This window comes from Panthera leo, chromosome D2 (genome assembly GCF_018350215.1).
Source record: "Panthera leo isolate Ple1 chromosome D2, P.leo_Ple1_pat1.1, whole genome shotgun sequence".
NCBI classification, from domain to species: domain Eukaryota; kingdom Metazoa; phylum Chordata; class Mammalia; order Carnivora; family Felidae; genus Panthera; species Panthera leo.
In genome coordinates this window covers 7399345-7470114 of record NC_056689.1, presented here as the reverse complement: position 1 = coordinate 7470114, position 70770 = coordinate 7399345, and the positions used below count along the sequence as shown (strand labels likewise).

The following is a 70770-nucleotide window of genomic DNA, read 5'->3' as shown; positions in this document are numbered from 1 at the left end:
ACAAAATCCTCCCTCTTAGTGCCTGATAAGAACTCAGACTTAATGACTGGCGCTCCAGCAGCCACCTTGGACCACGAGGAGTCCTTAACCACAGAAGTCACCGAGGGTGGCGAGAAGAAAGACAGAAGGAACCTGGTTCCCCAAGGACACTGTGGAGCCCTTACTGAGCAAAGGCTGCCCCGTCTTTGTGCTTTTATTTAAGAGAATTAAACCTTTATGTGTTTAAGCACGGTAGCTACATGTCTGCTCACAAACAAACGTAATCCTTGATGGGTACAGATCTCATACTAGATATACTCCAAAATGGCATCCCCGTGCCGAACAGTGAACAAGAGTGGCAAAGGGGCACCATCCAGCACCCAAGCCGAGCTGGAGAGGAGCAGTGTTTTATTCCACTCTGCTTTGATTTTCTGAGGAACCAAAGGGGAGGGGGGGGAGGGGAATGTGACCTCTCATTAAATCGTTTCTAAAAACGCTTTTCTCACACGAGCAAATTCTGAAAGCAACAGAACCCAAATTACGTTTTCCCAACATAATCCTACATACCGGAACTGGGAAAACATGAGAGGGGTGAGGCTTTGTCAATGTTAAAAGTTAAAAAGAGCAGCACATGAGTATTTCAAGTCAAATTTTTATTTTGTTAAAAATAAAAAGAGTATTTCACATGGTTAAGAAGAATTTTAAATGAGAGGCATCCTTCAGGAAGCATCTGAATTTTGAGGGACTAGGGGAATTAACACATGGGAGACCTTAAAAGCAGGTTCAACGACGCATTTTTTTTTATTATTGTTCTTAGTGCTACTGATTCTCTTGGGGGTTCGTCTGCCTTTAATCAAGTTTCAATATGAAGGTGTCTGCTATTACTTTAATAAGAACTGACACAAAAATTACAACAGACTCCAAAGAAAAGACCCGATAATATTCAGAACCATCAAGAGCATCTTTCTTTTCTGCACTTCTTTCTGAACCAAAATGTTCACTTCATCTCAGCAACACGTCTCTCAAAATTGGGATTTTGGGGGGCACCTGGGTGGCTCAGTCGGTTAAGTGCCCAACTTTGGCTCAGGTCGTAATCACGTGGTCTGTGGGTTCAAGCCCCACGTCAGGCTCTGTGCTGGCAGCTCAGAGCCTGGAGTCTGCTTTGGATTCTGTGTCTCCCTCTCTCTGCCCCTCCCCCCACTCGTACTCTGTCTTTCCCTCTTTCTGAAAAAGAAAGAGAAAGAAAGAAAGAAAGAAAGAAAGAAAGAAAGAAAGAGAAAGAAAGAAAGAAAAAGAGAAAAAATCTGGGGCGCCTGGATGGCTCAGTTGGTTAATCATCTGACTCAATTTTGGCTCAGGTCATGATCTCACAGTTCATGAGTTCGAACCCCACTTTGGGCTCTGCAACCGACAGTTCAGAGCCTGCTTGGGATTCTCTCTCTCTCCCTCTCTCTCTCTTCCCCCCCCCCTCCAGCTCTCTCTCTCTCTCTCTCTCAAAATAAACTTTAAAAAAATTACAAATTAAAAAAAAATTATTTGAAACCATGAAAATCTGCTCCTCTGGTCATGGGTACAAATTCCCCTTTCTAAGGGACACGACTCATTTCTTCATGAGACTGGATGCTCCTTCTCCGTGGCCAGTGGGGAACCCAAAAGGGCAAGTGTTTCCAACATCAAGCGTTCCAGGCCACCTGAGCTAGCGAAAACTATAAACATAGGGCAACAAGCACGCCCCCAAAAGAAAAGACTTCATTATCGGCCTTGAAATGTAACCGCTGGGAGTGCACATGTCCAGGGTGAAATTTCCCTGGGAGCCTTTCATCTGCCTGTTTTCCTAGAAAACACTGTAACGCGTGAGCCCTTTTACACGCTACCCTCTCGGTCATCCAGAGCTGGGCTCGCGACCAAGCGGCAGTTATTTTAAATCTTCTTTTACCGAATATGACAAAACATCTTTTCAACTGGAGCCATGTCGTTTCTAAAATAATCCTCATTTCAATACCAAGCTTTTCAAATGACAAAGGCTATAAGTCCCAGGATTCGTTTAAAAAATTGGAAGGACTTGGGCATCCTTAATGTTTGTTATCCCCAAGCCCGGATTGCCTAGAAATACTACAAGCCAACAATAAAAACAGACAGGCCTGAGTTCCCCCGACTGTAGCTGCTTCCAGCCGTGAAAACTGGGGTAACTCACTCCCCCCCCCGCTCCGCCCCCCGCCCTTAGCCTGGGTTTCTTCGCCTCTGAAATGGACGTGATGGTCCCACACTCATGTGACCGCTCTGAGCTTTGAACAAGACAAAGCCTATAAAGCACTTAACTCCGTGCTCAGCCCATAGTAAACACCCAATGAACCTGAGCCGTAGCTGACGCAGCCCTCGGTTTCCTTAGCTGGCAGAGAACTCTGGGAAGAATCACTGGAGAACCAATCCAGAAATTTGTGGAAGTGTTGCCAGATACCGACAGCCCCCCGGGCCCCTGCGGGGTTTGGCCATTCTGAGCAGCAATGCTTGGTGTACATGGGTGAGCCAGGCACACGGCCTGCAGATCTGGGCTCTTTAAGGTCCGTCCGCAGGAATTTAAAACTGCGACTGGCAGACTGACACTGATTCTGAATGCATCCACCATGCCGCCCAGAGTGGCTAAATCCCTTACGATAAACTGTTCCAGATTGCAACCTTTTCTCCCCTACCAGACATGCGTAAAAATGAACCCGTGTGTGTGTGTGTGTGTGTGTTAAGTACCACTTCCCAAAAGAACGGTGACTCTGGATGTCGGAAGACTCTAGGACGAGAGAAATCGTCCTGGAGAAGAAGGGCGAGGGAAGCGTTCCCTACAGAAAGACGACGGGACCAGGGTTCTGAGGGACGAATAGAAGTTAGGTAAGTGGATGGCAGAGAACACGCCTTGGGCGGAGGGAAAGGTGGTAAAGCCGCAGAGGCGGTAATGAGCGGGTGGGGACAGCGGGCGGTGAAGAGAGCTGTGTACAGCGATGCAGGGATGAGGTGGGAGGGGAGGCTGTGGCGGGATAAAGGGCAGGACACCACCCAGGAAGAGCGGGAGCCACTGGGTCATATTTAGCTTTGTCTGTACAGGACCGAACCCGGCGCCGGTCACCACCTGGGAGTGAGTCCGTAGATCCGCAAAGGAAAGAAAGTGGCATTTCCAGAGGATTCACCTGGCTGGGGGAATCGGAGGACAAGGAGTTGAGGCTGGCAGACCACGTGAAAGGATTGGAGATTGGCTGCGTGAGTGGAAGGAAGGAGAATCCCAGGTGCTTGACGTTCGGGGCCTGGGTAATGGCTGAGCCGGCAATGAGGACAATATCATAAGGAGTAAGGGTGAGGGCAGGGAGGTGACAGTGCAAATCCAGTGCTGTGCGTTTAAGGTGCTGGGAAGGCAGCCACGTGCAATCGTCCTGCCCTCATCTGGAGACCGACTAGGAAGGATTTCATACAGATGGAGTCCTCCTTGAGGAGACAGTTGTCGTCCCCAGGCTCTAAAGCTTTTGCATTACTTTTTTTTTTATGCTTTAGATAACATTGTAAACTTCTGTTAAGCTCTTCGCCCGGTATATCCCGAAAAGCTGAGATTCAGAAAACAACGCGAATGATTTCCAGTCTGGTATCGCACTGCTCTCCTACGTGAAAGCTCTTCCTGGGGGCTGTTTGTAGAGCCTGGCGCTCCAAACGCAGCCACGTGGGGATGGCCCGGGTGCGGGGCCCCGGCATCTGCATCCTCAGTTTGCTCCTGACGTCGCTCTGAGGCTCGCTGGAGACTAAAACTCACTGGCGTGGGGGGAGGAAGCCTCCCGATATCCCATCTACATGCCTTTCAACCCACCCCCACGGAAGGCACCCCAGGATGAGCTCCTAGGTGCCGATCCCTGAGTAAGCCGCCTAATTTCCAAAGCATTTGTCTCTCCAGCATGTCCTGATCTAAAACAGGGGAATGACAGAAGCACTGTTGGGCGGGGTTCCTTTGATGATGTGCATTAATACATAGACAGGATGAGCTTTCTTGACTGTGGCGCTGTGGACAGTGGGCCCAGGAGGGGACTGTCCTGTGCAAGTGGGACTCTTCACTGCACCCCTAGCCTCTACCCACTGCCCACGGTGACAGCCAAAATGGCTCCAATATTGCCAGATGTCTTCTGCAGGAGAAATCACCCTTCTGGATGAACAGTGCTGTCCCTTGAACATTTGCCAGAAGTCGTGCTGCATGCGATGTTCATTGGCTCCGTGAGCTCCCGGCAACTCAACGGGAGACGTGAAGAAAGTGGGGTTCAGAGGGGTAGATACCTCGCCTGAAGTCACTCGGCCAGCAAATCACAGAAAGGACCTCCAGTCGGGTTCGGCCTGACCCTTGCCCCAAGCTTTTTGGAGCTGGCGCGTTGCCAAATGTCCACCTTCTTGAGTAACGGCCGTTGGGGAAACCGCCCTGGTCACGCCTCTCCCCACGGGTGAGAGAGAATTCGCAGTCACCGGCACCCCAGTGCCCTAGCATCATGGGAATATACCGCCTCCTGCCCCGAATCCTGAAAGCCTGCCATCTGTGGGTTTCGCCCTACGGCACGAGTGGCCTAAACTTCGGTTGAACAGAAGTAACACCTCCCACTCACTGTCTGGGTTAAGGCCCTCCTCTGTGCATCCGTCTGTCATGGGCTGATCACCCCAGTGGTCCCTTTGTCTCCTTGTGAGTGTCCTCTCCTGGGACCATAGAGTCCCACACCTGTTTCCATAATATAAACACAGACATAGGGGCGTGCCCTGTGGGCACCGTTTCTCGAATGAATGAACGATGAATGGGCTCTGTCCACTGACCCTCTGAAATGTATGCATCAGGGCTGGCCTCTGCTTCACTCTTCTGTTCTATGAGCTCATGGAAGGGGCCACGGGCTTCCAGGGATGTATCCACCTGGCTTATCTAAATCGGAGCCCTTCAGGCTGGCATTTCGGCTGAGATTATCTGAAGAACGACTGTCCGAGAGAGTGCTGAGAAGTCAGAACAAAAAGACAAGCAGTTTCCACTCCCAAACATGCCTTCCCCTGCTTGTTGACTACATTTCAATCTACCTCATCATTTACAGCGTCAGAGCTCTGGCCTTCATATCAGACGGACCTGAGTTCGAATCCCTGCCCCGCCTCTCACTGTGTGGTTTTGGGGCAACACATCTTACTGCTTTGAGCCTTGATCCCCTCATCTGTAAAATGGGGATCAAAATAACCATATCATGGGCACTTGGGTGGCTCAGGTGGTTAAGCATCCGACTCTTGGTTTCAGCTCCAGTCATGATCTCATGGTTTCATGAGTTCGAGCCCGGCTTCTGGCTCCGTGCTGACGGTGTGGAGCCTGCTTGGGATCCTCTGTCTCCCTCTCTCTCTGCCCCTCCTCCACCCGTGCTACCTCTGTCTCTCTCGAAATAAATAAAGTTTAAAAAAATATATAACTACATCATAAGGTTTTTGCGACCTTCAAGTGCATCAAGATACTAAAATACTTGGAACCGTGTCCCGCGTGCATGAGCACTGTTAGTAATAATCTGCGTGTTGTCTTTTATAATAAGAAAGAATCACGTAACTGCAGTAGGATGTTAAAGTAGAAATTTGGCCAAGCGAGGCACGTTTCAAAGGGACATGCTTGATAAAATGCACGTAGGAAGAGTTCGAAAGAGTACAGGGGTTGTTATTCACTCCTCGGGCCGCCGAGTTCATTGCCATCATACAAACGCGCCACGCGCACTTCACAGGATGCCAAGAGAACCCGCTAATGACAGTTGGGCTGTGCAGACACTGGGTACAAGGGAGAAAAGGTAGAAGAAAGAGATTACAGACCCGCATTTCACACAGAGGCCGGCCAGCCAGTGAGAAAAAAGTGCAAGGTGTGATCCGTGACCCAGGACTTCCTGCCACGATGCTGACGCCACGATGCACACCGCTTACAGCACCCGGGGTGTCCCCTTCCACCCTGAAGTCCGGGCTCTCGGGCCCCACCTGGGGCCGACACGGGTACTTGGGGCCTTTTCTGCTCTGAGCCCCAGTCTTCTGAAAACCCAGGTATGAAACGTCATGCAGAGTGCTCATTTCAGCAGCTGTGAAATAGAAACTTTCAAAAGATACGGCTCATGCTTAACCGCACAGCTCGTGTCGTTTCATAATTCTCAACTTTCACAACCGCGTTTCCCGGGTGTAGCCCGCATGACGAAAGAGCCGTGCGATTTGCTCAACACGGTCAGAGGAGTCAACAAGGTGTTGAGATGCACTGAGTCGATTTTTGAAAACTCCGCCCGGCGAGTTTGAAATCAGTTGAAGAATACGGGGAGGGGCTGCCTTTCATTTACTCGAATTTTCGCTTGAATGTCCGCCCCGCATCCCGTCCCCGGGCCACCTCCTCTCTACGTGGGCCTTGGAGACCCCTCTCCTGTTTCCCGAGTCTTCCCTGGAGTCGCCTGACCACCGCCTGGGTCCCACCTCCCTTGTGTCTTCGATCAGACTATTTCCCCCACGGCCTGGAGAAACAGCTCAGGCCTCGTCTGTTCCAAAAATAAAACTAGAGACAAAACACACACAACTCCCTCAGCCCCACTCTCCCTCAAGGACATCCTATTTCTCACCTTGTACCGCCTCCCAGGGCCTGGCGGATGCGCATCTGGGGCTCCATCAGAGCCACGCGTGAAAAGCCTTTCCTAGGCCCGCATGTAACGGCGACGAATTTGTATTTCCCAGGTTCCCTCCGGGTGACCAGCGCTCCCAGCCGGGCTGAAAAGCCTCTGGTCCACCACCCCCCGCCCCCCACACCCCCACCCCTGCATCCACATCATCACCGCAAACACCTGTCACGCTGACTCGCTCACTGCCGTTCTCTCGGGGTGACCGATGACTTCCGTCCGATGGCCCCCTCCGGTGCTTATTCTCAAGACTCCTTCTTGGCCTCTCTGTGGCAGCCAGGAAGGGGACAGGCTCCACTTTCGTGGCATCCCCTTCGGCCTTTTCTGCGACGAGCCTTCTGGCGATGCCGTAGCAGGGGGTCCGCCCCCTCCCGCCACCTCGTCACCTGTGGCCGCGAGCGTGACGCCGAGGGTGCTTTGCGGGGGCTCCAGCCTCGGAGACCTCACGCGGTCGTATCATCTTAATGAGCCTTGAAAGTGACTTCCCAGCACACTGGTCCAGCTCCGACCGCCCGGCTGAACGGGACAGGCCCCTCGTTCTGTATTCCCATCTTTCACTTCAGCCAGTCGAGAGTCGACATTCGCCCCAGAGTCATGCCCCTTCCGGAAATTCCCTCTTGAGTGGACGGCATCGTTTCTCCAACGATCTCTCCTCACGACCTTGAAGCGTCTCCTGCCTTCCCTCCCCTTTGCCCCACGTGTTCACGCTTTGGGATTCTTGTTTTGTAACTTACCAGCATGACCTCTTGCGCGGCCCCCTGCGCACCAGTCACCTCCTCTGCCTGATGCCACCCCCCCCCCCCCCCCCCCCCCGCCCCACCAGCTCATCTCCCTTGACGTCGCAAACCTTCTGGCTCTCTCGCAAAGCTTCAGGCCACGTCCGCTGGCCACCATTCACCTTGATCTTCTGTGCTGTCCACGTCGCATTCCCCACTTGCTGCCTCGCCGTGCTAGTTTTCTCACACATTCCGTCCCAACCGTTGTAGGATGAGCGGTTTCTGAGAGCGAAGGGCCTGTTTCGCATCTCTTTAAATCTCCACGTTGCGCTATTCCTACGTTCAATAAGTATAACCAATCACGATGATAGAAACAAAAGCTTTTGCCGTCGCGTCGTGGGAGCACGAATTATTTGCAGCAAAGGTGAGAGGGACTGGACTCTGCCCAACGGCTAGAACAGCTCATGCCCCAGCGTCCCTATTGGCATAACATGCGTGAGGGCTTCTCTTATTCCAGGCCAGGGTTCCCAGCCGTCATGTCACAGCTCAGGAGGCGGGGGGACCCCGGTGTCAAGGCAGACACCCAACCCAGCTGTGTTGGCAAGCGCTGACTCCCGACGTGGCTTGTGGCCCAGCTCTCTTACTCACCTGTCTCTGTCTCTTGCGCTGAGGTGCCCACCCAGCCGGGCAGACCCTTCTTCCCTCTTCCATTTCCTGCCACCCCCCATCGGTGCAGGCAATTGAGAGCCGAGGGACTAGGTCCCCGCCATCAATTTAAAACGGGCCACCAAATGCGAGGGGAAGGCACGGTTGTGACCCAAGTTGCCCCTGTGGGGGCCAGAAGAGTGAATGAGGGGCAGCTGCCAAACTTTGAGCATTGTCCCAACCACCGGAGGCCAGGGTCAACCGGTCCGACCACATCCAGCATGACAACAGTGCCTGCTATATGAAGAGGTCCCAGCACTCTCGGGAAGACGCCTAGAGCTGGCTTTCCAACAGGATGTGCTCGTGACCCCTCCCACTGCCTCACAACACGCCCCTGCATGCAGGCAGAGGACCAAGCAAAGTGACCAGTTCGTACTAGGGCGGCTGTCTCAGCCACTGTGTCACAGACGATGCAATTGCTAATCCTCTTGGAAGCAGCAAACCAGTGCCCTTGGGCAGGAGCTTTGTAGCATTATTATTTACATTTTTTCTGTATTTTGACGAACTTTTTTACAATGCATGCATTACCTATACAATTGCAAAGAAGAACAATATGCAACATTATAATAATCGAGGGGAAAGCCTCTACACGTAGAATTCTTTTCAGCCGTTAGCATCAACTATTCTTGTCGAGGCAGGTGTTTACCTTTCGGCTTGGGAGATCAGTTTATGCCCGGCAACCTGGCACCCCGGGTCTTTAAACATTCTCTAGCCACGCATGCTGAGGAGTGAGGTGTTGGGAAGCCAGGGCCACAAACTGCCCCCAGAGTTTTCCACAGCAGAAGTAGAAATGGCTCGGGGCAACGGTGACCCCCCCAAGAGCGGGAAAGACGTTTCAGACAGACGGACTACGCATGCTGGGCTCAGCCTGTCAACCTTAACATGTCACCTTGTGGATGTCTTGTGGAAACAGAGACTCTGTTTACCGCCCGTGTGGGGGTGCCTGTCTTTGAGCCCCTAATTTAGACAGTGCTTAGGAGAGAGGAGTCAAATGAGTCAGATAGGTTTCTGGAGAACTCCCTAACCATTTTAAAAGAATGAAGGGGACCTCTCTGCACCAACGTGGAAAGGTCCCCAAGACTCACTGAGCACATTCTCTGCTGTCCTCTATACTGTTTTCAAGCCCAGCAATTAATAACAGAAACCCATGGGGGAGGGGAAGGGGAAAAAAAAAAAAAAGAGGTTAGAGTGGGAGAGAGCCAAAGCATAAGAGACCCTTAAAAACTGAGAACAAACTGAGGGTTGATGGGGGGTGGGAGGGAGGGGAGGGTGGGTGATGGGTATTGAGGAGGGCACCTCTTGGGATGAGCACTGGGTGTTGTATGGAAACCAATTTGACAATAAATTTCATATATTGGGAAAAAAAAAGACTCACTGAGCACAAATCGTTGTAAACAGTATGATCGCGTTTTCATAAGAGAATGAAACAATAAATGTGCATGCATATAAATGCACAGAAAAAGTCCATCCCAATAGGGATGATCTCTTTCTTGGAAAAAGAGGACTGGGGAGGAACACACGGATGTTGTCATTTTACACTATATGATTTTTTTACGAGAAGAATAAAATGATGGTTTACTTGCATACTTTCAAAAATTAAAACATTACTTAAAAGAATGTAAGAGGTATCTCACCAAAGGTAAGAAACAAACAAGCTTCCTCTCTAGACCTGAAAATGGAGAAAAGAACTTGTGGGTAGGAAGAAAAAAATGACTTCAGATAATTCACTGTCTTTACCAAATCCGCCGGCAAAGCCGTTTGGCTCTTCCTCAGAACACACGCAGGAGTCAACCGCTTCTCGCCACGTCCCTGCTCCCGGCTTGTCTGAGCTTCTGTGTCAGTCACATGCATGATCGCCGTGGCCTCCTGGCTGGTTCATCCTCCTCCTGTACCTTGCGTTTGCATTTGCACAATCTGCTTTCCACTCTGCTGGTCCTGAAAAATGCTGCTCCTCTGCTCGGATATCCCCAGTGGCTTTGCACGTCATGCAGGGAAAGAGCCAAAGGTCTTACAGTGATTATAAGGCCCCGTGAGCCTCCAGTTAGCTCTCCAACCCCTTCTGCTACTGCACGTAGCTCCAGCCACACTGGTCTCCTTGCTACTTGTCGAACGCTCTAGGCACCCTCCTGCCTCAGGACCTTTGCACTTACTGATATCTCTGCCTGAAACCCTCTCTCCCTAGACTTCTGCATCATCCGTCCACCTCGCCTCCTTCAGGTCTCTGCTCCAGGGCCATCCTCTGGGTGAGGCATCCCTGACGCTTCCCTCTCCTTTCCTGCCTTATTTTTGGCCACATTCAAACATGCCAAGTATGTTACATCTTATTTTGTTTATCGCCTGTCACCTCCCACCAGAGTATAAAAGCTGCATTTCCGGAGAGTTCTTTGCTGCTGCTGGCGGCCGTCGCTTATTTGCTTGTTTGGTTTTTGACCGGCTTGGTTGAGATGTAATTGATTTGTAACATCGTGGAAGTTTAAGACGCGCAAGCTGTTGACTTGATCCACTTACGTGTTACAAAACGATGACCACCAGCGGTAGGAGCTGATGCCTCCACCCTGTCGCGTAGTTACCACTTCTTTTTCACAGGAAGAGCGCTTAAGATCTGCTCTCTTAATGGCCTCTTTGCTTTTAATCCGTTTAGATTTTTTGCTGTATCCCAGGGCCGTTGCCCCGATCCACGCCCGGCCCACACCAGGCGCTTAATAAAGTTTTGTGGGATGAATGAAATTCGAACAGGCCTCTTGATTTATGCCCTTGACTGTCGGATCCAGCTCGTTTCCTTTTGTGGGGTAGGAGAGGCCCCTCCCTCCCTCCAAGAGCAACGTTAGAAGTTAATGGATGGAAGGGCCTAGCATTCTGCGTGCCTGACGGGTGGGTGTTTTACAAGCGCACGTGGCATTTTCTGTGCTTGGGCCTTTCCTTCAGGTCCACCTGCTGTGCCTTAGTGCCCAGAACACGTATCTACCCTGTGTCAGGAAACACTGCCCACAAACACACGCCAGCAGAGGAAGGAGGCCGTGCCCGGGTGCGGGGACTGCAGGGCTCCTGCAAAGAAAGCTACAGGAAGGGAGCCCGGCTCAAGCCAACAGAAGCAGATGTGCTGCAAGGAACATTCTGAGGGCGAGTCTATCCAGAGTTTCAGTAACTCTCAACTATCCAAACCGGATACTGAGCCCTTGGCTTGTCACAGCAGTGAGCAATGTCGTGGCTGCAAATGCAGACCGGTGCAGCCGCTCTGAGGAAGAGTGTGGAGGTTCCTCGCAAAGTTAAAGATAGAACTACCCTATGACCCAGCAAAAGCACTGCTAAGTGTTTATCCAAAGAATGCAAAAATACAGATGTACGCTGATATTTAGAGCAGCACTAGCAACAGCAGCCAAAATACAGAGGGACCCCAAATGTCCATCGACGGATGAGTGGATAAAGGTGTGGTAGAGAGAGAGAGAGAGAGAGAGAGAGAGAATGGAGTATTACTCGGTGATCAAAAAGAATGAAATGTTGCCGTTGGCAATGTGGATGGAACTAGGGGGTATTATGCTAAGCGAAATCAGCCAGTCAGAGAAAGACAAATATCATACGATTTCACTCATACGTGGAATTTAAGAAACACATCAGATGAACACAGGGGAAGGGAAGGAAAAATTAGGTGAAACAGAGAGGGAGGCAAACCATAAGAGACTCTTATGTGCGGAGCACAAACTGAGGGTTGCTGCAGGGGAGGTGGACAGGGGGATGGGCTAGATGGGTGACGGGCGTCGAGGAGGGCACATGTTCTAATGAGCACTGGGTGTTGCACGTAAGTGCTGAATCACTAAATTCTACTCCTGAAACCAAGGCTGCACTGTATGCTGACTAGAATTTAAATAAAAAAATTTTCGGGGCGCCTGGGTGTTTCAGTCGGTTAAGCGTCTGACTTCAGCTCAGGTCACTATCTCACGGTCCGCGAGTTTGAGCATGCGTCGGGCTCTGGGCTGATGGCTCAGGGCCTGGAGCCTGCTTCCGATTCTGTGTCTCTCTCTCTCTCTGCCCCTCCCCCGTTCATGCTCTGTCTCTCTCTGTCTCAAAAATAAATAAACGTTAAAAAAAAATTTTTTTTTAATTTTTTTTCAAAAAAGAAAAGAAGCGAGCAGGGTGAATTCTGCATAAGCCCATGCATACTGTGCCCCATACACTCGCCCGGCCTCTACTTACCGGGGTCGGTGTGGTGATGGGGACACGTCAGGGCTTCGAAGACAGACACATGTTCCAAACCTGCCTCTACCCTTACCGTCAACTTCGCTCTGGACGTTGTAAAACTCCCTTTCCTTGTACATCAGATGAATTGGGAACAGTAATATCCGTCTTTCAGGCAGGTTTTTCTTGCACGGATTAGAACCAGGGTATACGTCTATTTTGTACACGTGCATATATATATTTGTGTGTGTATATGTTTATAACACTTATGTATACACATTTATTTGTTTATATATAACTGGCAGGCCATGAACCCTTCGTCAATAGTAGCTGTGGTCATCGTAATTAGCGGTGGTACCACTAATGACAGTGGAACAGTAGTGAGAATTAGCCCTCGAGGAACCGATTTAAGTCTGACCTGGAACACCCAGGGTTTTTTGTCGCTGTTGTTGGGTTTCTTGGTTGCGTTTTGTGTTGCTGTTTCGCTCTTTGGAGCCATCAGACCAGACTGCCTTTGTCCTCAGCATGTTTATGGGTTGCTTGCTCCTCAGAGAGCCCGCGGGTCCACTTCCAGTGAACAGGACAATGAAATGGGGGCGCCATTTTTGCTTCCACAGTCCTTGCCACCTGGGGCTGAATGTACGCAGAAAATCCCGAGGAGGATCCGCGGCCACACGTCATCTGGGAAAAGCCAAACGGGAGACCCGAGTCCGAGCCCATCATTCTTCTTAAAACCTTCCGCTGGTCTTCCAGTTGTTCTCAGGACAAAGACGGAGTCCCTTCTCCAGGCCCTCCAGGCCCTTCAGATCGGGCTTTTACTCATCTCTCCGTCCTTTCTGACTCACCACACCCCAGCCACCGTGACCTTCCGGCGCTTTCTCCAGCACATGGTCTCCTCTGCCAAGAACAGGCCCCCTCTCCCGGCTCTCCGCTGCGTAACCCCTTCCGGTCCCAACGGAAATGTCATTTTTATGGAGGAAGATTTACTGAACCTCCAGACTGGACTAGGTTCCCTAAGGATCTCACGGGGACCTCTGCCCCTCTTCGTAGATATCAAATTATTATTAACTCATTATTTGTAAGATTCCATTTAAGGGTCTACCGCTAGGAGACATTAGGTTTCACGAGGGCAGTGACCTCCTTGTCCTTTCTCATGGCTGAAGCAGTCCCGGGGCTTAGCGAGGCTAGGCACAGAAACTCGCTTCATAAATATTTGTTGAATGGATAAGTGGAGCCGTGGGCGGATGCAATGCTGTTTTAGTCTAGTGGCGCCCAGTTTGGATCTCTGCAAGGTCCCTCTGGGGAATGCGGGTCGTTCTGAAAGACAGATGAACCATAAACAGTGCTGTGAATGGTAGAGGACAAATAATGTGTATTGATGGAGGCAAGGCCTTCCTATCACGCTCACAGGACTCATCAGCTCTCAGGCTACTCCATCAACAGACCGCACACACGCACACACGCACGCACACGCTGCCAGCCGTGGGGGTGGAGGGAGGGCTTCCGGAATCCCAGCCTCAAGGCTGCCCTCACCTGAGTGCCTAGCCCTGCCCTGTCCAATGTGGATAGTCACTGGCTGGCCACAGGGGCCCATCGAGCCCTTGAGATGTGGCCAGGGTGACGAAGGAACTGATTTTTCGATGAGATTTCATTCCGTAGTTGACATTTAAATTTAAAAACCTGAACTCAGTTACTAGAAACAAATTTAAGTAGGTTTGGAACAACTTGGACGGGCGAACCTCCTTTTTCCAACTGTGAACTTTAGGAAGTCTAAACACGGATTAAGTCTTGCTTCATAAAAACGTAGCATTCCATTTGAGGCGTAACCTATCCCAAATTTCAAAGACAGCGCCCCAAAAAGGAAAATTTTCTCATTAGTAACTTTTACATCAATTGTGTATTGAAAAGCTATTTTAGAAACATTAGATCAAATAAAGAGCATTACTGAGATGAACTTTGATTCTTTTCCTCCAGACTGCCGATTTAGAGAGAGAGAGAAATGAGAGAACGTGCTCCTTTCAAACCAGAGCCTGTAGGTTTGAGACGGACATCACCATCACTGTGGCCCATACTTGGAAGGAGGAGACAATGGAAGGGAGACTCTTCTTTCTCTACGTGGAAAAATCATCATATTAACACCTGAAATGGTAGACACCCGAGTCATAGGCAGGGTTATGAAGAGGGAGCACAATTTACCTTCCTGCACAGACAGCGGTAATGTTCTTTATTGAGCTATTTCCATCCACGAGAGAGCAGTACATTGTGCAGAGGCTTCTGTCACACGGGGTTGCCTGCCATACCTGAAACGGAATGACGATTAGAGACCATAAATTTGTTCTTCCGAAGTACCTTCCCTCCATAGATCTTGCAAGCCTTCACTGATGCTAAGTGAGTCTTTCACGATGGGCTACAAGGTCAAAAATCTCACCTCCTTTTGGCTGCTGAGAAAGAGTGTTGTGCCTAAGGTCACAGAGCGAAGCCACCACGCCCGGGCTGGCCAGGTGCACCTGTTGGTCTGTTCACTGGACTGTTACCCCCGGCGGCTTCTCGGAAGGTGCCTGTCGGTTATTCCCAGTCCTTCCTGCTTCCCAGACTGCCAGCCTCCGCCACCCACTACCTAGACCGCAAGAGGAGTGATATTCTTCGGTAAGTGACAAAAATTTAAAAAAATGGTTTTACCGGGTCCTTTTTCAATGGAGAGCACATGGCTTAAAAGCAAACGTCAGGCAGGTAATCTTTTACCGTGTCTTTGTACGTATGATTTGGAGGTTTGCTGTTCACAATGCGGTCCGCTGATCAGCGGCACTGACGTCATCAGGGACCTTGTTACAAATGCAGAATCTCAGGCCCGACTCCCGACCTACTGAGTCAGAACGGGCGCTTACACAACCTCCCCCAGGATTCACGTGCACGTTAGAGCCTGACAAGTGTCGTCTGTAGGACGTGAGTTATGTCCCGGCCTCCTCACTGTGAGCGATTGGAGGGAATCTACTGGCTCTCCCTTGTGGATGTCTGTCCTCTCCTCTCTGTCTCTCTCACTGTCTCTCTGGCACACACACATACACACACACACACACACACACCTGTAAAACTTCTGCAGACTTGCTTCTTTGTAAGGCTCTCCGTTTCCCTCCCTGATGACCCTGGTTTGCACATGGACAGGGGTCTTGCGATGCTCATTCGTCTTCAGTCTAACTCGCTTCATACATATTTGTTGAACGGATAAGAGGAGCTGCGGGCAGATACACCACAGTGCTCCGTTCTTCCGTCGGTGGACTGGCAGAGTGGAGCAGACCCGGGGGCCTCCAGAGGCCAGGGAGGCAACCCAGCTGAGCCCAGAGGGCCTCGCTGGCTTCAGAGGAATCTAAATCTGTGTTCTTCCAGTGCACATCCGTTTGGTTTGCTTATCATACGCCATTGGAATAAAGCTTGCTTTCGCAGAGTAATACGCCATTCTCGTTTCTCACGGAACATGGATTTACCTTTTGCCTTCCCACTTTTGATGGAAGTGGAAGGTGCAAGAAATGTTTCGTATTTCCCTGAACGCTTGTGCGTAGCCAGACTGACCGCATAAACACAGCCACTGCTGGCTTCTCCGGGGAGCCAGAGCGGCTGTGCGCACACAGACGGTGTGCTGGTGGGAAGGGGGTGAGGGTCTTTGTTCCAGCCATTGTCTCCAGGTGGGAACTTGAGCCCATTTTACCGGATCCTCCCATTTCTCAAAGAGAAGCCGGAAATCTGGATTTTTATGTGAAATCTCCCATTTTTTAATGTTGGCAATTAATTCGATTTCTTTAAACATTGGGCGGGCCAAACAAAACATATCTGCAAGCCAAAATCTACACCCTCTGGACTGCGGTTTCCACGTCTCTTACAGCAAAGTCTCAAAAGAGAGCATGTTACGTGTTTCGTTCAGGGTAGCTGTCCACCCATGGTCCTTTCAAGGGGTCAGAGTGTGGAGTCTAAAAGAAGTATAAGCCCACCCTTTACGCAGGGACTGGGCGGCAAAAGGCCACTTCTTTTTTTTTTATGTTTATTTATGTTTGAGAGAGAGAGAGAGAGAGAGAGAGAGCGGGGGAGGGGCAGAGAGAGATGGAGACACAGAATCCGAAGCAGGCTCCAGGCTCCGAGCCATCAGCACAGAGCCCGACGCGGGGCTCGAACTCACGGACCGCGAGATCCTGACCTGAGCTGAAGTCGGCCCCTCAACCGACTGAGCCACCCAGGAGCCCCCAAAAGGTCACTTCTAAAGAAGCAGTATGAGTTGGGTGGTCCCCCCAATATGTATATCACATCGGCAAATATAAGAATAGGAAATTCTGGGGGACACTAACCCACACACTTTATTAAAAGTCAGGTTTATTGGGGTATAAACCCACCTTTTCTAGTGCATGATTCTGGGAGTTTTGAGGCGGGCACACAGTCACATCATCGCCATCACAACCCACGTAGTTCCATCACAGCCCAAATTTCCCACATGTCGCCTTTGAAGACACCCCAACCCCTAAACCCTGGCAACCACTGATCAGTTCTCTGTCCCCATGGGTATGCCTTTTTTCAGAATGTCATCAAAATGGGATCGTCTAGTTTATAGCCTTTTGCGTCTGGCTTCTTTCACGTAACCTAACGCATCTGAGATTTAATCATGTTACTACACAGATCAGCAGCTCATTTCTTTTTACTGCCAACTAACTCTCCATTGTGTGGGGGAACCACAACGTGTTCCCCCCGTTTATCAAGTCAAGGACACTTGATGATTGTGAATGACAAAAGCCCCTACCACCATTCACGCAGAGGCTTTAGTGAGCAAATAGTTTTAATTTCTCTCGGGTAAAACTACCTAGGAATGGGATTTTTAGGTCTTATGGTAAGCATATGCTGAACTTACTGTGAAATTGCAAAACTATTTTCTTTTTTTTTTTTTAATGTTTATTTTTTGAGAGAGAGACACATGCACACAGACAGAGATGAGCGGGGGAGGGACTGAGAGAGATAGAGACACAGAATTGGAAGCAGGCTCCAGGCTCCGAGCTGTCAGCACAGAGCCCGACGCGGGGCTCGAACTCATGAACCCCAAGATCATGACCTGAGCTGAAGTCGGATGCTTAACCGACAGAGCCACCCAGGTGCCCCGCAAAACCATTTTCCAAAGTGGCTGAACCATGCGTCATTCCCAAGAGCAGTATTTGAGAGTTGTCGTTGCTCTGTATCCTCTCCAGCCCTCCCCCCCGCCCACCCGAGTCAGCATTTTGTTTTTGTTTTGGCCCTTTCTGATAGGTGTGTGGTTACACGCCCGTTTTTGACGAATTGTGCCACACATGTAGCTCTTCCTCGTCATCTGTGGCCTCAGCACAAACAACCAAATATTCTATCTGCTGTAACGTCTTCTCCCTGCACGAATTGACCCACCCCTCATCAGCACCCTCGCATGTGTCATAAGGTAAGTGACTTTTAATTCCACCAGACTCGAATCCCCCTGATGTGACTTAGGGCCATTCTGCTCCTGAGCCCCTGAGAGATCGTGGACAACGGCCAAGAAAAAAAAAAAGGCGACTTTGAATCGGTCTTGCACGGGTTAAAAGTCATTGCGACACCAAAGGCAAACATAAAAGAAATGGTCGGATTCGGGTTACATATTAACGGGGTTTGGTCGGACGGGAGCTGAGGCAGTTGCAGAAAACACTGCGCCCCTTATCACTGTCAGCCGCCCTCTGTACCTGCCCTGGACTTGACTGGATTCACAAGAGATCTTTTGAAAAGATGCAGGGAAGGGAAGCAGCCCACGTTTCCTGGCAGTAAATTTAAAAGGTTGCTCGAGCATTCCAGAGATTTTCACTCGACATTCCTCTGGTTGACACCTCCACAATCTGCCAGCCCTTAAAAACTGGTGTTTTGTACGTCTTATTCTCACAAACATCTTGGAAGATACCCTCCTCCCTGCGGCCACGTCGGGCAGAGCCAGCTTTTTCCATTTTCTAAAGCCGCGACAGCACCACGCTGCTTGATTCGTGCAGTGATAAACAAAGAGGCAAAGGTGTCCGTTTCTGATGGGTCCCCTCACCCCAACCCCCCTCAAGGGAACCAGAACTGAAAAATGTGAAGTTACAACAGTCTGGGATAGGAGGCCATGGGGGGTGAAATTGCTGTATTATGACAATATCCTTCAGTGTTTCGGTAACTAAACCCTCTTAATGACATCCTAGGGAGACCAGCTTAATATTGAATTCTAGCCTCGATGTTTTGGGTCTGGGCCTAGAAAAATAACCCGCTCCCCAGAATCACTGAGAATTGATGGGGGTCGTCAGGCTGGTGAGTCAACTGTGATTGAAACATAGGTGTGGAATGGTATATATGTGGCTCTTTTCTGATGCGAGGCCGTGTTTGGCTCAGGATGTCTAAAATAATGGGGCTGGCAAAGCGACAAGACCAGGAAGATTCAGAGAACGAAGGCTTCTGAGGCATCGACGTCTACGGTAGGTCCCGTGCACTTTTGAAGATACAAGGAACTTTCAAATAAGCTGGGAGTTCAACGAAAGAGAGCACCCAAGGTGGAATGCTCGAGATTTGTGAGGATGAAGAGAAAACAAGTGTGCGGGAACAGCATCTCAAATCCAGGACAAAGGATATGGTTACAGCAGAGGAGCCACGAAGCAAGAGTTAAGCTGAAGGGGACAGTCGAGGTCACAGGGCCTCTTATCATGACCGGAGACCAGAGCACCCATCTTGGCATGGTCGTTCCTCAGTCATATCCCGTGACAGGACAACAAAGCCAGTGGTCAAGATTTGAGTGGATTGAAGAATCAAGGCCACAAGAAGAGCCCTGTTGTAGAACTGAGCCTGAATCCTGCGGTAATATTTTTTCAGAGTTTGATTATTGCCAACCTAACTTCACTAGGGGGACAAGAGGATTTACCGTACGAAGTGCAAGCACGTGGGGGCGCCTGGGTGGCTCCGTTGGTTAAGAGTCCCACTTTGGCTCAGGTCATGATCTCGCGGTCCGTGAGTTCGAGCCCCACGTCCGGCTCTGTGCTAAACAGCTCCGAGCCTGGAGCCTGCTTTAGCTTCTGTGTCTCCCTCTCTCTTCTCCTCCCCCACTCATGCTCTGTCTCTCTCACTCTCGAAAATGAATTAATGTTAAAAAAAAATTTTTTTTTAAGTGCAAGCACGTGAAATGGACGGTAGATGCTTTGTCGGTGGATTCTAACCTCTGCCCCACCAAGCCGTGAGATTCAGTGGAGACCCACACGGAAGAAAAGAGAGAGAGGGGGGCCAAATGTGTGGGTTCCTGAGATCCTTACCCTCGCGTCTACCAGGAAAAGCTCCGCTTGATCTGTTTCCAATGTTGAAGCCTCTGTCTAACGTTGCATCCTAAAAAAAGTAGGTTCTGCTGATGAAAAAAGGCTGAAAAGCAGTGTGCCAAGAGGCAGCGGTGCCGGCCGGGGCGGGATGTTGCGGGAGAAATGAGAGAAATCGGACCGGGAGTCCCGGGCAGGGAGTCTTTGAGACAGAAGCACTACAGATTTTTCTGAGCAAAGCCACACACTGAAAAGAGAAAGTAGTCCTCTCCCTGAGTTCCTTCATGTTAGGGGGCTCACGTAATTTATTATCCTCATTGGAACACTTTTGCGAAGGAAGTGGGGTTCCATGAAAATGTATGGGTGGATACTGAGGCCTCGTCAGCTCTGGCTGCCCTGGGTGAACCAGAATGCCAGGTCATCCGAATTAGCTGCTGGCCATGTTGACTCAGGCCCCAGTGGGAAAGATAGACCTATTTCTAAGGAAGTCATCAGTGTGAGTTGTCACATCGAGTAAAGGAGACAGTTCCAGAAGGGAAGTTACCCAATGTACACAATTGGATTGACCCTACATATCGAGGCTGGCTTGCTTGCTTGCTTTTCCACTATACTGGGAGAAGAGAGAGAAAACCTTCCATCATATTAATCTCATTCCTTTACCTTATAGGCCCTCTCCTCTTCTGACACTGAAGGCAGAGAGAGTGGGTTACTGGAGTCCGTCCCACTGAAGTCACAAAAATGACCAGAAAATTTGGCTTGTGTGCCACGGCTCATGGACAGTGCCCAGGAAGAGATTTGGTGACATCTCCAGAGGCCACGAATGCTGCTCTGAATGTGGACCTGCGCGTCCGTGCCCCTCCTCTTCACCACCGTTGGCCACCCCCGTACCCCCAAAGCCGTTCAGATTCTGTTTGGTGATAGTTAACACGTCTAACCACTTCTCCGAAAGACCAACAAGAGGAAACCACCAGCGAGAGAGAAAGTCAGCTTGTTACAAGTTCTGGCCAACTCACACCTTGTGTTTGTTCACAGAGTCTGCCAGAAAGTTCCCTCCTGACAGCCTAATTTACAACTTTCCTTGAGCTGCCAAATCATCACCCAACAGACTTCTCCTATAACTCCTGCTCTGCTACCCAACTATGGCCTCCTCGCAGAGCATTAAACAAAAGCACTCAGACCCAGCACAAGGGTGACCCACATCAGGCACAAATAATCTACCTGTCACTCACCCACCACACTTGGCAATTGGCAACAATAACGTGGGCGGCCAAGTAATTACAGCAGGGAAGTTGGAAGACGAAATTTATGAGTCTCAATCTAAATGCTTGGCATGCTGTCTCACTAGAAAACTGAGCTCCTCACGGTCAAGAACGGAGAACTGTGAAAAGTGGGTAGATTAAGGGCTCTGAGCTACATATCGAGGGTCTCATCATTGTCAAAACAAATATTTTATTTAGCATACATGTTTACACCTCCTGGCCCTCCAGCGGTTCCTGGATCTCTCCCTGAGGGATATGCAAACAAGGGAGGAATAATAAAAACCAACAAGCTACCAGCATCAGGACCAAACCCCGACGCAGATCACATTGCCAGCAAGACTTACGTGGTGACCATCTCCACGTGGTAGAAGTGGGCTTGACCTCTATCTGCTCCCTGCTGGCTTTCTATATTTTCCAAATTTTCTACTACAAACACATAAGCCCTTGATAATCAGAAAAACACAAACGTCGAGAGAAAAACTTCGTGGAATCAGGATCCAAATGCAAGTCTGTCTGACGATGAAGCCAGAGTCCTTCCTCCTACTCCTCACTACTGCCTCTCACCCGTGTCCACCTTGGACACCCTTACGTATTTTATTCTTATTTAATAAACAAGTGAATAGAGCTGGATGTGTGCCAGGTACCTTTCTAAGACTCTTAAATGTATTAACCTGCTGAAACCTCACACCATGCTGTGATGTGGGCACTTTCATATTCTCATTCTACAGCTGCGAAAACGAAGGCACAGAAAGCTTAGGCAACTTGCCCAAGGTGACACAGCTGTGAGCAGCAAAACTGGGATTCTTCTCCAGGCAGCCTGTCTCCAGAGTCAGTGCTCTCCATTGCTCGGTTAAGCTGCCTCCACCTTCTCCTACTCAAGGTAGATCCTCTCTGGTCTGCATATCCTTTTCCAGCCTGGCCAGGCCCCCACCACCCATGTTAGTGTCCAAGTCGGACAGTCAGGCCAAAGGAGCATCTTTATGAAGAAAGTGGCCGGGCGCCTGGGTGTCTCAGTGGACTGAGTGTCTGACTCTTGATTTCAGCTCAGGTTGTGATCTCACGGTCATGAGACTGAGCCCTGCGTCGGGCTCTGAGCTGAGTGTAGAGCCTGCTTGGGATTCTCTCTCTCCCTGTCTCTCTCTCTCCATCTGCCTCTCTATCTCTCTCAAAATAAACAAACATTAAAAAAGATAGAGAGAGGGAGAATGGCTCCAGCCTCGAAGCCTTGGATGGTCAGTGCCCATGACGACAAGGAATAAAAGATGTGAGGATCCCACTCCCTTAAAAAATAACCACAGAATCATTTTTCTCATCTCCCCAAGCACACATTTACATTAAGGTCCTTGAAAATGTTTTTGCCTCCTTGGTTTGTCCCTGGTCTTCTCCTCCTCTTAGACTTTACCTCCTCAGCCAACCACTCCCCCATCACATACACGTCATCGACATCTCCATGAAGGGAGTTGTCCATGCTGGGCCAGCCTGTTGACCTCTCTGGACCCCAGATTTTCATCTGCAAATTCAGGGGTTTGCATTGAGGGTCTCCGATTAGGGTGCCACCTGGCATTCGCAGTTGGTAAGTTATGTCCGCGTCCATCACATCATTTTATCCTCAACGACCCCGGACAATGGATGCAAAGGTATGCTGTCCTCAGTTTCCCAGGGAGGGCACTGACGGTTCTCTGCAACAGAGAGAGAAACCCAGATATCCCAGTGAGAAGCCTACAACTCCTTCCTCCTCATCCCCAACAGATCTAAGGGTCCTTTCAAGCTCACGGTCTGTGCTTGTATGCCTGCCTCGCGGGGCCCTGTCCCCATCGGGGCGTGCTGTCTGTACGCTGGAGCCAGCTGCTGCAGAATGCTGGCCACCTGGGACATTCGAGAGGCTCGCGTGCTACCTGAAGAATGCGGTGATGAAGTGTTCCCTTTAATCCTCACCTTCGTGGGTCTGGCACTTCAGAGCCAGTCACTGAGAGCACGGAATCTGGTCCGGGTTTTCTGCAAGCCGCATCTGGCTGGCCTTTCCCCAGCCTGTTCCTTCCCTCCACAGCTGGTCGCCTGCCTGCCCAGGCGGGCACGTGGGGACGGGCGGTGGGGGTGCCGAAGAATTTTCTGGATTCTGCATCGGCTCACCCTCTGGCTTCCATTTGTCTCTTTAGACAGATCTGACATGGTATTTACATGCGTGTCGTGCCATGGGTCTCAAACTTCCTTCCAGAAGATCCTTGCCTACATAGCAGTGCTGTTGGCTGGAGGGAGGGGTGGGGAAGCTGGTATGATTCAGGGTGCATAGAAACCAGGTAAGCACAAAGGTTTATAACTCACACAGAGCTTGGGGCCAAAAATGTGTACCCTGAGTAGCATAAAGATGTACCCCACCTGCCTGAAACAGTCCTGACTGACACCTGCTCCCAGTTGTCATTTTTAATAGCAGCCTCTTTCACCCGATCAAATGTTTCCTGGTTTGCACAATAAATTATATGCATACCCTGTCTATGATGTGACATCGAGGGCTGCCAAGTTATAGAATCTCCAAGCCAAAAGGCATGCTGAAGAGCTGTAGACTCAGGGACCCATCCAGGGCTCAGAATCCCCTTCTGAAACATCGTGACAGAATTAAAGCACTATTGAGCAGTCCGTTCAGACCCACAGCTTCATAAAGGTTTTCAAGTCACTTCATAGGTGTCTGTTGTGTCTCCAAAGCTCACAGCACGGGAAGACCTCATCAACGTGGTCGGAAAGAAAGGTGCCCGAATAACTCGGTCACGGATGAGGCAGGGACATTGGTAGAGAGAAGGAAGGCACCAGAATTTCTGAGTGCTCGTTGTGTGCCTTCCACCGTGCCAAGAGGTTTGCCCTCCAGTATATGCATGCGGGAAGCGATGCTGAGAAAGACACGTAGGAAGGCTAAGTAAACCACGCCGGATCCCAAGAGCTAGCATCGGCCGGGCTGGGACTTGAACCCCAGCACGTTGCCCCTGTTAGAGCCTGTGGCCTCCCTGTTGTGTCCTCCCCCCATCTCCTTTCTGCTCTGGTGCTCAAAGTGGCAAGAAAAAAGCGTGTGGCTGGCCCTCACCTCTTATGCCAGGTGGCCTGGCAATTCCCAAAGAACACACTCTTCAAAGAGGGGCTGAAGGGGCCCCTGGGCGGCTCAGTCAGTTAAGCATCTGACTTAGGCTCGGGTCATGATCTCGCAGTTTGTGAGTTTGAGCCCCGTGTCGGGCTCTGTGTTGACAGCTCAGAGCCAGATTCCATGTCTCCCTCTCTCTCTGCCCCTCCCCTGCTCACGCTCTGTCTCTGTCTCTCTCTCTCTCTCAAAAGTAAACGTTAAGAAACAAAAAACACACAAAAAAAAGAGAGAGAGACTGAAGAAATTATGTTACAATCTACCCCCAGCTTACAAGTAAGTGTCCCCTTTCATCGCAGTGACAAAACGGTACTTAAGGGACCTGGTCCCCAGTGGTGAATGTGGTTACCCCGTGGTCTTAGCGTTCTCTTTCCTTCTGAGGAAAAGGCAGGGGCTGAGAGAAAGGAGGCCATTTCGAGCTGCTCCTTGGCCCTAGAGTGTCAGTGCCGTGGCCCCATTTCCTGCTTGAGCTATCACTTCAGACCAGCTGTCTTCTTCTGGAAGATACTCGAGGGGCCCTCAGGGGCTCCCGGAACTGGCGGGAGGGAGCCCCAAAAGGCCCGGGTCAAATGACGAAGCATTTCTCGCGCCCTGTGTCCCGGGAGGCGCTTGCAGCCGGGGCAGGTGCGAGGCCAAAGCACCCTCGGGCCGCCTGCTGCAGCCACAGATGATGGGAGACCGACATCCCCCCCGGAAATAATGTCTGAGGGAACAGGAGGGGATTCGAGAGCGAACCAGCGCTCTTAACTTAAACTCAGACGTGGGTGCACCGCCCATTGTGCGCTCGGGCCCCACACCGAGTCCACAAACAACGCAGCGTGCCTCCCCCACGGTGTTGAGCAAGACACGTTTGCTTCCGGCTGTGACCGAGCAGACCCCCTGCAGACCCTGTGTGTCTTATCTCCCGGTCCTGTGCGCGGAGGCGGTGCGGCCTGGTGGGAAAGGGCAGAGCGCTCAGCGACCTTGGTCATGCCCTTTAGCCCCACCTGGGTATCAGGTGCCACGTCCCAAAGTCAGACCTTGTAGCAGTATATGGCGAAGACGTCTCGCGTCGTGTCGTAATGATTCGATGCGTGGCTATCACCTGAAACCCAGTATTTTCACGGAGTTTTACGGCTTACGGCAGGCTAGGTAAAAATAGGGAGTCAGGTTTTTTTCAGAAGTAAGCAAATAACAGGAGAGGTGGAACTGTGGCAAAGGTTGATTCAGAGAAGTGACGTTTTCAAGCCTGAGATAATGCGAGTGAAAATGAAAATGCGTGTGGTCCGTAGAGAGAGAAGAGGTTCTAATCACCCCTCAGTGGTGTTTCCTCCCTCGTGCACCCAAACCATGACAAATTAGGCACCCGTCTCTTTTTTTTAATGTTTACTTATTTATTTTTGAGGGACAGACAGAGAGAGAGAGAGAGAGAGAGAGAAAACACACGCGGGGGAAGGGCAAGAGAGGAGACATAGAATCCAAAGCAGGCTCCAGGCTCTGAGCTGCCAGCACAGAGCCCGACACAGGGCTTGAACCCGCGAACCGTGAAATGATAACCTGAGCCTAAGTCAGACACTTAACCGACTGAGCCTCCCAGGAGCCCCCAGGCACCTGTCTTCTAACTCACACTGCTCCGACGGCCCATGCCCTTTGCATGTGATGCCGTGGGGAGCCGGCAAAGGGAGAGACCTAGTGCCTGATCTGAAGAGAGGATAACTGAGGGGGGAAGAGAAAAGACGAGCACAGAAAATAACTGTAAAATGGGATAAGCCCCAAAGAAGAGGGACAAAGTCCCCATAGAAGGTGCTCAAAGGATGGATAAGTCAGGCCAGCTTGGGGGTGGGGGGGGTGGAGGGGTCAAGAAAGACTTCATGGAGATTTGAGATGGTGTTTCAGAAAAGCCAGAGAGACACGGCAGAATTTCAATGACAGAGAGGAAGGGACGGGGGAGGGGGCCACGGGAGAGACATTCCAGAGAAGGACAAACACTTGAGCAATGGCAGAGGGACCAGGAAGTGGTGTGAGGGTAGAAAGTCCCTTCCGTGTGGCCGAGAAGTCGAATGGAAGTCTGGCAGAGGGTCAGACGAGGCTAGGGTACAAGCAGCCTTGAAGAGCAGACTAGAGATATTCTGCTTCATGGGGCGGGAACGGGGGGCGGGGGGGTTGGGGGGGCGCCGGGTCTGCGCTGGAAGAGACGGAGCCTGGAAATGGGCCACGGGCACAGGTTCCTGCCACCCCATCCCCGGTTACTGTGATGGCCTCGGAGAAGTGTAACCGAAGTGTGGGTCGGAGGGGTCAACATGATGGCTTTGCAGACAGACTCTCTGGGACCTGGGAAGTGATGAAGGGGAGACATGAATGGGGAAGATCCAAGGACCCCTGGACCACCAGACCCCCTCCTGTCCCTCTGGTGCACATTAGTAACACATTAATTCCATTATATTGTATATTACAATACAATTCTGCTACATCGTATTTCATTTTACTGTAACAAATATTGCAGTCTACAATTACATGGATACATTCTAGAACTACATTATCTATGTGCATATACACGTATGTATAGTGGATAAAACAAGTCATATAATAGGGTATACATTACATAGAATGGACCATGGCCGTTTGGTACATTTCGTCTTGAGTTTTCGCTCGGCTTACACCTGCACGTATACATCCACAGATACCGAGTCACCCGGTTTCCCTTCCAAAATAAGGATCATCCCCTTGGTCTTCCCCGTTTACTTCCCCCGGGTCTCTTCTTCTCTCTTCTTCTCTTGAGGCTTCTAGGGGCCCCTAAGGCATTTTTATTTGTATTATGTCACTTATAAATGTTTGGCTTGGCCGACAACATCAGGGTATATGTATGACACATGCACACAGATACAGATACAGAGATACAGAGAGAGAATCTAAAGATATATATATCTATATATCTATAGACAATGTGTGTTGTAAAAATAAATTATATTTTATAAATTATATATTTATATTTTTAACATATATGTTGTTTTTTATTTGAGAGAGAGAGTGTGTGCACACGTGAGCAGGGTAGAGGGACAGAGAGAGAGAGAGAATGTTAAACAGGCTCCATGCCCAACACGGAGCCTGAGCAGGGCTTGATCCCCCCCCCACCCCCCCACCCCCCCGGGATCACGATCCGAGCCGATATCAAGCCTTGGATGCTCAACCGACTGAGCCACCCAGGCGCCCTATGTTTAACATACATAGTTGAAACAAACTTTGCAGATGTGACTAAAGTGCCAGACCTTGAGAAGGGAAGACGATCCTGGATCATTCGGGTGGGCCCAACCCAGCCGCACGAACCCTCAGAAGTGGAGAGCCACTCTTTTTGTCCAGCTGGGGTCAGAGAGAGACAGACCGACAACAACAGAGGGTCGTGAAGATGCGACGCTTGGAGAGGCTTTGGGGATGGAGAGGCTTTGGGGCAGCCTCCACGTTGGAGAAGGCAAGGGAGCCAAATCTCCGCCAGGTCCCCCGGAAGGAACTCAGCCAGAAGACCCTCAAAAACTATGTCGCCTGCCTCACCTACCTCATCCACGCCCCAGCTGCGTGGCTCACGGCCTGAGAAAGTTACTGCGACTCTCTGAGTCTCGTTGGCCTCCACGGAAATGGGGGTGATGCCTTGTCACGGAAGGTCAGGGGGCTCCCTCAGGTGTCAGATCGATCACCCCTTGCTTCTCACGCGCAGGCCAGTGGGTAGGAAGGGTCGGTGTTTCTGCCGGAGCGGAACGCGTAACTTTACCACACCACGTCCCTTTTCTGCTCAACACCTTCCAAGGCTCCCCTTCTTACTCACAGGGAGCCTACAGACTTCCCCTGTTCTCAAGGCCCTCGTGACACTATCTGGCCCCATTTCCTCTCTGACCGTGTCACCCTCTACTCTCCCCGCCGCTGACTTTGGTCCAGTCACTCCGGCCGCCTTGCTGTTGCCGGGGCACAGCAGGCAGCTTCCAGCCTTGGGCATTTGCACCTGCTGTTTGCCTAAAATCGTCACCCTTAGTATCCACATGGATTTCTCCCTTAACCCCTTCACGTCTTCACTGCAAATATTACCTTCCTTTTGAACCTTCCCTGAGAACCAACTTACAACTGCAGCACCCCCAACCCAGCGCCCCTCACTCCCTCTTCTGGGCTCCTCTGTAGTAATCGGGCCTTCTAACACGACACAAATTTTATCTGTTCTGTTTGCTCGGTTTTCTCCGTTGGAACGTAAGCTCCCGTGAGGGCTCCTTTTAGAGGCGGCAATAGGTGATCCATCAATACGTTTGAATGAATAAACAGCTATCTAATCAGGAAATAACTATCAGCATCATCTCCCACTAAAGACCTCTCCTTTCGGTTACAAATGGAAAAGGAAGCCAGAAGGATGGTAATCAACTTGCCCTTGAATGAGGAAGCCGCAGCTCAGAGCGAGTCCTTGACTGATCTCGCTGAGCCCAGCCCTCCCAAGGGAGGTGTGGAAATGTGGTCCAGGGTCTCCGGCCCCGGCCCTGGTGTCCCAGACAGAGAGAGCTGGCCTTCCCATTTCCCCGTCCTTCCTGGTTTCGGCCTCTAAAAACCGGAAGGACATTTTGTCTCAGGTTTTCAGCACTGGCAGGCCCAGGACGGAGCAGGAAGTGTGGAGGCGTGCGAAAATGGAGAGAGAAGAAGAATTAAGCTCACTGCACGTAGAGGGCTATAAGACTTCCTCTGTAGCCGGTCACAGCACACGGGGCTCCACGTATCTTCACTGCGCGAAGCGAACGCGATTGTTGGCCCGCATTCCACAGCACATTCTGTGCCCAGCAGAAGACGGACGGGCTGAGACTCGCGCCCGAGTGAGCTCACCCTCCGCGGTGGCGGACCATTGGAAAGACGAACTCAGCTCATCTTCTCCCTCCGCGGTGTCCATGCTGAGCGGACGGGAGATTGAAGAAGGTCCCCAGGCGTGTCCCGATCTCCGAGGAACTGTGTGCAGGGTTCATGGCAAGCTTTCGAATCGGGCCAACAGAGACCTCTTGGGCCAACGGACACTTCCTTAAGGAAGGAGTGTGTTTACTTCATTCCCCAGCACTTAGCCAGTGCCCGTTCCCCTCAACAAATCCTTGTTCCCTAAAATAACCACAGCCTCAGAGCCTCCGTAAAATGGGATCATAAAGCCCGCCTCATGAAGCCGGGCGATGAGGATATGCTGTCAAGCCTCTAAGGTCTTACCCAGTGCCTGGCACGTGATAAGCATCCGTGTAAATGAACTGTCCCTTTGGTCACTGGAGGTGATGTGATGGTGGAGGAGGTCTAGTTAGCTCTGGATACATTCTAGCCCGTCCTTCAATCCCTAGTTGTCCAATCCAGAAATTTGGACTAAGCATGGGCTTGACGAGTTGGACATCAGGGTGACCCACTTCTCTTAGAAAAGCCTTGTTCTGGGGCGTCCGGGTGTCTGTCGGTTGAGCGTCCGACTTCGGCTCGGGTCATGATCTCGCGGTCCGTGGGTTCAAGCCCTGCGTCGGGCTCTGTGCTGACGGCTCAGAGCCTGGAGCCTGTTTCGGATTCTGTGTCTCCCTCTTTCTCTGACCCTCCCCCCGTTCATGCTCTGTCTCTCTCTGTCTCAAAAATAAATAAACGTTAAAAAAAATTTTTTTTAAAAAGAAAAGCCTTGTTCAACTGGAGCCAAGGCTCTGGAAGGGGAAGGATGCGTTTCTGTATCCCAGGCCTCCAGGGCGCCTGGTGGCAGAGGTGACACAGCAGAAGTGCACACGGCCCAGCCTGGTTCAAGGTCCCTCCCTCCCTGCGGCCAGGCACGGCCCCCGGAAGGGCACCAGGTTCCACTGTACCTGACAAATGGACGTATCAGAGCAAAGGCAGGCAATTGGAACATTTTCCCAGCCTTCCCTCTGTTAGGTTTTCAAAGCTGAAAACGAATAAAAATTAAAAAAGAAATGCTAAATGTCCCTCCCCTTAACTACACATCCGCATACGAGACCCAGCTAAACTACCCTTGAAGCGCACCTGCCCATCTCCTCAGCAGGTCCAAGGACCACCTGCCGATGTGCGGGGCTTCGGTAAAGACCTAAGACCTTTCTAGAAGCGAGATACTCTAGGATCCCCCGAAAGCTTGGGAGGTTCAGCTCGGAATCTGCTTGGCTAAGAGGGGTGGGTCTCACACCCGCAAGATGAACCGTCCCTTTTTGGAAAAGCGCGCTCTTTCTCACACTTCTCACTACGATAATAACACAAAGGAGACCTCTTCCAGAAATAAAAGCAAAGGGGCTTGCTCAGCACCAACGATGCTTGCAACAGAGGTCTGTGAAAATAAGATCTGAATCAGATAGGCAGCCGTGGGTGCGATAATCATTTCAGAAGTGCTTACTGACAGAGGTGGGCTTTCTTCCGCAATCGCAGGGGGAATTGGGGGATGTCTCTCAAAGAAACAGAAAACGTAATGACTCAAATGATTTCAAGTTATTGTCGCCACCACTGGGTTTAGTCAGGCGTGTCGCCTTTTTCTTAGTGTAGACACTCAGCTTTAAATTAACCACTCTGATAAACAGCAGCGACTTGGTTACGAATGGTAGTGGGCCCTCTTGATTTTTTTTTTTTTTTTGAAAATGTGTTGGAGCGGACTCCTGAGTTCCGCTCCTTTAAGTCAGCAGCTGTGCCCCACTGTCCTTCTGTGAAGCCCCCAGAGCTGTGGGGGAAGACAGACGTTCCGGGAATGGCTTGAGGCACCAGGGTACAATCTTCCCACAAGGCAGGCAGCTGAGGACCTACTATGTGTTGCTCCGGATATGGGGGCGTGGTGGGGTGAACGAGGAATAGGGTCCGGAAGACGCGTGTCAGAGGGCTCTACCCAAGCAGATACAAGCACTGAAATAGGATAAGCGTGGTAAGCAAAGCAGGGGGAGTGTGCACCCACTTCCTGGAGGTGACAGTCAGCCCACATCTTTAAAGACGACTAGGAATCTGCCAGAGAAATGACGGAAAGGCAGGCCAGATCCACATCTGGGACTTCGCTTTATTAAGAAAAACCGCTTCGGGGCGGCGGGGGCGGGGGTGGGGGGCGCCCGGGGGGCTCAGTCGGTTGAGCCTCCCACTGTTGACCTCAGCTCAGGTCAGGCTCTCCCGGTTCGTGGGACGGAGACCCACGTCAGGCTCCGCGTTGGGCCTGCAGCCTGCTTGGGAGTCTCTCTCCCCCTCTCTCTCTTCCCCTCCCCTGCTTGCCCTCTCTCTCTCTCTCTCAAAAAAAAATTAATAATAATAATTAATTAACTAGGTTTTTAAAACTTAAAAAAAAAAGCTGCCTGAGCCACACAGGAGGACCCACAGTTGCCTTCGAAAGGGTACAGCGCACCCCTCGTTCAGAGGTCTTTAAGTGATCCTTCTAGAGCAAGAGATAATTTTTCTCGGTTGTCTCTTACGTAAGCCTTCCGGTCAGCTACATCTGAGGCCATCGGTGGTACAGGGGGAGTCACAGAAAGGACGTGTGAACACCGCAGGAACTGTGGTCTACACAAGTTGACTCCAACCCTGCCCCCTACCTTAGGTTTGAAATTGAGAAACCCAGAGACGGCCACAGCCCTAGGCCGCTGTGTGCAAAAAATGGGAACTGTCACTCACCGGGTCCCTCCCCCTGTGTGTAACCAGAATCATCGGCCTCTATAGATTTGGGAACCAAAGCGGCTTGACCATTGTGCACGTAAGCCGTCTGCATTGGTCCAGAGGAGACCCAGTGAGCAACAATTCAATTTAGAGTTCACTGAACCCTCTGGTTTGGGAAGGAAATTGCTGGTAATCAATTGCAGCAAGCACACAGGCTCAGGGCCAGGAAGAGAAAAATCACTTTAATGGGCAAAGCAGATGTTGCTAAATTCATTGCAAAAGTGAGATGGGCATAGAGCCAGGCCTTGCATGAGAGATGCTGATCTGTTCTTCCGAATGAAGAAAACAGAGACACTTCAAAAGGGGGGGTTCTACAAGGGAAGCCAGAGGTCTGTGTCCCCGTTAGATTGAATAAAAGAGAATGCACTGGGGTGCTCAGGTCTCCCGTACGATTACGGGACTTCGAGCTGTTAACATCTCGTAAGGACTTTAAGCAAATCCAGAATACCGGCTCAAAAACTGCCTGGGCGGTCTTTATTCTGTTCCAGGGCGACCACGTGCGTGGCGTGGAAAACTAGCACTTTATAGCATCACCCCCGTTTCTTCCATCGAAGAGTTGGCTCCACCATCGAGAGATGGTATATGGCATGGGGCAAAGCTCTTAATCTCCCTCAGTCTCAGTTTTATCCGCTGTGAAATGGGCCTAATCTCGCTTACCACGAGAGAGCAGCTGTGCGGATTCGAGATAACGTCTGTAAGGAACAGTGGGGAAGCAACGTAAGCAACGGCGTGTTTTCCCAACCACGACGAGACCGGTGCCACGGGGACGTGGGACGGCGGGCTCCTGATGGCGTAGCGAGGTAGGGGGAGGCCGAGTTTCAGGTGAGGAATGAACCGGCTTAGCCACCGCCTCTCAGCGATGGATTACATCGTGGGCCAAGTGTTTCCGTGTATGTTTAGGCGGCTAAAATATTTGTCAAGCACGTACGAGTTTAGAGAGAGCAACCTCAGGGCCCAGGAAGGGCACCTAGTGCACTCGGGATGTTCATATGAAGTAGCTCCCGATGCAAGCCCTCAAGAGAAACGGTGGGGTCCGATTCCCCAACTCTGAGATGTTCCTTCCTTATCTAATTCCTACCCGTCCTTCCAGGGTCTTCGAAGGCGAGCCAGAGCCCCTCTCTGGAGCATCATCCCAGATTCCCGTGGACCGCAACATTTCTACTTATTCAGACACTCTCCCAGTTTTTGTCACCTGCCCTAAATCCTTCGTGGAACAAGATAGGTTTCATGTTAAACGTGTTCGTGGAAACCTTGAAATGCAACCTGCTCGATTCTTTGGCCCTGTCCTAGCAAATTGCCCTCCGTTGCTCTTTGCCTGGATCGAGTGGGTCTCTCCCGAATAGTGTGTAACTTCCTGAGGTTCGGAGATGGATCCTGAACCGGTTAAAATCTCCAAACCGGAAGGCAGAAGACGCCACTACTCACCTCGCTCTGTGACCTTGAGCCGTTTCTCAGCCTTTGCGAGCCTGGATTTCCTTGTGTGTGAGTTACAGTGCCTTCCCCCTCAGTCCCGTGCGAGGACTCACAAGATCAGTCCTGCCAAGTGCTTAGTGCTACCGTGTCGGTGGACTGGGAGCCGTGACTGTCCTAAAACGTCTTCAGCTGGAACGCCAACCCGCACGCACGTCCCCCGACGTCTCCAAACCTCAGGTTGTCCCCATAAAGCGGCCACTCTTCGGAAAGCCGCGCCCCGCTAACAGCGTGTTTGCAAGTGGCCGTCGGCTTTCGAACGTTCCCGAGAAGTTAGCAAAGGCACTGAGGGACTTTGGCGGCGAATTTCTGGGGGCTGGTGCGGGGAGGATGTTTACCAGAGCACAAAGGCCAGGTCCTGAGCAGAGAACATTTTGGCCCAGATAGATCCCGGAGAAGGCATTTTTTTGCCAAGCGCAGTCTCCATTCCCAGGTCCTGAAGTCAGCGTTAGAAGCTAAACAAACCTTCCCGGGTTCACATGTGTTTACTTTTGGCAAAATGCAACTTCCCGTTTGAGAGGAAAAGGGCAGTAAAGCTTCCTATAGCCTCCTCGGACATAAGGTCTCTCCTCAAAACAACTGATACGTTAAGCGTAAATGAATCAACCGTACACACTGAGAATCTCCCGTCCCCTCAAAACGTTCACGTTTGAAAGGGGGAACACGCTCGACAAAACCAAAACAAATATTTTTTCAACTGCTGGCCCATGAGGATTGTTTAGGCCATTTCTTCTTCTGAGAGCAAGAAAAACAGACCTCAGGAGGGAGCCAAGTTACATGTGCTGTGTCAGAGAAGTCACTCCAACACGCTTGGGGGTTGAGATTTCTCTTACGCAGAAAGTCAGAAAGTTTAAGTTCCCACAGCCACTCAAACCACATTCCCCAGCCTGAATACAGAACAACTCGGTCTTTCATTATATGACTCTGTCCCCAGCCACAGCCCGTAGGGCCCCGAATTCCCTTGGATGGTCCCATGCCCTGCACTTGGGGTTCGAAAACTGACTGACTGCTCTTCACAAATCTACCATCACCTTTTACAAGGACCCTAGAGAACTTCTCCTGCGTATGTGAGCGGGGGAGGAGAGGGGCGTGGCTTTCTGCGATTTTTATAGCATCTAGCGAAGTTAGCGTAGACTTTGAGCTTGTTTATAAGCCAAGAGCTCTCTACGTGTCTTGGGTCTTTTTGTTATGAAATATTAAATCTGTGGGGGCGCCTGGGTGGCTCAGTCGGTTGAGCGTCCAACTTGGGCTCAGGTCATGATCTCAACGTTCGTGGGTTCGAGCCCCGAGTCCAGCTCTGTGCTGACAGCTCGGAGACGGCAGCCTGCTTCGGATTCTGCGTCTCCCTCTCTCTCTGTCCCTCCCCCTCTTGCTCTCTCTCTCTCTCTCTCTCTCTCAAAAATAAACATTAAAAAAATATTTTTATTATTAAATTTGTAAAGGATCTTAAATCATCTGGTCAACCGCCCCCTGTCCACCCATATGCAGACACATAATAATAGATATGAAAAACAGAGGTCTGGAGAAGTCTCCTCCCTAGGTTCCAAGCTTCTTGCTCCTCTGGGCAAGAACCATTGAACTTATCCTTGTGTTCTCCAACACGGAACCACGAACACAGTAAGGGCTCAGGAAGAAAGTGTCAAATGAGCAAGTCAGAGAGCTGTGCTAAGTCTACAGAATCAGGAAGAGAACACGGGCATCCTGACTCTGGTCCTCCGTGCTCCCCACACCCCTACCTCTTGTGTAAGCTCCTTGAGGGCTGCGGAGGAAATGACTTACAGTTCTTTTTGACCGGCCTTTCCCAAGCACCGAACTTTGCAAGCACTCGGTAAGAATATTTTGAATGAGTAAAGGAAGTACTGACTGATTCAGCAGAGGAAAGCAATTACATGGCTGAGGTAGCTGCAGAGGGTCCCCCTGGCTTGCAACGGTTCGACTGAGGATTTTTGGACTTTATGGGTGGTGTGAACACAAGACACATCCACTAGACGCGGCACTTTCAATTTTGAACTTGAATCTTTTCCAGAGCTGGCCGGACAATATGCAGCGTCGTCCTCTCCCGCGGTGGGGCCGCAGCCTCCAGGCAGCCCGCCGTCCCGAGGGTCCACGACCGACACGCTGACGACCATCCCGCACCCGCACGGCCGTCCCGGTTCTCACCGCAGCACAGCTCTCCGTCAGTCACATGAGGCCGTCGGCACAGTGTTATCTGACGGGCTCTGTGTTACGTGGGTCTGTGCACCTGCCGGCTAACGGAAGTGTGCCGAGCGCGGAAGGGTAAGGTCGGCTCGGCTGAGCTGTGAGGTGCCGTGGGTCAGGTGTATTAATGCATTTTCAACGTCTAGTATTTTCAACTTTCAGTGGGTTTATCAGGAGGTAGCCCCCTCGTAAGTCAACGAAGATCTGTATGTAACATTATTTTCTTTTCTCTTATTTTCTTTTCTCTTATTTCACTTCACTTCATCTCCTTTTCTTTTTATATTATTTTCTCACACTTTATTTTCTTTCATTTTATTTTCAATAAGCTTTGCGCCCAGTGTGGGGCTTGAGCTCACAGCCCCGAGATCAAGAGTCCCTTGTTCTTCTGGTGGAGCCGGCCGGCACCCCTGTAAATCCCATTCTTGAGTGATTTCAGTATTCTCCTGCCTGGAAAGGGAAATTCTTTCCTCCTCTAGGACGCTGGATTTAAGAAGTGAATATGTGCATACTCCATACACTCCTTCGACCCTAGGGTCTGACCTGACACTTATAAAACGAGACGGCAGTTACGACAGGAGATATCACCACCCCCCCGCCGCCACAATGCTGCCTGTTCTCTTGCTACCAACCAAGGCTAACCAAACCCATCAGTGACTTAAACCTTGGATGACAATGGCTATAACCTACCTCCCCGTCTCATCCATACCCTCTCTACCGAAGGGGACCTCTCCTAGCTTTTGGACCCAGCGGGATCTTTTGTTACTTTCACTACATCACGCTCAGGGGCATGCCGTGGTCTCTGTGTGGCATATGCTTCGCTATCGCTGTGATCACCGTGACCACCCCCACCACGACAGCCACCAACCCCCACCACCGTGTCCATTCCAAACCAACATCACCAGCACGAACAGCCCTGCCCCTCTGCCACCTTTACCACCCAGTGACCATCATCTCGCCACGATTCTCTCAAACTGGGGGAAAAAAAGTCGTCCTCCCCCCCTCGGAGCCAGCTCAAATGGAACCCCCTACACGCCTCCGGAGTTTGGAGCAAAGCCCCTCTCTGAGCTCCTACAGTTGCTCGTTCTCAACCGTGGAGCTGGAGTAGGGTTTCCAGTAGCTTGTGTCCTCTGCCGGACCCTGAATCCCTGACTGAAAGGAAATATTTAGAGAGAGTCTGAACACAGGTCACAGAGCAATAAGGGTCAAGAGGAAGGAAATGTGTGAGGATCGGTGACCCAGAGAGCAGAGTGGGGGTGTATCTGCCCAAGCAAAGACCAGAGGGCTTCAAGAGTTACTGACTTTGCCCCTCAGCAGAGCCTTAGTGTGGCTGCTTTTATGGCCTGCCTCTCCCACCTGTCCGGGTTTCTCACTTTCGTTCAACTATTCATTTAACAAAATCATAAGTCACCTGTCCAGGGGCACCTGGCTGGTTCAGTTGGTGGAGTGTGTGACTCTCGATCTCCGGCTTGTGGGTTCGAGCCCCACTTTGGGTGTAGAGATTACTTACAAATTAAAAATCAATAAATAAAATATAGAAAAACGGAGCACCCGTGGGGTACCAAGATGCCAGGTATGCTGGGGAGATAAACAATGAGACCGCTCTCACACAGGAGTAGGACAGTTTGGGGGCGGGATTGCACGGGAAGGGTGTTGTAGGGTCAAGGAAGCCTCCAAAAGGAAGTGAGGTTTAGACTGGGGTCCGACAGCCGGCTAAGGGCTGGCCAGGTAAGGAGAGACGAGTTCGTGATGTGGACACCGATCTCTTTAGTTTTTTGAACACACTGAGCTTATTACCATCCAGTCCCTGGAAATTTCCATTCCCGCTATCTGGAATGCTGTGCTTCCCCATCTTTACGTGGATGGCTTCTGTTCACTCAGGCTTTATCTCGGATGTCACCTTCACAGAGAAACCTGCCATAACTACCCCACCCGAGGGATCCCCTATCCAAACACTCTCTAGCACGGTGCTCCTCAAACATGAACATGTGTAGGAATCATGGGGATGGTGACGGGGATCTGGTTAAAAGTGCAGACTCTGATTCGGGCGTCTCCTGAGATTCTGCATCATAACAAGCTCGTTGCCAATGATACGCCAGCGATATGATGCTGCCGACCCAGGGGCCATGCTACGGGCAGCTCTAGCTGCAACATATCGTCCTGTCTGCTTTTAAGGGCTGCAAAAGCCCTTAACACTGCAAAATCTCCTCGTTCGTTAACTTCTTCTATTTATTTATTTTCTCCTACCCACTAGGCCTCTAGCCTAGCTAGACATCAGCCCTCCATGACAGACCAGCGTAGGAAATCTTGAGTATCAGCCAGTGTCATGAGGGTGGGTCAGCGTGAGCCAGGGGTCCACAGTTCCTGCCTCATTATTCCGCTCCCCAGCAGCCACCCTGAGCTCCTCTCAGTGCTGGGAACGCTCTGTCCTTTCCTGCTCTGTTTCCAGGGTAAGCCCTCGGTGTTTCCGGTCCCAGCTACCCTCTCACCTGAACCTTGCCCCAGTGGAATTCTTGTACTCTATACCATCGTTCCTTTAGTCTGTCTGGCTTCTACTAGGCCCCACGGGCAACAGCTCTTGAAATCGTTCTTGAACAAGCTTCTCTCTGGTGAGATCACGTGTCTCATTCTGCTGCTGCTCAATGAGCCTTTCAGTCGGGGGTGGGGCACACTTTCCAGTTTCTCATTTTCCTTTTTTCTGGCCACCGTCTTCTTCCTCCCTGACCCCCGTGGGCACAGATCATCCCTTCCAAGCAGAGGAGCATCACCTCAAGGTCAAGTGCGGTGCTTGGACCGTAGAACTCCAGGGCACAGACAGGATCCTGGTCCCTGGAGACCGAAGGCTGAACCACAGAGGGAAATCGGGCCCCACACAGGAAGAGCGATAACCTCCCAATGCAGGACACAGAGAGTGCGCGCGGGGCCACACATGAGTGAGATGGGCTCAGAAAGTCCATTTCCTCACCCCACACGGCTCTCTGGCTTCTCCTCACCAACTACGCCTTCTTGGTCCCTTCTACGGCAGTTCTCCCCCTCGCCCTAACTGTTGACGTGATCTGCGTTTAGCCTTGTTTCCTTCCACCTTTATCCTGTCCTGCTCTTAGAAATCCCAGCCCTTCACAAGACCTCAAATAGTATCTCTACGCTGTCAGCTGCCTGATTTCGGTCTTTATTCCAGATAGGAAGGATCCGTCAACAACAGGATCGTGTAATCGACTATTGGGTTAATATCATCACCTAGATGTCTTACGCTTAACATATGCAAGACGTCGCAAGCTTAACATATTGCAAACCTGTCTGTCTCTGTCTGTCTGTTTCTCACTCACTCACTCACACACATACAAACACATACATGTATTGACACACATCACCCCCATTTAAATTTCGCTCCTCACCCAGTTTTCCAATTACCTACTTGCTCAGGGCCACAAAAAAACCTCAAACTATCTGATGCTCCTTCCTTGCTTCCCCTACGTCCAACCTGAATCCGTTAGAATACGCTTGGGAGGAGATGAACAGAACGTAACTTGCAATGATTTAACCACATGAGAGTCTGATTACGCTTCTCACAAATGAAGGCCAAAGAGAGGTAGTCCGGGGTACGGCGGAGGCTCCAGAATGTTATCAGAGATCTGTCTCCTAACTTTCTGTTTCCCGACGGGCCACTGTCCTCACGCTTGCTGCCCCTTGTCCGCAAGACAGCTGCTCTACCCACACCAGTGTCTGCAGCCAGGGCAGGAAGGAGGGGAGTAGCAAAGGGAAAAAGATTACTTGACAGCTGAATATCCAGTAAAACCTTGGATTGCCAGTGACTTGTTCTGCGAATGTTCCGCAAGACAAGCAAACATTTCTAATAAATTGTAACTTTATAAACAAGCCGTGCCTTGCAATACGCGTCGTACGGGATGCCCAACGTCACAGGATCGGAGCTGAGCCAATGGTTTCTTGAAATTCGCCTTGATAGACGGGTGCTTTAGATGACAAGCCTGTTTCTGGAACGAATTATGCTCGCAAACCAAGGTTTTACTGGACTTTCTCTTAAAGAGCTTTCCAAGACTCCCTGACCAGCAACTCCCTCTGATGTCTTGTTGACTAGAACCGTATCGCATGGCCTCGCTTAGTTGCAACAGAAGCTGGAAAATACAGATTATTGTTTTAATTAGGTACATTGTCACCCCCCAAAACATTTCTATTATAGATGTTATATAATTTACATTATGTACCATTAAATTAGTGAGGAGCAAGGGGAGAGTGGATATTGGGAAATCAGTCTGAAGTATCTGCCACAAAACCCCTCAACAAGTCATTATTCCTACCTCCCAAGATATCACAAATTCATCCCTTTGTCTGCACTGCCACCAGCACATGTCCCTCCTTTCTACAAGTCACTGCGATAGCTGCTTAAGTGACTTTGATTCTCTGATTGCAGGTCTCCGATTCTTTTCACACCACAGGCCGGAGTCATCCTTTAAAAGCATGTATCACATCATGTAATTCTGTTGACATAATTCTTGTGTTGCCCTCTTACCTGCCACTGCACGTAGACTACAACCCGGGCACCCATCCTAACCCACAGCCCCTGTACGATTTCACCCCTACTCGCCGCCTCTCCGGTTTGTTTGCATTGCACTGTTTACTCATCCACCCGTGCATTCGTTCCCGAAAATGGATTCACTGAGCGCCTACTAGGTCGTAAGCACTGCTTTAGGCACTGGGGATAAAGCAGCAAACAAATGAGACAAAAGCGCCCTCCTTCACAGAGCTCACACTCCAATGGAGGGAAACAAAATACCCAAAATAGGTGAGTGAGAGACTTAGGGTGTTGGGTGGTCATAGCCATTCACCCTACTCCAGCCTCACTAACTTCCTCCATCATTCTGACTCTTCTCACTGAGGGGCTCATCTGCCCCAAATATTCTTTCCTCAGCAGCCCCACTGCCCTTCACTTGCATCCTGTGGTATCGGCTTGAAGGTCGCTTCTCCAAAGAAGCTTTCCCGGAACATCTGTTCTAAAATGGGACCACCTCGGTATTCTCCTTCGTAGCACTTACCACGCTTCGAAATTGGACGGATGGACAGATAACGCATGAGTTCATACGTTTACTTGTCTCTCACACCGAAAATTCACTTCTGCAATTGCAGAGACCATGTCAACTTGATTCCAGCCCCAGGGCTTAGAACATCCAGTGCCTGACACACGGAAGGCTTAATAAATATTTGTTGATGGATGAGTAAATCAGTGAATGAGTGAAACGGATGGGACAGGGTCCTTTGAAAAGTAATATGGGTAGACGATAAGCAGAGAGAGAGAGAGGGAAAAAGTCTTTCTTAAAGGGAATGAAGTGGGCAAAGACAGAGAGGCAGAAATCGGGTTGGTCTGCAGGGCAGTTGGCAATTTGGGACCAGAATCTCCAAGAGGAGGGGCGCCTGGGTGGCTCAGGTTGGTTGAGCATATGACTCTTTTGTTTTTGTTTTTATTTTTGTAATGTTTATTTATTTTTGAGAGAGAGAGAGAGAGAGAGAGAGAGAAAGACAAAGCATGAACAGGGGAGGGGCAGAGAGAGAGGGAGACACAGAATCTGAAACAGGCTCCAGGCTCTGAGCTGTCCGCATGGAGCCTGACACGGGGCTTGAACTCACGGACCGCGAGATCATGACCTGAGCCGAAGTCGGATGCTCAACCAACTGAGCCACCCAGGCGCCCCAGCATATGACTCTTGATTTTGGCTCAGGTCATGATCCCAGGGTCATGCGGTCGAGCCCCATGTCGGGCTCCACGCTGAGCAAGGAGCCTCCCTCTGCCTCTCTCCTGTACTTTCTCTCTCTAAAATAAAAAATAATCATAATAATAAATATAAAAAATTTTTTAACGGAAAACAAGCACCCCTTCACAGACCAGCACCACATGTCCTTGGAACAACATGCACACCCAACCCAAAGTCACCACAACAAGCCACCTGGACATCCAAAGGCAAGATAAGTCCACATGGAATTACCCCATGCTTGGCTTCCAAATAGCTTCTTTGTTGCTACCAGCTTAATATATTTTTTTATTTTAATTAATTTTTTAATTTAATTATAAAAGTAATACATATGTATTCTAGAAAATTTGGAAGTCACAGAAAATGGAGTATCCGTCCTGTGAGCATGAAGACAGGCTTTCACCAACCAGGGAGCCCCTTCCTCGGGGCTCTGCACAGCGCATGGGAGGGGTGGCCTTGGCCGTGACTAAATCCAGGACAACCGCTGGAAGAATGGCCCCCCCAGTCCCGATGAGTTCCTGCCGTGGGTGACACTGCAAATTGTTCTCTCCCCTGTACTCTTGGTTCCTCGCCAGTCAGAGAAGGAATTTTCTGATTGGTGGCTTTCAAAGTGTGTTCCCTAGAGTCTTGTGGAGTTTTCAGAAAGGCTGGTGGGGGAACGGGGAACGTCTCCAGATGGTGGAGATCCATAACTACCTGTGTCTCGTTTTGGATTTTGGCCTAAGTTCTGTATATTGGATTTTTTGGTTGTTGTTTTAGTTGGCTTCGCTTTTAACAACAGATGGGGGCGGGGGGGGGGGGGACTAACACAAGATTGTCATTAATTTTTCCAAGTACTCAGTAAAGTTACTTCCAACTCTGACTTTTAACGAGGATTTGAATTCCTTTCTGGTAGAAAGCAGTACAGTCATGAACTAGGCACGATGGAAAGCGTCTTTTCCTAGGGGTCTAGAGGAACTTCGAGCAGATTCTTTAGGACATCAAGGTCTCCTAAATAGAGTAGCTGCTATTGGCTTAGCTACAGCTGTATATGACCTCAGACAAAGCATTCAACCTCCCCACGCTTCAGTCTTTTCATCCCAAAGAGAAGGATTGTATCACCTCCTGTACTGGATGCAGGGAAAAGAAAATCATATCATGTACATAAAAATGCCCCACACGCAACAAGGAACATAGCCGGAGCTTACGTTCCCTGACTTCCTACCGTGTGCCAGGATCTGGCATACATTCCAACTTTCCACCTGCTCACACGCCTATGAGGCAGGCGCTTTTTAAGAAGCGTCTATTACTGTCCCCATTTTGCAGATGGGAAAGTGAAGTTCGATGAGATCAGGCAGCTCCCTTTTTGTAACTTCGCACAGATCTTTGGTTCATGAGACTAACTACAGCGCGCCTGTCTTGAGCGCTCGTGTGATGGGAGATCCTGTTATGAGGCTTTGGCTCATTTAATCCCTAGGTCAATCCAATGGGGCAAGCACTACTTTTACAGGCTGGGAAACTGAGTCACAGGGAGGCTGAGTGCTATGGCGCCTCTGCTCTTTTTTCAGTCGACTGCTTAGAACTGGCTTTACTTTCTCGACCGGACATTAGAAGCCTGTACAATTCGTCGTCTAAATGATCTTGGCAAAAACAAGGAAAAAGAATTATCCTCTCAAATGAGAATTCCCAGGGCAGGGAGGGCGTTAACTCAAAACTTACAGCAGGACAGGGCAACCATCCCCCAGCCCCTCCCCTGCCGCTGCCGACATCCATTCAACTACGGGGTCCTTCGGTCTCACCTCCTGAAGACCTGAATATTCCTCAGGTGTAACCCTTCCCCTCCGTCCAGCCCGACTGCTCGTTTGGCCCATTTGGACTCTCCCACCTCGTGGCCCTGCTGCAAGCCCGGCCGCTCGTAGCCCCCCCTAAGCCCGCCCACCACACTGAAACGACTCCCCCACGACCCTCAGAAGAAAGTCAAGTCTGTACCCCCACGTTTGTCTCCAGCCTCATTTCCTAGCCTCGACCCCGCACCTCAACGCCAACCAGTCGCTCGCAGGACCTCTCCCCCACGTGGCTGCTTCCCACCTTCGTGTCTTTTTACGTGTTCGCTCTGCACAGAAACCCTTCCTGTCCTTCTGCACGTTTGCTCTTCCTTCCCCGCAGAGCCAGGCTGACCCGTGCCTTCTCCGCCAGGCAGCGAACGAAGGCTGCATCCTTGGCACATGAAGCCGAACCTGTCCGCTTTCATGTCTGTCTACACCGCCCCCCGACCCGCACTCGTACATTTCCCCGGGGCGGGAACCGCAGAGTTTTATCCCTCCCCGCATCCGTGACCCTTGTACAGTGTGTGACATAGAGGAAGCACGCGATAAATATCTGCTGAGGAATCGAACCAGTCCGGAAACTAGAGAGTATAGCGGGCACTGTGCAAACTCGTAGCATGTCATCAGGTGTACCTAACACTCAAACTCTCCCGAGTTTGAATACTGGCCTCGAGCAGCTTACCCCAACCATCTGTCCCTCTAAGCACTTTTTCTCGTTTTCTCTTCCCGGTAGTCCTACGGGGTGCCGTTACTGTCCCCAGTTCACAGACGCAAACACCAAGAGAAATGAAGCCGCTTTCCCAGGGTCGCAGACCTCAGAAGTGGGAGGGCTGTGGCTCGACTCTGCCTGCGGGGTCCCGTTGTGACCCAAGAGACGCAGGGCCGTAATGAGCGCCAAAAAGCTTGTGTCATAAACTCAAGGCAAGGGCTGCCAGTGCGGCCTACGTGGGGGCAAAAGTACGGGGTCGTATCCGTCTTGAAAAGAGAACCAAGAGAGACCCGTAACCCGCGTGGGTCGTCAGGGCAGGGCTGGTGTCCAGAAGAGAGAGTCACCGGGCTTACAGCTCTCCAAGCAGCTCTGTTCCTCCCAAATGAGCATCTGGTGCTATGGCCGCATCCACGTAAGCCACCGTTGGGCCGTGGACAGTGAAGTCAAGTGGAGTCCCACAGACCCAGATGTAAAGGCTCAATTCCAGGGGTGCCCGGGTGGCTCGGTCGGTTAAGCGTCTGACTTCGGCTCAGCTCACGATCTCACCGCGTGTGGGTTCGAGCCCCACGTCGGGCTCTGCACTGACAGCTCAGAGCCTGCTTGGGATTCCTTCCTTCTCTCTCTCTCTCTGACCCTCCCCTGCTAGCTCTCTCTCTCTCTCTCTCTCTCAAGATAAATAAATAAATAAGCATTTTTTTTTAAAGTTTCAATTCCATTCACTTGAGCAGCAAATCCAGGACTTTGTCTAAGCCTCAGTATCCTCATCTGCAAACTAGAGATAATGACAGTTATCCCGTTTTGAGGACTAAAGGAAATAATATAAGTATCTAGTGATGTGCGTGACTCATAGAAGGCACTGCGAGCAGCTACTGTCGTTGTCGTGGAGCTGATTATGGCCACGCAGACACCGAGTCAGGAACCGTCCTGGGAAGAGGGAGGTCACACTGTGCGCATGGGTGCTGGGCATCCATCCTTCCCTCTGGCAGCGGGGTCCCTCGTGACCTGGGAAGACACCCCTAGAGGATCTGGTGGACGATACCACCAGAGACAGCCGAGTGCACGTGCTCCCGGAGAGGCATGAATAACCCAGCAGGACTCACGACACAGCCTGAGGAAAAGGCCCCCACAAGCGTCTGGTTTCGCGTGTCTCTTTATTTCCTTTTAAAAGTTAGTGGGTCAGAAATGCAAGGATGGGTCAGAAAATGACGTCTCCCAGGTCTCCCCACCTCTGCCGGTCGCTGGTCAGAATATCCCGGAAGAATCGTTTTCCATCCGGCCCCCGGGAAAGGTGATGTTTGGATGCCCTGATGAGAATCACTGGTATTGACGTGATCAGCTGCTGGTAAACCCTGGTCTTGGCAAAGACTTCTTCTGCTAGCAAGGCATTGTAGGTGGCGGACTGGGGCGCTATTTGAAAGCCCCGTTTGTGAGAGGCTACTCAAGACTCTCCTTGTGAAAATCCTGTGACTTAACCAGAGCGGGATTGGAAGCCATGAAACAACCAACAGGAAAAGGCTGAAGGAGACTGTTCAGCCGTCAACCTTTGGCGATGCTGGGAAGGGGCCCCACCACCTACAGCGCCCTCCGCACGTTGAACATAAGGGGTCCTTCTCCTCTGCAACATCTCCTCCCTGCTTCCTATCTCACCCGCTCTACCTCTCCTGCTGTCCAAGTCCAGGAACACCGGGATAATAGAAAAGCACATTCTTACGGGTAACTGCGCTCCTTTCACTCCCCTCCCACTAGATTTTGTAGGAGAAAATTCCTTTTGATCCATTTAAGAACGCAACATCTGAGCATGTCAAGGAGTGTTTATACACCTCCTTGACTCAACTGTAACAATAATTTTTTAAAAGCTAATATTCCTTGAGTGTTTACTGTGTTCCAAGATCTGTGTTGAGAGCTTTTTACATATGTCGTTTTATTTCATCCTCAAGATAACCTCTGAGGGAGGTACAGGTATTACCCCCGTTTTATAACCAAGGAAACAGAACTTGAGGGGTAATAAATGACTCATCCGAAGTCACACAGCTAGTAAAAAGAAGTGGTTTTTAAACCCAAATGTGCTAAAATCTACAATAATACTCTTAACCTAGAACCTTCTACTCTACTCCAATGCACATTGTTTACTGACTGTACTATTACAAAGCTACTCAAGGGACTCTGACATCAGATGATGTGACCGGATCTGAGAGTCCCTCTATCTTCCTGAGATAGATGCAGAAAAATAAACTCTTTCCGGGTGGCCGTTTCTCTTACGAAACCTGCCTCACCACTTAAAAAGTACAAGACGAGCATGGGCAGAACACTCGTGCAGACTGGCCTGGGTGGGGGCGTCTACGCTGATCTGTGTTTATTCTTGACCTCTTCAGCCTGTCCTCTGCCTATGCATTGGTTACTGGGTTTAAGCCCAAGGCTGTTCCTTGAAGTCCTGCCAAGATGAAGAGTTACCAAACACAGGCACTTTCCTGGTACCACTTTTTAGATTTAGTTTGAGGGCTTCAGTCTATGCCTAGCACCACCATTTTAGAAACTTATGGCACCAAAACTTTCTCCTCTAGAAGGAAAAGCACATCAGCAGGTTCTCCTTGGTTCAGAGTTGGCATGGGTCAGGGCACTGTCGATACATTATTTCATTTAATCTTTACGTCCACTCTGTGAGGTCTGTGCAGACAAGAAAGCTGAGATCGAGAGAAGTCAAGTGACTGGTTCAGGGCCTCACAACTCGTTAGTAGCAAGATTTTGACTCAGGTGGTCTGACGCTTCTACTCTTTACTACCTCTTTATTCTATACTCAATGAGAAAATGAAGTGACCAAGATCCACATCTTCAATGTGGCCCAAGGCCGCCATCTTCATCAAAGACCCATAGGCTCCCAGATGGATGCTATATTCCAACCCATTCGAGTTAAGAATTTCCCTTGACTGTTGTGGTTCAGCTTTTACATGTTTTAAAGCCGTCCTTTGCTGGAAGAAGACCCCACAAACACCACCAAAGAAGCAACGGTGGATATCCAAGATTAGCTACTGGGTATATTTTTAGTTGACAGCTCCTCAATCTCCATGGTGGCGTCCTGGATTGCTCCCAGAAAGAGGGATCCTTTCCAAGACTGGATATGTGAGAAAGAAGTGGACAGAATACAGAAACTAACATTGGAATACTGCAGTGTTTCCATGAGGGAATTCCCCCTCCCTCCAGCGCATCCCTAGAAATTGTGTTATTTTTCTGAATCCCAAATCCCAAGAAGAGTTGGTCAAGAAATTGAGCCAATGGGGGAAAGTATTATAATCACACTGAGAGAACTGAAGTTTGGCAATCAACAGAGAGCCACTACTGATTTAACGGAATCCACTGATATCAAGTAGGAATCAAGAGCAGCATAGCTATCAACACGAGCAGCCAGGGGTTAAGGCCAACATTTCAGGGAATCAGGACCAGCACAAGTAGGAGGGGAACTGCCCCAACCCAGTTGATCTTGCTTGTAGCGGTTTCCATGTTTTGAGTGTGTGTTCACGGCCCCCTTTGCAGTCAATGGGGGGTCGTGTGGGGGAATAAACAGCAGTATTAATAGGGGTGCCTGGGTGGCTCAGTCGGTTGAGCGTCTGACCCTTGATTTCAGCTCAGGTCACGATCTCACAGTTCGTGGGTTCGAGCCCCACCTTGGGCTCTGCACTGACAGTGCGGAGCCTGCTTGGGATTCTCTTTCTCTCCCTCTCTCTCTGCCCTTCCCCTGCTTGCACACGTGCCCTCTCTCTCTCTCAAAATAAATAAACTTTTTAACAAATTTATGTACACATAGACTTATAAAAGATCCCATGAAACCAAAATATGCACCAAAATATAAACCATCTCAGAAGGAAAATGAGTTCTTAAATTGTCAGTTTCGACATGATATTCTGCGTTATGCTGTTAACATTTCCTGTAGATCCAATCTTACATTATTCAAATACTGACTATTAATGTTTGCTGGCGTTTTCAAGCATTTGAATATTTGCTATAAACTACAGTTCCTTGCAAATACTCTAAACTTGATGTTACTTACGTATTAAGTGCATTTTCTTAGATAACCATCCTAATAAGAATATGAAAACGTTGGAATATTTCAAGAATAACTTAGGACTTGGGGACTTCCTAAGAATTTCTGGGAGGTCTGATTTCTCACCCTTGAATCCCAGAAATTAAGATCTGTTGGAAATTTGGAAACACTAGGATTCTTAAATGAAATGGTTGGAGCTGGAAAGGTGGAGTGCCCTTCTGCACGCTCTAGAGCCTACTCTTTTTAGCTTTCGGGAGCCACAGCAGCAGCCCCCAACCCAAGTCATCCCACCAGCCGATTGCTAACATGTCACTGCTGCTGTGAGCTCTGGGACAAGAGACTCGGGATGAGCTATGAAGTTGGGGTGCTCACTGCAGTGCCCAGAACTCAGCCTGCTTTGGTCGAGGCAACGCCACACTGCCCTTATCATCCCTCGTAGGTTCTTGGTTGGCCCTTTGAGGACCCATAAAACCAAGAGGAAGCCAATCCTAAATCCAAAGGAAAGAACGAGCTCGATTTTCCAGAGACAACACGTGAAACTTAGACCAAAATTTCCCCCCTGATTTGTAGAGAGGGGACGGAGGAGTCGAAGCCTGCCACGAGCTGTAAAATCGGAGGAGACGCAGACCCCAGAGAATATCCCACAGACGGTGAGCGCTGAGGGCTCCCTGAGAACTAGGTTGGACGCCAGTGAGTTCAGGACAACAGAGAAGCTGACACACCTCTTCTCCCTTATTTTTGTCCCTGCCACCTGTTTGTGGCCAACACTGAGCTCTAGAACACCTTGTCTTGGCCTCGTCCTCTGTATGGCCAGTGCCTGTCCTTTGAGAGAAGACACGTCTTTGAGAGGTAATTCTATCTGAATTTTCCTTATGCATCTGTTCACCTTACCCCCTACACCGAGCTTGGCAGCCTACCCACTCACCTGTGTACCTGTATATAGAAGTAAATATATACATGTATATATATGCATACATAGTATATACATACGCACATATACGTATATATAGTTAACATATATGTAATATGCAATAGACGTGAATATATATAAAGATAGGTAGATATTGCCAAAAAACGTTAAGTTCGAGGGCAGTAATTCATCAAGAAAAGTCCACTGTTGGAGTAGACTTCTGTCTGTGCCTGGACGTTCTATCCAGTTTCCTCCCGTACGAATGCACTGCACAAACAGAGCTCTATCTGCCTGAAAGTTCTTCATGTAGCTGCTACTCCCCGAAATGGAACTATCAAGAAGTAGGTTATCCGCGTGCAAGGATCTATGCCAATCCATTCTCCATGCATTCATTGTGAGTGCGTGTGCTGCCAGAATGTGGTCTTGTGCAGTTGTTTCTTGAGTTCATTTTATTAATAAATCCAAGCGTTTCTCCAGAAAAAGAGGCAGTGGCGGCACATTTTTTAAGGAGCAAACAGCAGACTTCACAAGACAATCCCCACCTGACCAGCCGGCGAGGACTCGGGTAAGCCCCAAACCCAAGAGTGACATTCAGAGTGACCTGGCATGGGGTGTTCAGGCAGAGGAATTTGGTCTTTATTCTGGGGAGAACGGAAAGCCCTTGCGAGGTTTGCAGAACATGCCCAAGGCAATATTTTCGGAAGATAAATTTGCCTCTTGAATGGGACGATACAGTCATCTGTCGGCCAGCAGTTGGCCCATTACCAAAAGTACCTCTCTACGAACCACTTTTATGTTTTTTAGCCGATTGGAGGGTACGGGGAAAGAGGCTACAATACACTATTACATAAATTGCTAGGAAGTAGGAGACCTGATGGAAGCCAGAGACTCCGTGGCCGGATGGAAGAATGGGCAAGTCCTCATCCGAAAAATGAGAGTCACATTCCTACCGCGTGAGACTGGGAGTCAAATGCTCGGCAAGGTGCCTGCCGCACAAGTGTCGGACGCAGGGCCTCCGGAATGGGCCTTCCCAGAATCTCTTGAAATCCTCTCCGCAGGCAGCTCTTTATTGCCCTTCAGAGGATCCCTCACTGTGCCGTCCTCCAGCTTGGACAAGTTCCAATCGGGGGTAGAATCTGAGGAAATCATTACGAAGGCTGAGGGTGTCGACCAGGGAAACAAATTAAGTGCTCGTGCAAGCACAATGGCGCGCCCCAGAAAATGTAAATTGGTTGGACACCCCTCGGGTTATGCAGGCGTCCCTTACAGATGCGAATCCACCCCGTGGGGGCCCCTTTACAAACGGCATCGACCAACAAATAGCCTTGCTTAAATCCACCTTAAGAGAATTCTCCAGAAATGGCCATGCCCTGTGCTCTTCCAAGAACCGAGTTGGTTAGGATCAATTTGTTTCCTACTCAGTTCATCTTTTACCCCCAAACACATTCTCTTGGAGCAATCTTCCTCTTTAGAAGTTCCTCTCTTGGGTTTTAGAGAACATTTTGGCTTGGACTCTTTCTAAAATTAAAGCCAAGTGCTGCCGCTCTCAGATGCAGTGATATTTCGCTCTGACCAGAGCTGACTATCACAGACGCATCCCAAACCGCATAAGTTCTTATTGTTTAAACTGTCCTAAGCAGCTGTTAAAACATACCCTAAGATATCAAAGCCACTCTAATTAACTTCCTGCTTCTCTGGGACTTCAAAGTCTTTCAAAAAGTTTTAAATAGGGTTTTTATAGAGAATTTGACCTAATATTTAAAGAAAATTTTGCAAGCTTGCCCAAGAGACTCCAACTTTTTCCCTTTTCCACCACCCTCCCCTCCCTACTCTTGGAATTCTGGAACTATCGGGGAGAAGTGAGGAGAAGGATCTAAATCTTCCATAACCAAAAGGATGCGTCTCTAGGCACATCCAGGTTATTTCTCTGCTCAGTAGTTGACCTCCTGCCTGAATGGCTTTCCCCGACCCTCCCTTCTCAACCTGGCAATCCTGTCCCATCCTTCAAGGCACAGCTCAAAGGCACCTTCTCTGGGAAGTGCCCCTCCCAGAGCCCACGCAATCTCCACACCTCTGCCAGGGCGTGACTGACCTGATGAACTGGAATGCATTCATTTGAGTGCCTGTCTCCCTGTGTAGACTGGGAGATCCACAGGGCAGGAGCTGTTCTGTATGAAGCTTCGTGCTCCCGCGGGGTTCTGCACGTCCACAGTCAGGGCTCAACAGGTGTCTGATAAGTGACTGAATCCCAACTCATTCTGGGCAAGATAGGGTTGCTTTTCACTGGATCCATTTCTCACTCATTTTGATCTCCCTCCCTTGGCTTTCTTCATAACAAAGTCATTGGACTTAGCCATCAGAACTCTAAGAAACAGTGTCATAAAAATAGCCAAAACTTAGAAATAAAACCAAAAAAGGGCTGGGGGGGGGGGGGGGATGGGCTGCGTATCTTTCCAAGGCCCCTTTATTGGAGCATGCAATCAGCTCATCTCCTTGTTCCTATCGACATGAAGTCCCCCGACTTAGTGAAGTTACTTGTTGTCTTACAGATTTCTGTCTGGAAGAGAAGCAAATAGTTTCTGCCCAGTGGAACAGATAACCCCTAGGATTTACGGCTTATTGGACACTAACCGGTTTATATATAACTCAAATCCTATCCCTACATTTCTTTATTAAATTGCCTGTGAATAGGGGCACCCGGGTGGCTCAGTCAGGCAAGCATCCGACTCTTGGTTTCGGCTCAGGTCATGATCTCGCAGTCCGTGGGATCAAGCCCCGTGTCGGGCTCTGTGCTGACAGCAGGGAGCCTGTTTGGGGCTCTGTCTCCCCCTCTCTGTGTCTGCACCTCCTCTGCTCACTTTCTGTCTCTCAAAATACGTAAGTAAATAAACTTTAAATAAATAAATTAAATTAATTAAGTAAGTAAGTAAATAAATTGACTGGAAATACCCTCATTTCTTTGGTAGTTTTTGGGCAGGTCATAACATGTTACTGGTTCCTTCATTAAACGGCGAGTGAAATAAACTCGTTGCCTGTGTTCCTTTTATTTACGTTTCTCTGAAAGTCAAAATTTCACCTTTCTGAAAATTATTTGTTAACTCAGTGCATGAGCCGGAGTGACAGTATAAAAGCAAAAGTTCAGTGGGGCAAGTGGTGTGGAGAAGGCGAGAGCCCTGGGCTGGGAATCCAAGAACCTGGCTCTCTGAGGAGCTTCCTGAAACTTCTGCACAACCAGATGCGCAGTTTACTTAAAGCACTTTGCAAAAGTCTAAAGCCATGTCCCCCATGAGGCGCTGGTAAAGGAAGGCCAGCTTTCCCCTCAGGAAGCGGTGGCGGGGCAAGACCCGGGAGGAGACCAGAACGAACACAGACAGGAGGAGCTGTCGCCATTCCCCAGGCGAGGCCACCGTCACCGCCTGCGCAGACATCAGCCGGAGCCTTCTACGGCTTCCGTCTTTACTTCTGTCTCCAGCCGTTCACCTCATGGCGGCCGGTGTTCTGTCAAAACCGTAAGGGAGATCATGTCACGCCCCTGCTTCAAGCTCTCCCGTGGCTTTCCAGCACTGGGGAGGATAACACTTAAGCCCCTTTCCGGCCCTACGAGGTGCTCTGCGATCCAGCCCAACGGCTAACTCCCCAAGTTCACCTCAAGCCTTTCACCCCCTCACTCACTTCGCCCCGGCTCATCTCAGGTGTCAAAGCGAGCCTCTTCAGACGTGCTTAGCATTCTCACCTCAGGGCCTTTGCACTTGCTGTTTCTTCCTCCAGAAAAGCTCGCCCCCACCCCCCTTTCTTCTTCCTTTGATTTTAACTTCAATCTCTCCCTCCCATGGTGGTCATCCCTACCCATCCTTTCTAAAGGATACCTGCCGTTTTTCTATCTCTCGGGACCCCCTTCTTTGCCTGCCCGGAACCACCAGAATGTGACTGTAGGCATGTGTTGTTCTCTCCCCGGCCCACTGCGAGCACTACATCGGCAGAGACTTGTGTTCGCCTGCGTGCCTGGCACAGACTGGGCGCTTGGGACGTGCGTGTTGAATAAGTGAGTGTGAAGGCAGGAGAAATCCAGCTGGCTCCCAGTAAAGGTTCCCCGCACCGTCCGCATGGACGTCTGACCCAGCGCCATGCCAGCTCCTCAATGTCGAGCTCATCTCAAAAGCCCGCAGCCAAGACGAAAACTCTGAGAGCCCGCAGACAGCATCTCAGAGCCTCCCACCGAGGATTCAACGTTACCCAGACCCACGGCCGCCTCTGCACCCGAGGCCTGGGTGTGAAGCGGACGATGGAAACACCAGCGGGAGTTCAAGCCCATTTCAACGGCAGGGCGGGGCGGGGAGGGAAGGGAAGGGAAGGGAAGGGCCCGGGCCACCCCGCTGGCTTCAGGGCATCGGCTAACTTGGGTCCCCTCTACCAGCGGGTCCCAGCCGGAGGGCACAGCTCCGCTCCCAGGGGCTTTCGGCTCGACGAGTTCTGTGATGGCTCTTCCCGGGCACACCCACCACTTCTGCAAAACGCCCCTTCCCCTTCAAGATTCTCCCATGAGCCCCGGGGCCGAGCCGCGCCTCCCGCGCCGAGATGCGAGATGCATCCACGCCCGGGTCCTAGTCCCCAGGCGTTACTGCTCGACTAATGCTGGTCTGCCCTTCGGGTCCCTCGAAGCGAGGATGTCACACGGCAGCCAGCGGGGGCGTGGCAGCAAGAGCTGTTTCCTGGAAAGGTGTCTGGTGGAGGGAAGGGCCAGGAAGGGTTCAGTCCCCCCCCCACCCCCGGGCGGCTGGCCCCCGCAGACGGGCCTTGACCAGCCTCCGCTGGAAGTCTTCCCCTGAAGTCCTCCCCCCGCAAGGCTTGTGGCCACCCGGAACACTGAGTCAGGGGTGCTACAGGGGCTGCCTTGCTCTGGGGGAGAAGCTGACCTTAGGATCCGAGATAGGTTTGGGACCGGCAAAGGACACCTGTCTCCGGCTGTTTTCCCTTTACAGGTGCAAAAGGCATTTTTCTCCGCACCGCCTGTCTGCCTGCAGTGCAAATCCAAACTGCAGCCTTTACCGCCGGCACCCGCCCGTCCACGCCACCCCTGCCCAGCCCTCGCCCGTCCACGCCGCCCTGCCCAGCGCCCTCGCGTCCCAACCCGGGAATCGTCGCCAAACGGCCCCTCTTATCACTCCCAGAGGCTCCGGCTTCTCCCCCGGCAAAGCACCTTGAACTCTTAAAACTTCTTCAAACTCAGAAAACTTACACCCATGCTGCCGTGCTTTGTTCGATTTTTTTATTCCCCTCAGAAATATTCTGGTGGCCAAAAATAGAACATTTTCCATTCTGAGGACCAAGCGGCATCCTTGGGAATTAAAGTAGTGCTTCATGCCTCTCCAGAAGATTCCTGCCAAGCACGCACACGCGTGCACACATAAGCCGCCTGCAAGTTCTAAAAAGCTGCTTTCTGTAGGTACAGGGGTGGTCAGGAGCCAAAAGCCCTCTGTTTGTTTTCTATCCAAGAACGTTACCCAAAAAGGGCACAAGGGCACCTCAAGAACGCTTTATAGGGAAAGGCCAACAGCGCCTAGTGCAGTGACTTTGAAAATGGCCCCGTTGTCCACCCCTCCCCCCGCCCACCATCATCCCAGAATCCCTCCCAAGACTTACTCCTCTAAGAGTCCAAAGCTCCTCTCGGCACAAAGTTCATGGCCTTTATGCCAGCGAGCCGCCGAGAGGTGTTCGCCGTGTTAGCTCTCTCTAAACCCGTTCCCATGGTGGAACCAGAAATCCCACATTTGGGAAGACATGTTCAAGCTTCAGCAGCGAACCAGACGGACTAGTCAAGTCAGACAAGGCTAAAGTGTCAGAATCAGGGCAACGCAGAACATGATGTTGCTAGCACAAGGCAGGGGGGTGTTTTGTACACGCCGTTCTAGAAGTTTGTCACTCTCAGCGCTTCTGGAATCCTCTTTAACGGCACTTACACGGCTACGACGCCTTCCGCGGTTTTGTGCTTGAACACGCAACCCTTCGCACACCCTCCGGCCGTGCCCCCAAACAGAGAGTGTGGGGTTAGCTGCGAGATCAGCGGGGCTGCGTTGTATACGCAGCTGGTAAGCACTGGGTTACTGCTGAGAAAAACGAGGAGCCCTTTAGAACAAAGACCTGCCGCTCACACCCGAAGTAGCAAAGACCGGGAACCCAATGTAGGGAGAGTGAAGGAGGGCGCCAAAAAGTGGGTGTGCTGGGGGGGCAGAAGCATGAGAATAAGAGAGGAAAGGGGAAGCAGGAGATGGAGAAGAATCAGAAGGTCAGGCATTAGTTGGTGGCGAGTGGAGGCCAACAGAAGCGGGTGGAAAGGTCCAGGAGGGGCCCAGGACAGACAAGCAGGGGCAGACAGAGAGGAGGGGGAACAGAGCAGGGCTGGGGGCAGTACTTCCTGGCGGCTAGACGTCAGCCATTCACCAGCTAGGTCGCACCGAGATAATGCACCGCTCCGAGCTTCCCTCGCGTCGTGTATTGACGGAGATAACAGCATCTCTCGGAGGTGCGTGCGGATTTGAGGCGTCGATGGCTGGTGCTGAGGAACCGTCAACAAAGGCCGGGCATCTTCCCTACTGAACGGCAAACACTTTGCCTGATTCCATCAGAGAACATTCGCTTCTCAGCCGGACCTCCCCTGACATCACCCCCGAGTTCTTCGGGGACACACAGAGGCACGACGGTCAGCTGTGAACCCAGCAAACGTGGGTGGCAGGAGAAGCTTCAGGGTCACAGCCCAGACGCTACTGAGTATCTGGAGCCCTGCACGAGCCCCCCGCCTGCAAGGGGAAGGGGTTCCTAGCTGCCAGAGAGCCGCAATCATTCCCCGAAGCTTCATTAGCTCCCGTACTCAGCGAACGAGGCCGTGCAGCACGTTAAGCCTGCACACACACCGAGAACCCCTCTAGCTTCTCTTCCTGGCCCCCGCGTGGGCTCCGTCCACCCACCTCACCACTGCACACCTGCACCAGGGTGACTGTTCAATATGGGTTCCTTCCGATACTGCCCTTGTTTGTCTGCTCAGGCTACCCAGCCTGGATTTCTCTTTCCTTTTCCTTCCGTCTAGCAAAATACGAGTCAGCCGTCGGGCCAAAGGCGGTGGGTTTTTGTGTCCAGGAGAGTGACTCCCCCCCCGCCTCGCTGCCCCTGGCATACACACAGTAAATACACATACCTTGCTGTGGGGTGAAGGTTCCCTTACGGCTCTCAGAAGGAGCCAACGTGGCCAACAGCTCGATTTTGGACTTCTAGCCCCTAAAACTATGAGACACTAAAGCTCCCCCGTTCATGGTTCTTTGTCATGTCCTCTCCATCACACCACGTGAGCTCCTTGAGGTCAGGGACTGAGTCTTACTTGCCTTTGGGTGCTCAGGCCTCTTTAGGGATCTGGCTGGTAAAAGGATCTCTAAACTTGAAATTCTCATGAAGTAACGCTTTAAGAATTCAAAATCTACAACGCAGGCAGCCAGCTGTGGCTCACGGGTCAAATCCCGCCCACTCTGCCTGTTTTGGTAAATAAAGTTTTATTGGAACACAGCCACACTCCATTCGTTCATGTTTCGTCTACAGCCAATTTCACGCTATAACCGCAGAGTTGAGTAGTTAGTTGTAGCAGAGATCATATGGCCCACAAAACCTAAAGTATTTACTCTCTGGCCCTCTACCAAAAAGGTTTACTGACTCCCGGTCCAGAAGAAAAGAAACATAAATGAAGCATAGTGATAGCATAAAATAAAAGTTATAACAAGGCCCAGATCGTGCAGCATAGAGAAGGACGGGTTGAAACGAAGCCTTCATGGGGAAGGTGACATTTGAGAAGGGAGAGAGCTTTTACTCAGAAGAGACAAAATACTTCATTTATTCACTCTGCTGTGCCACCTGGACCGATCGTGTCTGCACTAAATCTTGCCTGGTGGTTAAGGGTCGCAGTCGGCTGGTTTGGGGGGGAAGTGATGACAGGCTCTGTTCTCTGCACACTGAGCTTGATTCGTGAGAGGCACACCCACGAGAAGGTGCCCAACCATGGACACTACTGAGCAGTCTGGGTCAGAGGCACAGATGTGGGATTCAACAATAAAGACGGCTCCGGAAAAAAGTGCGAAATGAGTAAAGAAGATGGTTGCACGTGCAACTCGGGGAACTTCAGAGCTCCATGACAGGCAAAGGAAGAGAAGAACCCCTGAGGGACTTGAGGACAGGCGAAACAGGAAGAAAGGAAGTCGTGTCCCTAAGTCCCAGGAAAGCGAGGGTTCAGCGGTGTCAAAGGCTGCCAGAGGCCAGGACGACCAATTCATCAGACTTAGCGACGAAGGGACCTTGTGGCGCGGTGACAGTCATGTTAACTCCTCATCACAAATTATCCCTGCAACTAAACCATAAGGAAAAGCATACTTCAGTTGCTTGAGTCATTATTAAGAGGAAAAAGAAAGAAGGAGAAGAGTACATAAACGGGAAAGAAGAAACAAGGAGATGAGAAAAAACAGAAATTGATGATACCTGGGCTGAAATTAATGATTAATCCCTAAAAATCGAAATATTATACTCTTTCTATATAGATTCTGTACAGAGGCCATCCTTTGTCTAAATTCAGCAGGACTGAAAATTACTAAGGGGCACAGGCTCCGTCACTGTAGACAGCCCAGCCCCCTGAACAACTGACATCCCCGCACCCAGATACTAATGGCAGAGTAACAGGCAAGGAGACAAGGACAACTACACACTAGTGGCCGCCTGCCCAGCCAGGCAGTGCGAGTTGCTTCACACGGATTACACATTTGATCTCCACTAAACCCCTGCGGACTGACTATATAGTAACGTATCATCTGTATTTTTTTTCAGATGAGGGCCCTGAGACTCAGATAGCTCACACAATCTATAGTGAGAAAAAATAATAATAAATAAAGTATTAAGTTTAAATTAAAAGGAAGAAAGAAAGAAAGAGAAAAAGAAAGGGGAAAGAAAGAAAGAGATGGAGGGAAGGAAGGAGGAAGAAAGAAAGAAAGAAAGAAAGAAAGAAAGAAAGAAAGAAAGAGATGGAGGGAAGGAAGAAGGGAGGAAGAAAGAAAGAAAGAAAGAGAAAAAGAAAGGGGAAAGAGAAAGAAAGAAGAAAGAAAGAAAGAAAGAAAGAAAGAAAGAAAGAGATGGAGGGAGGGAAGGAGGGAGGGAGGAAGGAAGGAAGGAAGGAAGAAAGAAAGAGAAAAAGAAAGGGGAAAGAGAAAGAAAGAAAGAAAGAAAGAAAGAAAGAAAGAAAGAGATGGAGGGAGGGAAGGAGGGAGGGAGGAAGGAAGGAAGGAAGGAAGGAAGAAAGAAAGGGATGGAGGGAGGGAAGGAGAAAGAAAGAAAGAAAGAAAGAAAGAAAGAAAGAAAGAAAGAGACGGAGGGGGGGAAGGAGGGAGGGAGGGAAGGAGGGAGAAAGAAAGAAAGAAAGAAAGAAAGAAAGAAAGAAAGAGAAGGAGGGAGGGAGGGAAGGAGGGAGAAAGAAAGAAAGAAAGAAAGAAAGAAAGAAAGAAAGAGAAAGGGGAGAAAGAAAGAAAGAAAGAAAGAAAGAAAGAGATGGAGGGAGGGAAGGAGGGAGGAAGGAAGGAAGAAAGAAAGAAAGGGATGGAGGGAGGGAAGGAGGGAGAAAGAAAGAAAGAAAGAAAGAGAAAAAGAAAGGGGAAAGAGAAAGAAAGAAAGGAAAGAAGGAAGGAATGGAGGGAGGGAAGGAGGGAGGAAGGAAGGAAGGAAGGAAGGAAGGAAGGAAGGAAGGAAAGGAGGGAGAAAGAAAGAAAGAAAGAAAGAAAAGGAGGGAGGGAGGGAGGGAGGGAAGAAAGAAAGAAAGAAAGAAAGAAAGAAAGAAAGAGAAAGAAAGAAAGAAAGGGAGGGAGGGAGGAAGGAAGGAAGGAAGGAAGGAAGGAAGGGAAGGAGGGAGAAAGAAAGAAAGAAAGAAAGAAAGAAAGAAAGAAAAGGAGGGAGGGAGGGAAGAAAGAAAGAAAGAAAGAAAGAGAAAGAAAGAAAGAAAGGGAGGGAGGGAGGAAGGAAAGAAAGAAGGAAGGAAGGAAGGAAGGAAGGAAGGAAGGAAGGAAGGAAAGAAGGAAGGAAGGAAGAAAGAAAGGAAGGAAGAAAGGAAGAGGAAGAAAGAAAGAAAGAAAGAGAGGTAGGGAGGGAGGGAGGGAGGAAGGAAGGAAGGAAGAGAGGAAGAGAGAGAGAGAGGAAGAAAGAAAGAAAGAAAGAAAGAGGGAGAAAGAAAGAAAGAAAAAAAGAAAGAAAGAAAGAAAGAAAGAAAGAAAGAAAGAAAGAAAGAAAAGAACGGAAACTCACGCAATCATTCGCCATCCCAGGCGGAAGAAAGTTCAGGGAACGTGCAGACCCAGAGGAAGTGGAAGCCAGTATCTACTGAGCGCTTACTCTGGGGACGTATGTTACATACGTTAGCTCACCGAAGCCTCCCAGGAACCTAGGTGGAAGAGGAGGAGGTCAGGAAATGAACGTGGAGAGGTTTGATCCAGTGCCAAAGGGCAAAATATCGAGGGAAAAACTTCTTGGTTTTCCAAAGAAATCCTTCAGAATTCGGTGGCAAACTAGATATTGAGGTATTTGAAGGTAGCATCAGCCTAAGTCACTGCTAAAATAATGTAAAATAACTCTGGTGACATCTTAGAAGGGTTCCTCTGACCACGAATGAAAGATAACCGAAACCCAGCTCCTGCACGGCCACCCCCAGAACAGGGAAATGCCCCTCCCCTAGCAGGCGGCTGCCCTGACTTCATGCTCCTCCAGCTTGAAATCAGGTGGGGGCTAGATGACCCCAAAGGTTTTTGTTCCCAGCATTAAACATTGGTGTTTCCAAGCACATGATAGAGTCCAGCTCGTAAAGGGTGGACAGTGCTTATTAAATAAGCAGTTCAACGGAGACTCAGAAAAAGACCCTGGCAAAGAATTTTTGGGAAACGTTTCTATTATCGAAAACTACTCCCGCTGTTTCTGGAGGACGGTCTTCTCCGGGGTTTCCATTCACCTGCTTCACTCCCAGCGAGGGGTTGCGGGTTCATGTTCTCTCCCCGCCCTCATTCACGCATTCATTCTGCAAACGAAAAATTCTTCTTGGAAATGTAGGCGGCACAACGGAGTCAACCCTTACAAGATGATCCTGAAAAAGTTGTGTGTGCTAAAACAAAAAGAAAACCTTCTGCTTAAGGACCACCGACGTTCAGGAGCGCCTGGCTGGCCCAGTCGGTTAAGCATGTGACTTTGGCTCAGGTCAGGATCTCGTGGCTCGTGGGTTTGAGGCCCGTCGGGCTCTGTGCTGGCAGCTCGGAGCCTGGACCCTGCTGCGGATTCTGTGTCTCCCTCTCTCTGCCCCTCCCCAGCTCACGCTCTGTCCCTCACTCTCTCTGTCAAAAATAAATAAACATTTTTTAAAAATTAAAAAAAAATTTTTTTTAAAGAACCACCGATGTTCAGAATGCCTGATGGAAGACAAGGAAATAGAGGACTAGTCGTGTATCATGGTTCTAAGGATTCAGGGTTTTCGGGGTTGACTGCGCTGAAATAAACCCTCTTCCTCTGCTAGCGCAAGTACTCACTGCTTCTGGAAAACCGTCTGGCAATTCTTATCGTGAGTTCTAAAATAAATCAAGCCCTTTGACCTCGGAATTTTCCTTCTAAGGATATGAACTTCAGGAAAGCAGGTTAAGCAGTACAGTGTATTGTTTGACCTCTGGATTTAGAGGGTCTGTATTTCACCAGCTGTGCAACTTTGCAAGGGGGACTCAACCTCTCTGGACCTTGGGTTCCTCGCCCGCAAAATGGGGATAACTGGCTCTGCGTCACGGAGGTGTGAAGACGAACGAGTTATTAAGTGTAACATCTTTATTTATATACATCTTCTCGTTTATTTTTCATGAAAACTCCACACGGAAGGCAAGAAAAATATTAGCCTGATCCGGTCAGCAATAAGCAGTCAATTAAGTGTGGACTCTTTTTATTGTTACCATGTCCATCGCCGAGACACAAATGTGGCCGTGGCAACATCGTCTCTCATGGGGAAAATGTGTTAAAAATGAGCTGTCCCAGAATGAGAGAATGGTTACATAGACGATATTTCCACACAATCAAATAGGCATCTACTTAAAATGTTTTCAAAGAAAGGTTCACGAGATGGGGACAATTCACCAAAGAACGTTCAGCAAAAAAGCGGGCTTGAAGTTGTATGTGATGTGGGGGGTAGGGGGGATCCCAATGTGGATGCAATGTGGTACATCATGTGTCTTCACCCAAGTCCCTCCTCTGGAGCCCTGATCCCTCCCCGGCTGCTGGGATGTCACTGCTGATAGCTCACAGCTGCACCCCTCACTGGGAATTGTTCTGGGCCCCAGGAAGTAGACGCATCCAAAATTAGCCCCTCCCGGGCGGGGCAGCGGGGGGGGGGGGGGGGGGGAGGAAGGGGGGAGCAGTGACTTGCTGAGGCAGGGCCACAAAGGCCTATCCACTTACCTTCCTTTGCAAGCATTCTGGAAGGCCAGGCCCGCTCAGCCCCGGCCAGTGGGAGCCACATTTGGAGCCAGAGTCTCCCTCTGCGAGCTTCTCCCTCCCTTTCGTCCAGGGGAGTCTCCCCAAGATACGCTCCGCATGCAACTTTTATCTCGGACTCTGTTTCCAGGGAACCCAATCAGATATTATGAGGGAACATCTCTGAGAGACAAAGTTCCTGGGTTTCCCCAATTCCCTGGGATGCGTCTGTATTATTTTAAACGGATAAGATGGCATTGTTTTAAAAGAGGCAAGGTCCTCCCTGGAGTGTTAAAATTAATCAAGCCCAGGAATTTGAAATACATACATTTTATTCTTCTTCCTGATCTCAGACTTTTTTTTTTTTAATGTTTATTTATTTTTGAGAGAGAGAGCCAGAGTGCAAGCAGGGGAGGGGCAGAGAGAGAGAGAGAGGGAGACACAGAATCCGAAGCAGGCTCCAGGCTCCGAGCTGTCAGCACAGAGCCCCATGTGGACCTCGAACTCACGAACTGCGAGATCATGACCTGAGCTGACTCAGACGCTTAACTCACTGAGCCACCCAGGCACCCCTGATCTCATACTTAAAAAAAAAAAAAAGTGACTATTTTAATTTAAATGATATCACAAGTAAGTAATGAGCCGAGGTTAAATGCTTCAGAGCATATACGTCCCCAACCTGGTGTCAACATGGCTGATGTTTCGGTCCCAAAGATGCTGCTGTGGGTTACAGCGTAATTCTTTTCTCTTGAAGAACTGTCTTCATACACTCGGCTACCGACTAGTCACACCAGAAAGTCACCCCTGATACATCTTTGGAATAAGTGCTCGGCCATCCACAGTGGCTCCTTGGAGGGGACAGTGCTTTTTACGGATCAGCGTTGGATGATTGTTTAGAACGAAATCGGCCACATCACGTTCAGAGTCATTTTCATGTTCAACGTGACGCTCCAGGTCTAATGCCGCAGGCTGCCTGTCAACATCTTTGGCTAAAAAATGATGAAACTTTCGAAGTAACCGAGTCAGACTTTGTACGTGGAGGTACCGGACGTGACCTCCTATAGATAAATGCCAAATTGTTGTAAGGACGCCGCTTGTAGAAAACTCCCAGCCAAACAGTATGCGCTACCCGCAGATAAGTGTTACTGTAACAACTGATAAATGGGCAGAGAAGACGTCACAAAGAGGGTAGGGAAATGGCTTGTTTTTAAGACGGCAGTCTTACAAGCGATCCCGATCCTCAGAGTGTATCTCAAGACAATAGTCAGAAACGGCGGGGCAACTTTCATGCACAAGGATGTCATCACAGTGCTATCGCTTACTTATGACGAAGGGAATACGCTAAGTGCTCAACGCAAGGGAGATGGTTGCATAAACGGCCACATTGGACTAAGGGTTCTGAAGACTTGAGGATAATAAGGAAACATACTCAGCCACAGTGTTGAACGAACGAAGCAGAATATTCGCTTTTATGGCTGATGCAATGTCAGCTATATAAAAATACACAAAAGATATGTAAGCACGAAGAACCAACTTGAGAAAGAACAAAATGTCACCCACCAGTGGATGTCTTAGCACAGTGAGGTGATGCATGATTTCCTTTCCTTCCTTCTACTTGGTCTCATGTTACGGATTCTCTATGATGGAACAAAGATTATAAACTTTATATGATAACAATTGAAGGAGGAGGAGGTGAAGGAAGAACATGGTTGTCCCTTCACCCCGGTTTCCGAGGTAATGAGAAACAGTCAATCTGAGGCATCGTAGTTGGAACGGGGCCCCAGGCTACTACAAAATAGGGTGGAAAACCGACAATATGAGAAATGGACCCACACAAACACATTAAAATAACGGGGAAAGGGGAACCACGGTGAGAACCTGCATTGGGGTGATATTTTGAAATGTGAGCCAATGTGATTTTCTTGTGTTTCTTTGTTCCAGATCTTTCTTCCATTTAGTCAGCTTTGTGCTCTGAAGCACTCGTCCAGATGGTAGGGGAACCACGAGTCTGTCCTTGGCTTGAATTTTAGAACCCAAAGCCTCTGAGGGGCTGCAAAACTTGGGGAGGGGAGTAAGAGACAGGCTCTCTGGCCTTCCAGGTTAGAAGGCATTGCCCAGACCAGGAGGACAGGGCAGGCTGGAGAGGAGGCCAGGAGGGACCTCAACAGGGGGTCCTGCAGCACAGCCCCCTCCCCTCATCGTGCAGAGATGGAAGAGGAACAACCAGAAACCCCACACAGGCCGGAGGACACGCGTACCCCTTCCCCAGGTGGAGCCAGGGAGGCCACAAGATGCCAGAGTGGAAACATGGCGGGGTCTAGGTCTCCCCGTTCCAAAGAGATGGCAAAGGGAAGCTGGATCCTACATGCCCAAGAGCAGTGGGAAGAGTGAATTCCACCCAGTGCCCAAGAGGATGCAAACTGCCCTTCCTGCTCCAGAGAGCCCACCGAGGGGCCCAGGGCCTCACCAGCTCAGCATCTTCGCTGCCAGGGAGGTAGACCCCAAGCCCACTTGAACTAGCAGAAAGATCCCCCCAACTCTGAAAGAGGCCTGAGATGAGAACAGAAAAAGGACCCAGCAGCGATCTGTGTGGCATCAGACATGGCCATCTCGGTGGCTGCCAGCACAGAGAGAAACTCATGCCCAACAAACACAGTGTCCTCAGTCTAAATGGTAGCTGTGGGTAAGCCCCCAGGAATGCAAGGTAATCATGGGGAGGGGTGCTGCTGAACTGACGGAAATTTAATTTCTAATACCCAAAGGAATGGGAACTCAAATGAGAAAGTAGCTATTTCATTGATACTCAGAAGCCATCGATTGTAAAATGCATCATTAATTTATGTACCACTAAGAAAGAAAGACGCCAATTAATCTCTGAAACAATGCTTTCTCATCACTTAAAATCTGTATTTTATGCTTGCTGAAAAAGCTTTTCTAGACTTATTGGGTCAGAGGCTTTTATTATACATCACACTCACGCATATACAAAAAAGAAAATAAATTAGTTAAGAAATTCCCGAAGTTATCTTCGCATTCAGAGTTTACGCATTCGGAATCAATGTTCATATTTTTCTGCACAGCGCTGTCCTCTGTATTGATGATGAAACATTTCTTACAAGTGTCCCCACTGTTGGCTCCAGGTTTTCTTCCGAGATGCTGCCATCCATTCTAAAAGGTCTGATGTGGGTGCTTGCTTGCTTGACGTGTGCAAACAGGCATTGCCTTTGTACACAACTCAGTAACAAAGTGACCACAGTTTCAAACGCTTGTAGTAATCTAAGTCTATTACCTTGTATGAGGTTGTTGCTTTTCAGCGAACCCCCCAACACAAATACCTGCTTCACTAATACCATATCTGCATCCCACTGCTCTGTTTCCAAACCTTTCTGTTGACGATAACTTTTCATCTCAAACCTGAAACTTGGGATGATCTTTTTGAAAACAGTTCAAACAGCAACTAAACTCAACTTGGGTCCTACCAACAAGGCACAGACTTCAACAGAAGGGACCGTCATAGGAATGTGAACAAGTTCAGACATGCACGGGCCATTCCGTCCTCCCTGCCACCCGGGAAATAGCAATTCAAAGATGCCATCAGTGAGAAGATCCTGATTTCTGAGACGCTAACGCACGAAAAGGCATGCATTGGAATTAATGAAGTATGACAACTTGAGTTAAAGAAATACTTAAAGGTGCATATCTTGCACGGTGGACTGGGTAAAATGAAGTTATGCCCATTACACAGGTTTAGCAATGGGAGATCCAAGGGTCCATGAGCAGCCCAGCCACAGAGAAGGGTCCGATGTCCTTGGTCTAACGTGGCCTCACGATATCTGGCGGGAATTAGTTCAGCAGGAACAGCATCCCCGAGCTGCTGACATGAAAACGGAGGCTATATGGTTTCACAGAGGAAGTGTCACAGCCATTCATCTTCCTGCCCCTTCAAATAATCCACTTTCAGCCCAGCCCTTGATCAGGTGGTGAGTCCTCCTGACAAAGAGCAGACCAGAACCTTCCCTTCATGGCCCGGCTGTGGTACACTATACATTCGACACAAAACAAGCAAACACTGACAACGAACTGACAGATGAAGGGAAGAAAGGGAGTGTGTAGTCAACAGCTTGCAACTGACGTGGGTTTGGGTCCCCGAGCTGTAATATTTATTATCTTATGAGTCACTTAACCTTTGAGAGACAGAAACTAGCTGCTCACCGACACCATTTCCTCTTCTTCCTGGGCATTTGCCAAGACCGTGCATCCCAGCCCCCTTGCCTTTCGATGGGGTCATGGAATCGACACCTGGCCGATGGAATCTGAGCACAGGGAGGAAATAGACCACTTCTCGACTTGGAATCGAAACCCTTCCGCCTGATCCTCACATTCCCTCCCCTTTCTCTTATCAACTACCACCAGATTCACAGGGGCCAAAAGGAGGATTCTGATGCCCTACTGGCTTTCTATATGAAAGGAGCCTGAAGCCCCAAATAACTGTGTTCAGGAGATAACCTTGACCACCAAACTACATGGATGCCACAGTGGCAAAATATAAGTTACCCCACTCTAGGTAATACACCTCTCATGCTGCAGCGTCCTCATGAGGACCAGTCAGCCCTGTGCCCGCCATACAGGAAGCGCTACCTAAACAGCGGCCATGTTACCATTGTTGTTGGTCCTGTCATTCATTGCCCTTGTGGAGGCAAAGAACGCAGATAGAGAATTCTAACAGGCAGGAGGCTTTTTGCAGCATAGAGGGAAGTAAAACTTCTATAAATATCAACTCGTACCGACTATATTTAAAGTGAAATTTGAGCAATCACATTTTCAGAGTCTGAGAATTATCTGTCACTAGTAATAAAGACCCCGAAACGGGGCACCTGGGGGGCTCAGTCGGTCAAGCATCTGACTTCAGCTCAGGTCATGATCTCGTGGTTCGTGGGTTCAAGCCCCGCATCGGGCTCTGTGCTGACAGCTCGGAGCCTGGAGCCCGCTTCAGATTCTGTGTCTCCCTCTCTCTCTACCCCTCCCCCACTCATGGTCCATCTGTCTGTCTCTCTCTCAAAACTAAAATAAACATTTAAAAAAAAAAGTCGCTTTAACGAGCTTTCTTTCTAGCTGTGCCTGCAATGTGTTCTCCTGACACCTGAGAGTTTCCCAGCCAATCTCTCATTCATTGGTTCGTTCATGGATTCATTAAAGAAACATTTACTGAGCACCTACTACGCACCAGGCACTGTGTTAGCTTCTGGAGATACAGCAATACCAAAACACACACAGCCCCTGCTCTTCTTGCTCTAACAGCTCGGTATGAGAAGACAGACTAGAAACAGATAAACAAATCAGCATATACTTACATATGTAGAAAAAGTGTTCTAAAAGTGGGGGAAAAAATAAAATCATAGTGTTCTCTGGGGAAGAACAAGAGGGACTCCAGAGATCAACCAAACACCCACCTGAGATGATAATTAAATCATTTGGTCTACACGTGTCTTGTCTCCTCAATAGACTGTAAATACCCTCGGGAAGGGATTCCTGCAGCATTTGGCAATGTCCCCACACATAATAGGTGCTCATTAAATTCGTCGATAAGGCAGCTGGCTTTTGGTCTTCCAGATGGCGTCAGCCCGACCTGGGTTTTGACCTTGTCTTCTGCCCATCTACTGCTTTTCTTCCATCGGCAGCCCCCACTTCAAGGACATGGCCATATTTTTCCATCATCTTATTCTTTTGTCAGATGCACACCGGTGGCCTCTCAGGCAGGACTGATCTTTGTGGTCTCCAGCAAGCTAGAGGATGTTTGGGAATAATCTTGGTAACAGCCATCTCTCGCGCATCAGCCTCGGCGGGTGGCGCAGAGATCCTGGGAAGGTTTACGGGATTGTCTCCTCTTTGGGAGACTTGTTCGGAGCTTAGTCGTTCTTTATCCACTCTCTTAAAATAAAAAAAAATTAAAAAAACACAACAGTCAGAGTCATTATTAAAAGGGAAAAATCAAACAGTAATAACACTCCAGAGACACCAGAAGTATTATGAAAAGGAAGTGTTTAAGTGGAAAATACTGAGCTTTGGAAATAAAACTGCAGGCATCTGAACTTACGTATGAAACCCAGGAAGGGATGTGAGAAATGGTGAGAAGGTCTTTTGCCATTGAGTCAGGTCTCTGGCAAATGATCCCTGATGAATCCACATTTGCTCTGGGATTTGAAACTTTCCATGCTCTTATATTTCATCAGCTGCTTTGAGTTACTTTTAAAGAAACACATTTTTAATGAGAAATTTTTGACAGAGAATGCAGTGCAGATGTAATTCTTTGGAACAATTATTTCCTTTGTTGATAGCTCTTTTTTTTTTTTTTCCACAGCACCCACTTGCAATTACAAATAAAACAGTAATTAAAACTCTAAATTCACTCAAAATTATCATCCCATCGGTCACCTCCAGATATCCTTGAAATGTCATTCTGGAAAGAATGTCTTATTAAAGATGCAATGTGCTAAGACAGAGGGTTTAGATTTTTCTGATTTGTAGTCATAAATTGATAGTATGTGGGAAATTTTTAGCTGACTTGAAAATTATCACAATGAATTAAAAATCTAAGTCAAGAGACCCTAGGATAGCCAAACTCTCTTGGTCGGGGGGGGAGGGGGGGTACAAAAAGAGGCTAAGTTGGGTTTTGTTGGGTTTTATTTTTTTTTACATTTCTATACAAATTGCAAGCACATTCAAGGATTTAGTGACATATATGTTATAGACCAACACACTTCCCCCAGTGCAGACATGAAACGCTTAGTCTAATTTAGCCATGATCTACATGTATTTTTTTGAGTCTCCCCCTGAGACAGGGTGTGTTGAAATCTGATGGTAACTCATCAACTGAGTCTTTGAAGATTTTTAAAGTGATCCAAGAAGTGCCTCTCTCCCCCCATTCCTCCTCCTCTTCTCCATCCCCTCCCCCTCTGGCATTTCCCACTTTCCTAAAAGTCACCGTCCGTCTTCCACAATGTCATAAACAAGCAACTTCCAAGAGTAGCTCCGACTGCCTCTGTCCTTGGCCCAGGTAGGTCACTCATCTACCCTGGTCTTGTGTCCGATCTCCCCCCTCCGGTCCTCACAAAGCCCGGTCCTCCCCGAAGGCCTCTGATGAATTGTTCTCCTGTTCCTAAAACTGATGCCCACTCTGCCCACGCAAGGAGCACTGCAGGATGTAGCCTCGATTTACCTTCCTGTCCTTGGCTCTCCGTATAGACAGCAAGCTTGACCACCCCATGCTGTCCGCTGTGAGTCGTGCTACCGTCTCCACAGGGAGCATCTTTCCTCTCGTGTGGGCACATCCATCCACATCCTGCCGGCCCTTCAGTCCCCACAGGAGAAAAGCTGCCCAATGGGCAGCGGGCTCCACGGGAATCCGGGGCGTTCAGAAAATTCCCGGTGCTGATGTCCATCACAAAAAATCCTTCTTTCCTCCACTAAGCTGAGATCAGAAAGGTTCTCCTGATACACTCACTCCCTACAATCAATTCTCACCTTTTGTTCTTTTGCTCTTTTGTTTCCAAAGAATGGGACTGGGGCTGGGTGGCCCAGTTGGTGGCTCAGATCATGATCACGTGCTGACTTCAAGCCCCACATGGGCTCTGTGCTGACAGCTCGGAGCCTGGAGCTGCTTCGGGTTCTGTATCCCTCCTCAGCTCACTCCTTCTGCCTCTCTCTCAAAATAAATAAATAAACATTAAAAAAAAATGGGACTGAGAATGAGTGGCACTGTCACTGTGGCAGTTCCAGGGGTGTGAGGGGACACGTAGGAGACCGGCTCCCCAGCCCCGCTGGTAAATAACCATTCGTGACTTGAGAGCACCGGACGAGCCCTCCTGGAGCTAAAGGATGATCTCCAGGCCTCCCGGGTTTGAGTGTGAAGAGGTCCAGGCCCTGCTGGCGAACTTTAAAGCCTCAAGCCCTGGACAGTCCCAGACATGCTAGTGTCTGACAGGGTTCCCATGAGGTGAGCAGATTCGGAACAGCGGGGTGAGAGTAAAGGTCCCACTGCCTGTCGAAGGGGGTTCTCAAACTGTCAGCGTCCAGGGCCGGGTCTTTTGACTGCGAGGACACACAGACTAGTACCTGCAGGTGGGCAACGCGAGAATCCACAGGAGTCACAGGGAACACGGGGACACGAAGCAAACACACATGCGGACGCCTCCAAGAACCACAACTGGGAGACATCAGAACCTCAGTCTGTATTTCTCCGGACTTACCCACTCTGCTCAGCACATCTGCTCCTTTCTTCTCCTTTCGCCATCCACTCACTGCCTGTTTCCTCAGTCTTTCCTCTCTCGTAATTTTACTTGTCCTTGGCTTTTCAAGACCTCTCTTGCCCCTAGTTGACCTGGGATCTTCGTGTCCATTTCCTGACTGGCTTGGTCTTTCAGCCCCAAATCTGTCTTGTTGAGAGAGCGGTGTGATTGACCCAAAAACACTTTGAACAAGGTCACTGAAGAGCCTAAGTTAGGTTCCCACTCAGCCTGTGACGTGTTAGCGCAATGGGACAATAGTAACGGGGACGGGTGACATGGTGGCTGTGACCACTCGCTCTGAGAAACTTCACCTCTTAGCAGGGCTGTGATTGGAGCAGGCTCTGAGACCCTTCGCAGCTCCCCTGCTAAAGAGGCTGGAGGTTTTGAGTGTGGCAGCCTAGGGTTCCTATCAGAGTCTCCAGATCTGCCTCCACTGAGCATGTTTTTGGGGAGCAAGCACGATCTGAATCCTCTCTCACAGTTTGATAACCCAGCCTACCAGGCTCATCATTAGGGCCTTAACATGTTTAGCTGTTGTCTTACCCTGTAGTTAAATACCAAGAAAGGCCTTTAGAATCACACACTCAGTGGAAAGATGGCTCACCTTCCATGACTGAATTCTTAAAAAAAACATATCTATATCTATATCTATATCTATATCTATATAGATATATAGATATATCTCCCACACATAATTCATTAGCTGGTATTAAATTAGAAAGGTCCAGGATGTACCTTGTGGAAATAATTGTGAACATAGGAGATAATTGGGCACATTAGCCAAACAGCATTCACAAGAAAAGCATTTCCCCATGGCTGGTGGAAATCCTGAGGCTTAGTCCTAAGGGTTTAGCATTAAGGAAAATGGCCAAAGATGAAGTATTTCAGAATCAAAACCACTACTCAGAAAACAAACAAAATGGGAGGAGGGTAAGAAGTTACAGTAGAGAGTCTTCATTAGCTCGGCCCCGGCACCCACTCTGGGCCTGTTGACCTGGCAAAGAGCACACCTGGGGTGTCTGTGCCCAGTTGTTTAGCTGGTAAAGAGCCAGAGTGATGGTTTCCATCCTGTTCCCCAGTTGGTCTGTTCTCATCCATTGGCTATAACATGTGCCTTGTTCTGCAGGACCCTGTTCTCTTTGCCATTGGGTGACACTTTTGGAGAGTGACTTCTTCCCATGACTGACAACTAACCAACCAACCAACCAGCAACAACAACCAGAAAATCAGACTCCCGTCCATCCATCTCACCATCTTCGATGGCAGGGGACACTCTATCACCTGTCGCCCAGGGGCTCGTTTTCAGCCTGCTCTGCAAAGATGACAGGAGACAATGAAAGAAAACCAAGGACAAAAGGTTGACACTGACCTCCCTCAATTAGGAAATGTATTTATTTCATGAAGTCAAAGGGGAAAAATTGACTTTCTGAATAAAGGTCAAAAGGAATTTGATAAAAATTCAATATCAATACCTATTTTTTAAAAATGGCTTAGTAATCTAGAAATAGAGGGAACAAAGAGACAGAACCCCAACAAGAT

At 49.7% G+C, this 70770-nt stretch overlaps 5 long non-coding RNA genes across 8 annotated transcripts; 1 reads left to right on the top strand and 4 right to left on the bottom strand.

Annotated features, from left to right (window-relative positions):
* Positions 1–12150: 12150 nt before the first annotated feature.
* LOC122202403 lies at positions 12151–14847 on the bottom strand. The gene is made up of 3 exons (XR_006194641.1): positions 14667–14847; positions 14435–14538; positions 12151–13555 (listed from the first exon to the last, which is right to left on the bottom strand). It is a non-coding gene; the product is annotated as an uncharacterized LOC122202403 (long non-coding RNA).
* Positions 14848–21932: 7085 nt separating this feature from the next.
* On the bottom strand, positions 21933–25325 carry LOC122202402. Of its 3 annotated transcripts, none has more exons than XR_006194639.1 (4): positions 24266–25325; positions 23278–23386; positions 22728–23038; positions 21933–22471 (listed from the first exon to the last, which is right to left on the bottom strand). It is a non-coding gene; the product is annotated as an uncharacterized LOC122202402 (long non-coding RNA). The 3 variants fall into 3 exon arrangements; XR_006194640.1 differs by having other exon boundaries at positions 22728–23386; positions 24266–24848; positions 24936–25325; XR_006194638.1 differs by having other exon boundaries at positions 22728–23386.
* Positions 25326–25436: 111 nt separating this feature from the next.
* On the bottom strand, positions 25437–27770 carry LOC122202010. Its single transcript, XR_006194424.1, has 4 exons — positions 27446–27770; positions 27162–27252; positions 26498–26688; positions 25437–26226 (listed from the first exon to the last, which is right to left on the bottom strand). It is a non-coding gene; the product is annotated as an uncharacterized LOC122202010 (long non-coding RNA).
* Positions 27771–32383: 4613 nt separating this feature from the next.
* On the top strand, positions 32384–40690 carry LOC122202241. Its single transcript, XR_006194539.1, has 3 exons — positions 32384–34087; positions 35051–35301; positions 39650–40690. It is a non-coding gene; the product is annotated as an uncharacterized LOC122202241 (long non-coding RNA).
* Positions 40691–63286: 22596 nt separating this feature from the next.
* On the bottom strand, positions 63287–68511 carry LOC122201944. Of its 2 annotated transcripts, XR_006194389.1 has the most exons (4): positions 68468–68511; positions 67041–67189; positions 66397–66874; positions 63287–64817 (listed from the first exon to the last, which is right to left on the bottom strand). It is a non-coding gene; the product is annotated as an uncharacterized LOC122201944 (long non-coding RNA). The 2 variants fall into 2 exon arrangements; XR_006194388.1 differs by lacking the exon at positions 63287–64817 and having other exon boundaries at positions 65986–66874.
* Positions 68512–70770: the final 2259 nt, after the last annotated feature.